At 47.9% G+C, this 72,089-nt stretch overlaps 1 protein-coding gene across 1 annotated transcript; it reads right to left on the bottom strand.

Annotated features, from left to right (window-relative positions):
• Positions 1–5,029: 5,029 nt before the first annotated feature.
• On the bottom strand, positions 5,030–54,505 carry brinp2 (bone morphogenetic protein/retinoic acid inducible neural-specific 2). Its single transcript, XM_019869319.1, has 9 exons — positions 53,884–54,505; positions 29,819–30,241; positions 25,110–25,300; positions 24,132–24,313; positions 22,425–22,530; positions 16,872–17,108; positions 10,358–10,580; positions 8,070–8,367; positions 5,030–7,261 (listed from the first exon to the last, which is right to left on the bottom strand). The coding sequence occupies exons 2-9, from the start codon at positions 30,172–30,174 to the stop codon at positions 6,428–6,430; spliced, it is 2,427 nt and encodes an 808-aa protein (XP_019724878.1). The 5' UTR covers positions 30,175–30,241; positions 53,884–54,505; the 3' UTR covers positions 5,030–6,427.
• Positions 54,506–72,089: the final 17,584 nt, after the last annotated feature.

Here is a 72,089-nt window from a genome sequence, read left to right on the forward strand (position 1 = left end):
TGTTTCCGACAATCAGCAGCTATTTAACTCATAGTAGTTAATGATCATTGCTCTCGAAACGTATGTCGTTGGGATTGAACAGATTTGTTTCCAAAGCGGGCTTCTGAATTTTGTCCCTTTGATGCTTTTGTGACTTTTCCCTTTCAGTTTTGAAGAAATTCGATGGCACGCAAGAATGACACAATAACTTGCGTGCCGCCATCGTTTTCGTGTGCGCCTCGAGATGGATTAAAAGACTTTTGAACGATGACCTTTTGCCGTCGATTCGCTCACAAGTGGGTTGAACTGCCAATGAGATGGTGAGTCGTCGAGCTCAAATCGATCGAATCAGTGGCTCAACTCTTGCAGGTGCAAGACGAAGAAGTGTATGAGGATTGTAAACTGTCATCGCTTTGGAAAAACGAGCTCCAACTCCCTGACGTCAAAAGCAAATTCCAGATTATGAGCCACCTTTAATTTACTGATCAAATATTTGTCGTCACCCTTTCTCGATTCATTCCGCCCTCGATTTCTGCGTCCACGCAGATCGAAAATGTCGGGCGGAGTCAGCAGCTCGCTTCGACGGCAGCACACAATCAATCAATGCTTGGGGAGAAGATGATTACATTTGCAAAATGTAACAAGGAGCGAATTGATGATGAACTCATGACTGTCGGAAATCAGCCAAAAACTCCGGCTCCCCCCGCCTCAGTTTCTGCCCGAAACGGTTTCGCCGACGCGTACGCCTCAAGCCTTTTTTTTTCCTTGCGTTGACTTACCCTGTCCGGTGGCCGTCGGGAGTATTTGTGAACGCCGGCTTCGGAAGATGGATGGCCATCATCTGCCGCAAAGCCTCATGGGACAGATTACCTCAGACGGCCGATAACGACCTGAAAACGCAGGCGCGCAAAGACGCGAACGCAAAGAGTGAAGACGGTTTTCGCGTGGCCCGCCGAGAGCCGACCTTCTCGTTGGGGGCACGGATGGCATCCGGCGAGCTAACGCGTGCCTCATCCCCGCGCCGCCCTTGCCCGTTGGCAGGGCCTTATCTGCGCGTCCCGAGACCCGCGCGTGCGCTTGAGTGCATGTGTGGAGTTGGCAAGAAGAGCGACGCTGCGAGACGCCTGGGCGGGATCGGAGGGGCGAGTGTGCCCGCCAGAGGTTGACCATCTGCGCGTTATGGCTTGTCATTAAGCTTTCTAATTTGGAGCTGTCTTGGGGATTAGCCAAACCGGGGCAGAAAACGTCCTGATGCTCTTCCTCACGTTGAGCTGCCGTGACCATATTTACATATTTACGCACCTTAATTGTCTTTGCCGAGCTGGTCTGACATTGAGGTGCTTTATTGCACATGATGGGAAACCAAAAAGAGTGAAGAGGTCCTCGAATGGGACCAAAATTCCACCATTTAACATTGTTGTTGGGGGGGGGGGGTTGTTTTTTTTCAATCCTCTGACCAGGGGACCGCAGGCAGGAACATTTTCTGCCGAGGAGAAATATGACAATTATTTTAGTCAGGTCGGTTTTCAAGCTTGAATTGCATCTCGTAAAACCGGATCTGTTTTTCTGGTTCAAGTGAATAAAAGACTGAACGCGTGAGTTACGGGCAGCAGGGTGTTGGATGCAGGGACAGGTCGATATTTTTGTTTTGTCTACCATTTAACCGTTAGCATGGATACGTACATCAGTCAGAGGGCACACAACGGGAAAACCGTCCGAAGGAGGAACGAGTGCAGCGCCGTGTGGGGGGAAGGGGGGAAACGATGCCCGAGGTGGAGCTTCCCCACCGCTGATGCGTTCCACATGGAAGTCAACAGGGAGAGTTATCTGCAAAATTGCACTTTCAAGCGGGTCCATTTCCAGAAGTGCGAGTGTGTACTTGAAGCCCCGGTGTTGCGCGCTGATGATGGAGATTGAGCATCCCCGGGCACGGAAGGCCAGGCGTGTCCACAATGTCCATATCTAACCCGCGCGGGCTGTGATTGCACTCTCGCCGACTCCTCACATGACTACCACTTAACTCCGCGCCCGCAGTGTTTGCATTTTGATCGAGATGTGGGAAAGGCTTCTCTGTCAAGTCCATTTGTTTTCCTCATCCGAAAATGGCAAAATGCCCTCTTGTAAACAAGCGCAAGACAACATTTCTTTGTGTCTTTGAAGAACTGTGCGGTCAAAATAGAAAACGTTTCGGCCAAGCGCAAAATAACTGGTCACAGAGTATGTTTGAAGGCCCCGCACTTGGAGAGACGATCATGCAGACTTGGGTTTGACAAATACGTCAGCCTCATCTCATTTCGAGATCGATCTCTTTCTCCCAAGATGTCTTTTCGCTAGCATCAACTATTTGCTGAGAATGCAGAATCTCAAGTCCAGACGTGGGTCTAAAACTGCTCGCCCTTTGCAATAATCAGTACCCAAGAAGTAGTTCCCACTTTCCAAAAGGTTGGTGACCTCGGTTGTATATGAATGAGTCATCACCTCCGACGCACGGGCACATCCTATCAATGCAGAAAAACCTCGGTGGAGGATACAGGATGGAAATGAACCATTCAAAGTAAGATTTTTGCTCATCTTGTCTGTTTGTGGTTCAATTAGGTTTAAGGCTTCTTTTTTTTCCCCTGACGATGGTCTTTCTTTTTTGGGGGGGGGGGCGGAAGAGGAAAAACTCCTTTCTGGCTGTCGCTTCAGCCTTCATCAGAGCTGTCACTTCTTCCAGGTGACGTGTTTTAAAAACAGCTGAGCGGGTCGGGAAACCTTCCAAATAAGACTCCCCGAAACGGCCAAGGTCAAGGCTGCGCGATTCTTCTTGTTATCTATCATTTCCCAACATTGGAATCATTCATTCAAAAAGAAAAAAAACAACACAAGTGCAAGTAAGAACATTTATTGTAATCATATAACAAGAGGATTTTGGGGGGGGGGGCCTTCCAAATAAGACTCCCCGAAACGGCCAAGGTCAAGGCTGCGCGATTCTTCTTGTTATCTATCATTTCCCAACATTGGAATCATTCATTCAAAAAGAAAAAAAACAACACAAGTGCAAGTAAGAACATTTATTGTAATCATATAACAAGAGGATTTTGGGGGGGGGGGGCAATAAGACATCAATGCCATGTTGTACCATTAGGAAAAAAAAAAATCCCCCCCGCGCCACCCCAGTGTGGGCTGTGGGTGATGGAGCAGGGCCAACAGATGGGGCCGCAACATTCAAGATTGTTCCGTGTGGGGGGAAGGGGGGAAACGATGCCCGAGGTGGAGCTTCCCCACCGCTGATGCGTTCCACATGGAAGTCAACAGGGAGAGTTATCTGCAAAATTGCACTTTCAAGCGGGTCCATTTCCAGAAGTGCGAGTGTGTACTTGAAGCCCCGGTGTTGCGCGCTGATGATGGAGATTGAGCATCCCCGGGCACGGAAGGCCAGGCGTGTCCACAATGTCCATATCTAACCCGCGCGGGCTGTGATTGCACTCTCGCCGACTCCTCACATGACTACCACTTAACTCCGCGCCCGCAGTGTTTGCATTTTGATCGAGATGTGGGAAAGGCTTCTCTGTCAAGTCCATTTGTTTTCCTCATCCGAAAATGGCAAAATGCCCTCTTGTAAACAAGCGCAAGACAACATTTCTTTGTGTCTTTGAAGAACTGTGCGGTCAAAATAGAAAACGTTTCGGCCAAGCGCAAAATAACTGGTCACAGAGTATGTTTGAAGGCCCCGCACTTGGAGAGACGATCATGCAGACTTGGGTTTGACAAATACGTCAGCCTCATCTCATTTCGAGATCGATCTCTTTCTCCCAAGATGTCTTTTCGCTAGCATCAACTATTTGCTGAGAATGCAGAATCTCAAGTCCAGACGTGGGTCTAAAACTGCTCGCCCTTTGCAATAATCAGTACCCAAGAAGTAGTTCCCACTTTCCAAAAGGTTGGTGACCTCGGTTGTATATGAATGAGTCATCACCTCCGACGCACGGGCACATCCTATCAATGCAGAAAAACCTCGGTGGAGGATACAGGATGGAAATGAACCATTCAAAGTAAGATTTTTGCTCATCTTGTCTGTTTGTGGTTCAATTAGGTTTAAGGCTTCTTTTTTTTCCCCTGACGATGGTCTTTCTTTTTTGGGGGGGGGGGGGGGGAAGGGAAAAACTCCTTTCTGGCTGTCGCTTCAGCCTTCATCAGAGCTGTCACTTCTTCCAGGTGACGTGTTTTAAAAACAGCTGAGCGGGTCGGGAAACCTTCCAAATAAGACTCCCCGAAACGGCCAAGGTCAAGGCTGCGCGATTCTTCTTGTTATCTATCATTTCCCAACATTGGAATCATTCATTCAAAAAGAAAAAAAACAACACAAGTGCAAGTAAGAACATTTATTGTAATCATATAACAAGAGGATTTGGGGGGGGGCAATAAGACATCAATGCCATGTTGTACCATTATGAAAAAAAAAAATCCCCCCCGCGCCACCCCAGTGTGGGCTGTGGGTGATGGAGCAGGGCCAACAGATGGGGCCGCAACATTCCAGATGGTTCGCCAAGGACCAATGAGATCAGCGACTGGTAGGGGGTGGATAACATGGAGCAATAGAAATGAAAAGCGCCGAGATTTAAGGAAGTGAACGCTGCGAGTGGGGTTGGCTCACAGGAACCCGGCGGACGGACGACTCAACAGAGAAAAGCTTTTGGGATAACGTGCGCAAACGCCAGGGAGGCGATGAGAGGCAACTTTTCCCAGCTGGCCATATTCGAGGCCAGGTGGTGCGGCCCCATCTTAAATCGAGCGCACTTGACTTGGGCCTGCCGCTCCAGCTTTCGTTTAGGCGACGCTTTGTCGTTAACAACCAATTCAGTTCATGGCGCTGGTTACTAAATACAGCTCGCTGGTAATGGTGTCAAATAATTAGCTTCAAATCAATTACCAACAGATTTTTGGGGGGGGGGCAGAGAAGCAAATTTATCACGGGGCTGATGCATGACACTCTTGAGTTGAGGTGTCTGTTACCTTTACAGTGGTGAATGCACTTCAGAATTAGAACCCCCCACCCCCCCAAAAAAAATTCACAGGAATGAATTCCAAAGAAACATGCCACTTGATTTTAAAATCGAGCAAGCTGATTGGCAGCTGGAAAGGACAACAAACCCAAATACACTGATGACAGATGTTTTCTGGATTTTTTTAAAAATACACAATGGAATAATCATCCTAAATAATTAATACCTGTTCGAAGGTGTCGTGTTGTTTCTCCGAATGACCATCGGCGCCCTTCAGAAACCTTGAAAAACGGCAACATTTGCAGGTCACGCTGACCACGTTGGACTTGTCATTTTGGGCTGGTGCAATAAAAACATCCGAAACATTTTTAGTCATAGCGAATGCTTGAGGTTTCCGAGAGCATCTCGAATTGAACCCGGAGGACCTTTGGGTGAGCGATTAACGTGACGTGAAGTACTGGCGTGCACCGGCAACAGCTGAACGTTGAGCAAACGGAAGCCGAGAGTGCCGGCGGGACCAGCGAGGACGTGGGAACGCCGGTTAGCGGGATGGACGTCTTTTTTTTGCCGTTGATTGGAAAATGAAATGGAATACGTCACCTGCCAGGAAATCAAACACCAAAACTAAATGTGCTTCTCACGACACTTACTCCATATAAGGCATGAGTTGTTATCAACATTTCTGTTTTTTTTTTTTTGGTCTTTGCACTTGGTTATCTAAAAAGCAGTGTGCACATGTTCAAGTTCGATGGCGCAATATTTACAGGACTGTACTCGCAAACGTATAGATATTTTTAGAACCACATCACCTTCGGTTTTCATCTCAAAAAAAAAGGAGAAAAAGAAAAGAAGCAACATCGAAGCCATGTCGCTATTTGCGTTGCCAACGTGTTGAGCTTTTTTTTTTTTTTCTGGTCAACACACATCACCAAGTACAGAGCGAACACTAACAAGCCTCTCGGTTGCTCAGCGGGAATACGCGTTTTGAAATGTCCATTTAAAAAAAAAAAAAAATGCAAGGTAGGGATTGAAAACAAATATCGGTTGATAGCAACGCGGTCGGAGTTATCAAAATGTAAGCGTAAACGTCGTTTCGAAGCGCATTTCGTTTGTATTCCTCTCTCGGTTGTTCGGTCACCAAAGAAAATACAAAAGGACGATCTTGCTCTTGTTGACCCCTGAAGAGTTCCTCGATACCTATCGAATGACACGAGTCTCGCAGCTGTCAGGTAGTTTGCCGAAAGAAAGGCAGTGGCGGCGAAAGGAAGCGAGTTCGGCCAAGCTTCCCGTCCCCCGGCAGGTCTCCGACGCGCCCCCGTCGTCGGCCTCTGACAGTCACGACACGGCGAAAGCAGCCGGGAGACGTCGTCCCTTCCGCCTGTCAATCTCGCCAAGGACGGATCCCGACCGGGCCCGAGGTTCAGCGGGAGAATATCCCAGAGTATGGCCGTCCGGCGCTCGGCTTAGCTGCAGAGCTGAGCCAGCTCGGGTTCGGGAGCGGCGTCGGGCAGCTTGGAGTTGAAGATCCGAAGAGCTTCCTTGATGCGCGCCGCCTCGCCGGCGGACAACTTCAGTCGGTGACGCAGCAGACAAGAGAAGAGGTCGAGCGGCTGCGGCGCCGGCGGGGCCAACCTGTTGACGCGATCCCTCATCTCCAGCAGCATGAAAAAGGCGGCGTCCTGCGTTCCCTGCGTGTACGGGTAGTCCAGCTGCAGGATCAAGTCCTTCATTCCCTCGGGGTCAAAGTGCATGCTGTATCCAAAAACCTTCAGGGTGTTGATCTTCATGTAACCCAGGTTCGACGTCTGGTCGTCCATGTCCAAAGGTTCGTAGAAGAGCGTTTCGTTGGCCGTCGGGTCGTCGGTGACGATGCGGCTTCGCAGGTAGATGTGGACGGTTTCGAAGAAGGACTTCCACTGGGTGCCCAAGGACAAGGTCCAGTTGTAGCATTGCGCAACGGAGGCGGCGGCGGCGGAGGAGTCCAGTCGAGTTCTCTCCCAGTTGGGGAAGTCAGGCCGGTTGACGGGCATGAACCAACTCTCCGAGTGGCTGCCCCCGAAAGGGTTGACGTAAATGGCCGGCACGGGCTCCAGTGTCGAGTTCTCGGTTAAGCAGATCTGGAAAGTCATGCCCATCAACATGTGGATGAGATTGGACTTATTTTTGTTACTCTTGAGAGTCAGCAGCATCCTCTTTCTCCAAGCCGGATTGAACCAACTTCCCAGACGGACGTCGTTGCTGATGTAAATGGCGTGGACCTCCATTCTGCTGTCCAGTTGCTCAAGGAGGTACTTGGCCTGCAAAAACAACAGACGTTCACTTTCACGTCCCCGGGGTGGGTTGGGGACAACAAACAAAAGACAGACAACGGCTTCACGCCGACAGTGGTTCTCAGACTTGCCGGATCCCGCTTAGCGACGGGGAAAAGTCGCGGCCGGCCCACTCCCCGTCCCGAGGGTTCAAACTCCCCCTTATCGCTCGCCCGCGCTCGAATTTTCCTAAGCCGACTCGTCTGAAGTTCTCGCAGCCTCGGCCCGACCTCTGCTCGTCAATGACTGAGCGGTTGGGCGACTCCTTTCAAAGGCCACGCGGGTGTTCCCGGTGAGCATCCCTTTACTTTTTCCAGTCTGTGCCAGCTTTAAAAAAAATTTTTTTTTGGGGGGGGGGGGTACATTGTTCAGTTGATGATTATTTGCGAAAAAAAACAATGCTCATGGAAAAAAATGAATTGGACATTTTTAATCCCATGAGGAGAATTATTATTATTTTTTTTTTTTTGATAGATAGATGGAAAACTGTTTCCACACAAACTTTTTTTTGGGGGGTGAACTGACCATATATCGATAACGTAAGCTCCTGGATGTTTAACAGCTTCTATTTGATTATTTATTGTAACAGTGTAATTGCGGCATTGTCATCATTGGCGAGATACTGTATTGGGCATGAGGAAAGCATCGAGCGGATTGACTTTTGAGAAAGCCATCCAAGTCAAAGGCTGCAGACACGCGCTCGAGCAGCCAATAGTCACAGAGCGGAAGTAAAGCAACATTTTTGATGAGCGCCCAAGTTTGAGAACCACCGGAAGGTACGAGACGTTTCGGAAACCTCGGCATCCGGCACGTCGAGGTCAAAGTTCAGATAGTGGTCCAGGGACGCGGCGATGCTCGGTCGACAGGAACCGAGGTGGAGCAGGTTGCCGTGGCGGCAGGAGCCGCAGCGGGTCACGTTGTCCGCGGCGCACGCGGAGCACGAGGCGCCGACGACACAGGGAATGGCGCCCTGACAAGTCGGGTGTTCCGCAGGGCAGCGGCAACTCTTGACCTCCTCGGAGAACGATCCCAGCACGCCGCGGTCGTTGCAGTAGAGCAGCGACTGGGCCGTGCTCAGCCAAAAGGCAATCGACCTGCGAAAAAATCAACAAAAAAAACCCCTCACAAATGTTTCTCAGAAAAGCTGGGTGGAGGACCTTGACTCAAAAGCGGCACCTGGAAAATCTCTCCGCCACTATTGTGTGGTGGTTAACGTTGATGGTTCTGATTGTTGAAAATGTCCAATCTTGGATTCATTTTACGTTTCTGTTAGCGCTTTCCAGACTGAAGAACAGCTTCAGTCTAAGTGGATGAGAAATTGTTTCCGAGGCATCCGCCGTCGGGCAGGCGTGAACAACTCGTTTTTGTCGCGGGCCACTTTGAAGTGTGAGGACTTCCCGGTGCGAGCGTGAAACCTCCAAAACGATTGATCGTCACATCGCGCTCTTACTCGTAGACGGCACACCAACCCGTTTTGAAAACAGTCCACTGGAATCGTTTCTTCCCTTTTTGTTCAAGTGAGCGGTAAGCCAATGATTGCCGAGTCTCAACGCTATTTGTTGGTGCGCATGACCTATTGACATTTCGGTCCGGATTTTAGCAAGGATGGAGCAAGTTGACATGCGTGATTTGGGATCTGTCACCCGTGCGGTCGGGGGTCGAAGGTAACGAAAGAAATGACATTTGGATGAAGAAGGCAGCTTTTTTTTTTTTTTTTAAAGCCATTTTCCCTTTGGAACGCAAACGATGGAAGCCGTCACGCTTTGCGATGAACCAACTCTCATTCACGTGAGCCCCCCCCCCCCCCCCCCCCTTGGCTCCTTTTTTCATTTCCTACTCTCTAAATTTTTTTTCTGGACCCGCCGAGAGCCGCTTGCCGTGTTTGACTGCAGATGAGACGAAAATGGGCTCGATCCCTCCAAATCGCCCGGGCTGAGTTCAGCAAATTGCACACAGCATTGCCCAAAAGCGACGCCGATCCCGTGCACCCCGAGGCTCGTGCAAATTGACAGAAAGAAGTGATGAAGAAACAAATGGATCTGTGCGGGGAAGAATATGGATCTTTTGCTGGCACTGATGGCTCGCTGTTGCTGTGAGCGGCCCGAAGACCGAATGATGCTCTGAGACAGAGAAGTGCGTGTGCGTGCGTGTGTGTGTGCGCGTGTGAAGTGGAAACGAAATTGAGAGTGGAGGAAAAAATAAAGAGAGAAAGCGACAAGGGAGGGGGGGGGGCTTAAGCGAGGGGAGATGGAGTGATTGGTCGTGGCCAAGAACTGGCAGGCAAATGAAGGTTCTCTGTAAACACGCGCCAGGCTGTCAGCGCACAAAAAGACTTGATTAGAGCTTGCCAAGGGGAGAGAGCGGCTCGCTCCGCAAGCCTGCAACTCGACCCTTCGTCCGTCCGACACCTTGGTGAAAGTTTCGGTCTTTGTTCATTCCTTCTTAGTGTGTCTACTTTCACCCCCGTTCCTCCCTTCCCTTTTGCCTTCCTTTCGCATGCACGACCGTTCCCTCGCGTCAGTCCGCGCTTCTCTTTCTCGTCGCGGGCCTTGGTGTTTTGCCCGCAGCACAGCAGTGGGGCTGAAGGAAGCTCACCCAAGCGACTTTGTGCCGAAATCAATCACGCGTACAAACAATGTCGGTCAATCAGCGTTTCGAGCGATCGGGACCGTACGGCATCGGCGTGAAAGGCCGGTCCAGGGTGGGGGTCGCCGTCCCGCATGTTTCGCCCGTCTCCCTGTTGCAACACAGGTGATTCAAGAGAACAGGCTCGATGTCGGGCTTCCGAAGAGCTCGCTGATGAGCTGATGATTTCAATCAAGTGTGTTGCAACAGAGAGCGATGGAGAACATGGAGGACGCCCATCCATCCAGGGTAAAGAGAGAAAAAACAAGCATCGGCGTGATGGATGGATCCAATTCTAAATTGATCCAAGTCTGCTGCTTCGATACAAAAAAAAAAAAAAAAAAGCTCCGGTTTTGTTTTTTCAAACTGGCGAGTCACCGGAAGACCTGAAGCAATGCCAAAACAGCGTCCCGTTGAGTTCAATGCTCAAATGGCAATCGAAAAGGTCAATGGGCGTACCTTTCTCGGGGGAGACTTATTCGAGGTTGTTTCGGACATCGTTTGCTGAGGGTGAACAATTTTCTGACGATCTTCTGAGCCTTGCCCAGGACCAAAGCCGTGCCGGACTCCAGATGTGCGTAGCGCCGCTGCAGCGGGAAGTCCGCCGACCAGTACTTGGCAATGGTGGACACGTTCAAGAATTGGTCAGTGGGCAAGCCTTTCAGGAAGCCTTTGAATTCATCTGCAACAGAGACAAGGGGAAAGACAAAGGAGAAAGGGTTGCCCGTCAGGCGCACGTCCAGATGATTCGGGATTTCACTTCGTGAAGACCCCTCGTGGACCGTTTCAGCGTTTTGGCCGAAGGAGAAGAATCTGTGCTTGATGGTTGCGCCTTCTCGGCGCCACGTGCGTACCGGCGCCGATTTGGATGGGGAGGAATGTCGGCGCTATTCCAGTTTGGCATCCGCGCCGGCTTTCTTCTGTGATACCACAAATGCAAATCGAGTGTCAAAGTGTCATTCGGCTCACCGCCGCAATGACAAAACGATCCCACGTGGCTGCCGTACGTCGCGACCGACGTTCCTGTCAGAAAGCGAGCACCTTTCGTATTTGCTTGTTTTCTGTGTAGCGCCTGCGACGACAACTTTGGCAATCTTTTTGTTGTTGTTGTTTTCTCCTTCTGGGAGCACAATTCAGCTGCAAACGCGACAGACAATAAGATTGGATTTGGGCTGTCTTCCGGCAAGCGTGGCGGCACGTGCGCCCCCCCCTTTTACGGCGCACGCAATGATGGCGGCCGGGAGAGACGGCGCGGAAAACCGGGGGGGGGGGGGCCGCAGCTGTCGAGGTAGCTGCCATCTCCGTCACTTCAGAGTGTTCGCAACGCATCCGCTGTGCCATCGTTCACGCCGTTCAGGTCAGAGTGATTGCTCGGCCGGCTCCATAAATTCTCAAACGCTCCGATGAAATAGTGCCCGTCTGCGATTGGTCCAGGTACGGAGAAGACGTTGCGGTTAAGCATCTGTAAATTCAGTCGGACTTTCATAACTGAGACGGATGACAGCAAATATTTTTGCGACGGTCGTATGCGATTCTTTTGAACTCAAGTGTCCTCTGGGTTGACACTTTCCCCCCAAATCTGTTGAGATATTTAAGCCCACCCTCGATTTATCTGCTCGGTATGAATAACAAGCCGATCAAGTCTGCCACCGTTCCCCAAAGAAATCCTCTACGGACGATCACCCAGTTGCACAAACCTCAGCGGTCGGCAAGTATTCGGTGTCTCTTGTTCACCAACGCATCGAGTCCTGCCTTGCTGCATCCTTCCAACCCCTTCGAGCGCAAATAGATCGACAGCGGACGCATTTGACACCAAATCCCATTAAGCCAACTCAAACACCGGGAGAGCCACCATATTTCGGGCTGTCCATCAACTTCAGCTCAGCCTTCAACACACATTCTGTTCAGCGGGAATGCCTGACATGAACCGCACCCCCACCCCCTTAACACTCACCTACCAGTGGATTTCGGACTTTTATTTTTTTTTCCCCAACCAACCAAGCTCAGTCAGTCAAAGCGGGCCCCCGCCGCTCTTGTTCTTCTTCTTCTCTGCTCACCGCAAGGCTGGGTGATGGAGTCCGACGCTCCACACTAGGGGTGCCCACACTTTTGCAGCATGCAAGCTCCTGATAAAGTGACCACGTCCAAATGATCCACCTGAGCAAGCGCCAATTCTGGCGGTGGAAAAAGAAAGAAGTGGTGCTCACCTGAGCACTGGCCCGGAACGCGCTCCAGCGCAAGCGCGCTGGCAAAGGGGCCGTCGGTGGAAAGAATGAGAGCAGACCCAAACGGTCAAATGCCTGATTTTCTATATTTTTGCATTAGGCTTGTCACAGATTTAAAAAAAAAAAAAAAAAAACCTTTTCAGATTTGAAAAAAAAATCCTTTTGCGTGTATCGCGCCTATGATAAGGATTCCACTTTGGCCGCCACTTGGCAGAGGAACAGAGAGAAGGAAGCGCAAGAAATCCGTTGTGTGCTTTCCGGCAGCCCGAGTGAAACCGCTTTTGCTTCTCACCACTCAATGTTGAGCTTGACACTGAACGCGCTCGGGAGGTGCGCAGTCAAATCCCAGTTTTCACTTTTGGCTCGGTCGGCAGCCTGAGGTTGCGCAAGGACGCCGGCTCATATCGAAAATGAACGAGCCACGCAAAAGGCGAACTCTTTCCCATCAAAGAGAAATAGCAATCAAAATGCTAATTGTGCTGTAAAAACGTGGTTGATTGTACGCTCGATGGCCGATTGATAAAGCGAACGCTCCTCAGGAAACGCTTTGAAAAATGGCCACTTTACTCCAGGATGGTCTTTTTTTTTTTTTTTTTCGGTTCGGCATGCGGCGATTCGGCTGCTGGGAAGCTGTTAAACTGGATCGACGCTGTGAGATAGGTGCCCCCCTCCCCCGCCCCCACCCAAAAAATCCTCAACAATTTGCCTTTACACCTGGGACAGAAAGCTGATGAAATGAACGAGACAACGCAAACAATCTAAGATTGCTTGCTTGACTGACTTTAGCGCGTTTCAACGAATTTTAAAGTGGCCCTTCCGTCCTTCCGTTTTTTCCATATGCGGCCATCAAACAAAAAAGTTTGGACAGCCCTGATGCAGCTGAATAGAAGCTTGGGTTTTTCACATTGCCCGACTTTCAAACTCTTTGTTTAAAAAAAAAAAAAAAAAAAAAAAAAAAAAAAAGAAGGAGGGGGGGGGGGGGTTTCTGGAGAGGATAAAACCTCGATAGGGTGTGAAAATGATACAAAAATAAAAGACATCTCTGAGTGTCGCCTCATTAATGAGCACCTCATTAAGTGAGAGGCTTTCACCACTGCAGCTGTTCCCGCATACACACACACACACACACACACACACACACACACACACACACACACACACACACACACACACTCTGCGGTGACATTTGATAGGCTGTGTCTGTTCTAATTGATTCTCCAGAGGATCATGTTGACACTTTGCAATGAGGAGAGGCGCCGTCCAGCCAATCAGACTCACAAGCGGAAGCACACGGCTGAGCTGACTTGAGTGAGACTTTGCAGCAAAACACTCCATTGCCAATCCTGCCCCTCGCCCCCTCCCACTTATCTAAAGTAGCCAGAAAGTTCAACAACTCCTCTTATCGGCGCGCTTTACTTCCAGGTAAAAATGAAAGAGTAAAATCCTCACAAAGCTGGAAGAGAAATTCAGACATCAACAGAAATCTCTCTGCAGGGAAACAAAGCATCCGGAGATTTTGCAGTGACTCATTAAAGTCAACCACTGACAAGCAGATTTTTTTTTTTTTCCGGCAACATGTGCTGCGTTGGACATTAACGACCCACAAAGACAAGCAACGAGAGGCTCGAGATCCAAACAATACACCGGCTTGTCAGAGCACTGTCTGCATCGGTTGTTATGCCAACAACCCCCCCCCCCTCCCCGCCTCCCAAATAAACCGGTGGATAGTTCTGCGGGTTAGTGCATCCCACATCATGGCAAATTCCAATTGTCTCTGATTTGAGGGAGCTCCCCCCCGCCCGGCCCCTGCTTGATTTCAAACGATCGCGAAGCCACACGGTAGCGTCCGAGTCTGGATGAAACATCACATAAGGCAAAAAGGGAGATTCGTGCACACAGCATCAAACAGCGGCGTGGCCGTCTTATGTCCCGCGCAGCTCTTTGACGAGATCCGAGTGCGTTGCCATGTCAGCCGCCCAGAGAAAACCACAGCGCTCTCCCATTGGGTGTAATCCCGCAATCCGTCACCCTCGGTATTCTCAGCTGCCACCTCGGCTGACTGTTTGGGCAGACGCAGTATGATGTAGTTTCACGGACAGACTGACTGATGGCCTAGCGGACCGGTGAAATTTCTGATTGAAGCGAGATCAAAACAGTTCTGACGATTTGATTCGGCTTCAAAAAAAAAAAAAAAAAAAAGACGGAGTGATGATGACGGACCGGCAACATTTTTTGTCAAATGTCGGCCTTTGCTCATTGCTGAATTTACAATTTACACATTTCATAAAATTTGAATGCCGGAGTTAAAAAAAAAAAGAAATAAACAAAAAACAGGTTAGTCTGTTTTTTGGCTTACACTCAACAAATCGGCCGGCGTAAACATTTCTTGAAGGCTTACAGAAGAGTTAAAGACGTGATCGTGATAGCATGCCTACCCCAGCCACTAGCTTGCCTATCAAAATGTGTGTGGAGACGGGCACGCATGAATATTTCACAGCCTCAAGAGTAACGGTGCAACAGGGCGCCGAAGGAGCATCGGTGCATCTCGGCTGCATCCAGTGACGTCACCTTCCTTCCTGAAGCCTCCATTCAGGCAACGTGCTCAGAATCCACATGAGGGCATGTTAGTGATTTTTGCACATCCGGGTGAGCCGGCTCCGTTTCGACAAACGAGTTGGGCAATAAGATGACTCACGACAAACATGACAAGGCTTCGGCGGTGTTGTATGCTGCGACTGAACGAATCAAGAGAACATCCCCACTCACATCAACAACAACAACAACAACAACAACAACAACAACAACAACAACAACAACAACAACAACAACAACAACAACTGGAAACAAAATGGCTCTCGGCACAGAAGCGCTCCTGCGAGCACGAACCGGGGTGTGCTTTCTTCATCGCCGTGTAAAGTTGGTTTTCCAGCGGCAAAGAGCCAAGTCGGAGCAACGTCATCACGTCATCGTCAAGCCTCCAAAGATCACCGTTTACCCAAGAGCACCTGCGCTGTTCACAATAATAAGAATGTGCCGTTAGCATCTGCTAGGCAACTTCGCCTAGCATCCATTATACTTGTCTGTCGTATAGAACCGCCAGGGACATGCAAGCGGCATCGATGTGGAGGGATGACGAGTCATTCCTCGACATCTGTCGTCGTCATGATAACCCCGCCCCCCTTCTGGCCCGACAAATGATTGTGGGGGGGCCAGCTGAAGCACCCGTTTCAAGCACCGAGCTCGAGCCGAAGAAAGAAGTCTTCTTCCCTCGCATCCTTCGGCATTCCTCCTTCATCTCAATTCGTGTCTTCAATGCATATTTTCTCCAAACATAACAACACCCGCGCGCATGCCGGCGGGCGGACAGAATGCACCCCGTCTTTGAATGCGTGTGACAAACTGTGTTCCTCGCATGATACTTTTAGCCAAAGTACTCCAATCCTAAATTGTTCTGACAGACTACAAAGTTGATCTCCCGACGAAACCATCACGTCTTTTGAAAGATGGAACATGCAAAGGAAAACCGTTGGCAAAATTGTCCCAAAAGAGTCCACCGGTACCACAAAAGACTGCCATAATGTGAGGCGCAAAACAATTTCCAAAGACACGGCGCAACTGCATCCCACGAGTGCCACTGAGGAAGCGGAGCCTTCCCACAAACATCACATCAATCTGCCCAAAATCTGTGTCCAATTAAATCCCGTCTATATCTTCCAAGTTGTAAAGAAGTAACGCTGCGTGAAGCCAATGAAGAGAAAGAAAGGAAAAAAAACCCAAGCAGGTGATTTGGCTTCACTTTCCAATTTAGTGAGAGACGGCGGAATTGTTCAGCATCATTACCGCCATTATATCACACACCTGAGCCCCACTCGCCGTGTGATAAATAGTCCCAGCTTGGTGGAAATCCATTTTACAACAACAAGATGTTTGAACTCAAATGGCCTCAATCACTTGGGCTCGGCATACCACATGACGCCGTTTGCTCTCGGCGCGAGTTGTTGTGGCATTTCTGTGCGGCAACACGTTTCGCTGAATCTCCTGCAGAAAAACGGAAAAAAAAAATCCCATCCCGTACTAGTTGTTCCTTTTCTAGTTCGTTCTTTTCGATCTGTTAGTAAGCAAGTAAGTCAATTCATGAATGAACGGCGGTGGACTGGTTAGCACGTCTGGCACACAGCCCGAGGCTGCGGCACGCCAGCGACCCTCCGGAGGAGAAGCGCATCAGATCATGGATGGATCAATGAATGAATTGATTCATTCTGTGGCATCTCGTATCCATCAGTTTCCCCCTGCCCCCCCTACCGGATTATCCCGCCGCCGTCTGCTGATTTTTTTTCCCTATTCTATAGCATCCCAATTACGTGATTTTAGGGAAAGTGGAATCCCATGAATCAGTTTTGCGAAGTTGTTGATGCGCATTGTGAGCGTCTGCTCATGTGGGTTTTATTTCTGGTGTTGGATTACGTCGAAAGAAAGGGACACGGGATACACTGGGAGAGCCACAAAATGAGAATTGGGCATTTGCACGGTGACTCCAGCCTCCAGGTTTAAGAGGAAATGGAGGTTTTCGATCACCGTGCGTTGGAGTATCTGGCGCATGGCACGCTTGGAGCAAAGAAATGAGCGCCGCCTCCTGCGATGCTCAATACCCAAAACCTCCGCAAGTGTATATGTCTGGAAGTGAGCTAAAAGATGTCAACCGACCGGTGATCAGCAGCGATAGGACAGCAAACACCGTAGTCCCGTACCTGATTCCATAAAGTCTCGGTTGAAAGTGTTCCAGGCCTCTTTGCTTTTCTCCAGGTTCTCCTCCATAGCCTTGATGTCGGCCAAGGGACAATTGCACTCGGGGAAGCGAGGGCCGCATCGGCACCAGCAGTCATTGCCGCGGCAGAGCAACTCGCCCTCCGAGTTACACGCCACGTAGCTGAGCGCTGCCTCCACAAAACGCCCGCGCAGAAAATCAGGCAAGACGTCTTGCAGGCCTGAAGGGGTCAGAAAGAGAAAAAGGACAGACGGTCAAGCGTTTCCGCAGCCGCGGAACGTACGGCCACTGCGCAACCATCGACGACATCCATCCGCGCGGAGCACAATATGGGGAGCCGAGCTGCGGTGCAGTTGAACGAGTGGACTTTTCACCAAAACACGATGGCGCAAGGGTACGACGGCTGTCTGAAAATGCAATCTGTCATTGAACTGCCATTTCCTGTTTGGGATCGAAGTTGCTGTTCCAAGGCATCCCTTTCTCGGTGTGCAACGCAAAGTACAACTCATTCAACGCCGGCCGTTTTTCTCCAATCAAAGGCCGACAGAAAACCACACAAGCATGCAAACTACCAAAAGAAAGCTTTAACCCTCTTCATTCATCAGGAGGAAAAAAAATGTACACTTTTTACCATTCGCTGGTAAACAGCAGTTGAATACAGGGAGGTTTTTTTGAAAATACTTGTTTTTCAAAAAATCGGAGGAAAAGACCTTTTTGTGAAAGGATGCATTTCAAGCGCAACAATCACTCGGACGCCATTTTTTGTTTTCATCGGTGATGCCTCAAAGACAATGCTTTCCGACTAAATCATAACGAATAACACAAAAAAAGGCCACTTTAATTATTGCAAGATAACCGCTGCAGCGATGCGTCAACTATGCGTCAACTTTTCAAGAACGTTGAACTTTTACGTCAATATATTGATGAAGCTTGGGGGGGGGCGAAAAAAAAATTCAAGAGTCCGACCGAGTCCCATTCACGTGGATGAGAGCCACATCTGCATCCTCGGCGATGACCCGGCCCGAGGGGGGGTGGCCCCGTAGTACTGACATGTTTGGAGTATTGCATTGATTTGTGTGCGGTGCGTATTGTTGAATCACAGGGCAAAAAAAAAAAACCACCACCACCACATGGAATAAAGCAGCCGAGATGACTGCGAAATTGATTCCCCTGCAAAGAAAACAAGGGCAGAAGTGTGGGTGTGTTGCGATTTTCATAAGGCTGCAGCTGGAAAACATAAACAACATAGGGAGAGGAAAAAAAACAACCATGAGTCGAGGGTGGCAAGATGGTTCATTTTTTTTTTGATACCTTTCTGTGACCGGCACCCAAAATTGTACCGCGACACAAGGGAGATTTGCTGTTCAATAGATTGTGTCAATGCAGCAAAATGCCACCATCTTCGAGGTCGGCTTCTAAAGGCACTCAAATCCCCCACATCCACACCGTCATGTATTTTGAAAATTCCACGCGTATTTGCACTGCAATTGGAGCAAATGAGTCGAGTTTCCACGTGACCGCTGGCTCAGAGCCACTGGAACAGGCTCCAGCTTCCCCACGATGGCGCGACGGAACGGATGTTTGAGGAAGACTCAGTTAGGAGCGGCAGAGAAATATCGAAGCTGGCCGCAGTGTTCCGAATTGGCAGGAACCTCCTTCCCTGCTTGTTTTTTTTCTCACAAGCGTGGTCACGGCTTGATGCAAAATATGACTGCAAGCTGTCATACCTGCACGGTCCAATTAGACCAATCAAAAGCCACCGTGTGATGCAAAAAGTGTCTCATTGTCTTTTGGAAACCAAAGTGGAGCCTTTCAGATGTGATTCGCACGGTGTTCTTGTTGTTCTGCTCAATCTGTCTCCCTGCCTGGTACTACTCATCTATTTGTTTTGTCAACAGGCGATCCCGCAAGTGCCTACCAATGAATATGCATGCCTCTCCTTCTTTGGTACTTACTCGTTCGATGGCTTGGAAAAGAGATGTAATTAGTGACCCCCCACCCTCAACCGCCCCTATTCCGTTCCTTGGCAAGCGCACTGTAATGTGCGTTTGTGCATGTGTGGCGACTTAATTCAATGTGCTTGTGCGTTTGCAAATCTGCCACGGTTTCTTCAGTATCTTGCCGTGTGCTCTGTACGGTTGTTGCTTTGATTCTGGCTTCCCTCACCGCCGCGGCAGTAAGCAATTTCCTTCTCTGTTATGCTGACAGACATCAGATCAGTCTGCTTTTCAAAACACCTACGTATCGAGTGAAAAGTGATGTAAGAGGCTCGAAGTTGCCTGCATGACAAGTAAGACGCAGTATAAGGTCCAAATTGGTAAAAAACAAAAACTGCATCCCATTCCTCACATCTTGAAAATTTGCCGGATCTTCAAGTGCTTAAGTGGCACCGAGGGATGATAAATCAACAGTCGATGGCAGGAGTGGCTTTGATCAGATCTTGGTGCCCACATCGTGTGAGTATTGAGTCATGGTGTAGTAGTACTGCGATCCCACGTGGTGAGGTGGCGTGCCAAAGCAGTGCGGTGGCGAGAACGTGGATCAAGTTTGACGTTCATTGCAAAGTTCATGCAAAGTTCATGCATCAGTGCAGTGTTTTTCTTGCAATAAGCTGCTATGATGGAATCAGAGTGACCTCTTTTTTTGTTGTAATTTGTCGGAAAGGATTGTTTAGATGTTAGAGGTATGACTAATGCAAAAAAAAAAAAAAAAGTGGCAAAGTGAAAATGCATCCTTCCACAAAAGGCTCTTTTGCCTCAGAATTTTCTTGTAAGAGAGTACATTCAAGGAACTTAGCGATATTAAACTGCTCTTGACTGAAGAATGGTTGCTTTCCTGATGAAAGAAGAGGATAAAAGCTTTCACTTGGTAGGTTCCATGCTTATATCTGTAGGCCTTCAAGAATGAGACAAAAGGTGTCCCCGGCTCTCCCAGGTGGAGAAAAAAATGGCTGGCATTGAAGGAGTTAAAGGTCAAGCAAATGGAATTGCCATCCATCGATCGTCATCTGCAGCGTTATATCCTCACAAGGGTGGTGCAGCCTCTCCCAGCAGTCTTCGAGCAGTAGGTGGGGCACACCCCGAACCGGTTGTCGGCCAATCGCGGGATACATTTTACGGGTCGTTGAAAGATGGATGGCCATGCGCCATAATTTGACACCTTCAGCATCATCGAGGGTTTTTTGTTTTTCTGCTTTTCACATATATTCTGTGGGCAGGCGACATGATTGAAAAACACATTCCGTCAGTTTACCAGTTAAAGAGGAGCCCGGTTTTGTTTTTCAAGGCTTTTCTTATTGTCCAAAGCCACGCAAAGCCCTTCCAGATGCAATGAGGCCTCCGTAATTGAGGTGACCCAGCTGGCTTTAACATGACTACTCGCATTGCAAGACTCCACAAAAGCTCAGAGGCTTCGCTGAAAAGGAGCCATGTCCTTGAAAAATTGAATGGGAGGCGAAATTAGATTATTCGCCCGCCTAGAAATCAATTGAGCAAGTGAATATGAGTGGAGGAAACAAAATAAATAAATACATGCGGTGGTAGGTTGTTGAGTTACGTTCCTCGTCGGGACACTTCTGCTGCGCAACAACAGCTAAATATTCTTTGCGTGTAGATTTCAAAAAAGAATACCGGTGATAATAATCTATCGGTGCATCTCGAAAGTTGACACAATGTTTCAATTTTTCATGCGCTGTTATATTGTGACATGCAATAAACGAGCATTATTTGACATCCCATAAGAATAAAATCATGTTGACGAAAACATTTGCAAATTGAAAACTACACCAACAAGCTGTTAAAAAAAAAAAAAAATCACAACTAAGTGTCACACACGTCTGTAGTTTGTTCATTATTCAGAAAAAAAAAAAAAAAGAATAAAAAATGTTGCGATGATAATTTTAAGAAGTGAATGAGTCGTCAACCGCACGCTGCGCTGTGCTAAGCGCAGTGTGCAAAGGCCCGAAGTGCGTTTGGAAGCATTTCAGGGTGCAAGGCACTTCACGGAGCCCGGGCTTGGCTTTTTGTTTTGGTACCCGCGCACCGTGCCATTTGCCAGCCTCAACATAATGTTCATTCCATCCAGCTGGGCGACACGTAGCATAAACACAGGACAGGGCCTTGGTAAACCCCCCACCCCCCCAAAAATAAATAAATAATCAGAAGAAGACGAAGAAGCAGATGTCCATTGTTATGAGTTGTTTGAGCTTTTCTGTTTGCTCGTTTTGACGCTCGTAAAATGAGACTGCAAGGAAGAAACAGGCCGGCCCACCTCTTTATGTCTCTCTTTTGCATCAGCACCCGAGTACTTGGATGCTATAAGAGGCAGAGAGAGGAAATGGCCAATCTCTCGTCATGCCTTGTTGTTCCAAGAGCTCGATGGTGACAGGTAGCATGCAGAGGATTGGCTCAGGCTGAAGTCTGGCCAAGCATGAAAAAAAAAAACAAAAAAAAAAAAGAAAGAAAAAGAGGGCTCCACACACCTCTCACTTGTCATTCTCTATCCTTAGACCGAGCAGATTTCCAACAGAGATCTCAAACTGGGCGTGTCATAAGATTTTACATTTTAGATTTGTTCTAGCTGCTTGAACAAATATATGACCAGAAGGGGGGAAAAAAAAAGGTCATTTGTTCAGATCCTACCCTACAGTCAAGTCGTTTCATTAGTGATGAGAGAGCCACCGGTGGTACGCCAAAGCAGCGGCGCTTAAACGCTCGCACACGCGCATATCTCAAAAACCCTCAAGGCGTACAAGAAATATGCATACAATCAGAATCAAAGATCAGAGAAAAAAAAACCACAAAAAACCAAAGGGAGAACAATGATGCGGGAGCATACGGAGAATACAAAACACAAAGCCAATGTTCAGAAAAGAGATGGGCATCATTCCTCATCCCCCCCGCCGCCGCCCCTGCAGAGCGCGATGTCACGCTGGATAGTCTTGCTTTTACAGTGTATGTCTTTGAGGATTTGGCAGGACGGAGGTTGGGGCGTGTCATGTGGTCCGGCTTTGAGACTTGGAATCAAAAACCGACAGAGGTCAACAGTCAGTCCGCGCAAGGGTGACTTTCAGTCTTTCTCTCGTTGGTGTGCGCGTCGGACCGCAAGTACATTTTGTTCATTGGGAGATCGATGGGCGGGATTTCATTTTCAGCCGACTGTTTTCCCGCATTCACTCCTGATCATCGCAAATTTTCTGGGAAAATGGGAGGCGGTGTTTTGGACAGCCAGCTCGGAGGAGAATAAGGCACCGTCACGTACCGCGGATTTGAATTCTCTCTTGTTGCTGCTTTTTTTTTTTTTTGGGTCGTCGTTTCTTGCAATACGGTCGAAAAGGTTTCCAGCCACATGACAACAACAACAACAAAAAAAAAAACATGACAGCAAATGCCCAGCTGCATTCATCACTGTGTCGTGAGGATCCCGTTTGCTTCAGGTTTTTGGAGGAGGTTTTTGCCTGTGCTCATGAATTTTGAATGAATAGGGGTGAGGAGTTTGTTTGCTGGTGGGTGTGTGCTCGTGTGTTACGCCAGCATACCTTTGAGATGGATCTTATTTTCTGGACTGTGCACCAACACTGAGCTAACGGAATCCAAGCTGTCATAGTTACTGCAGCCGAGAGGACCCGTTCTTGTTTCCGTTACCTAGGAAACAGGAAGACAAGCTGTATTTACCGGAGAAACAGAAGCCCAGACGTGGACATGCAAATCACCGGCGCCTGCTCTCATTTCGACGGCAAACGACGACACGCCGCTACTTCGGTACTGAAAACTCTTGTGAGCTGAATTAGCGCGTCAGCGTTTCCACATCGATAACTGCCAGCCGGCCATGATTACGCATGTGCTTCCCCTTGCAATCATAACGCACCATGATGTTGACATGGAAGTGTTTTGTGTAAAAATAAAAAAGAAAACACATTTATTCAAGAAAAAAAAAAAAAACAAGAAATCACTTGTATATGTATGTACAAGTGGTTTTATAACACACAAGCGTGTGGTCTCAGCTGAGTCCCGAAGAGCGCTTCCTCCATTTCACCGTGGTTTAGGTGAACGTTTCGCTCTCAGTCGATGCTTGCGCTGCAGCCACTCGGTGCCCACAGGCATACGTGGACACAGGTCAAGTACATCCCACTCGGCGTTGCTTTCTCTCGGGTGAGCAAAATTTGGCAGAGCAGAACCACGGCAGGTGGCTCGCAGAGCAGAGAGCGTTATTTGTTCGATATGTAAAGGATGCTGCGCCTCATTAACGCGTGAATTTGCGCCGGCGGGCGTGCAAATCTCTTGGCTGCAAAAGGACGTCGATGTATGCAATTGGAATTGGAATCATTTGTTGGATTCATTTCACTGCGGGCAGATTTGCCTATTTCCCGCAGAGAGGACATTTCCAGCAGGGTACCATTTAGCCTGAAGACATTTGACACCTTTGAGCTTTTTTTACTCACCGTTAGACTCGGCAGGCCTGCCGCAAACAAGGAAAAAAGGCACCTGGTGAATTGTACACGGATCTCAAATTCTGCCATGAGAAAGACGACGACGCTCATGAGCGACGTTACAGTCGGCTAGTTTGATCGGCAACGTCGTTGGGGTGGGGTGGGCTGCGGTACGGCGATCCTACGGCTAAGATCCGTTGGTGAGATTTGATGTCGCGGGGTGATGTGCGGAAGCAGTGTGGTGTTGAAAACCGGCAGCTAACACTACAAGAGAGATTTTTCAAAAAAAAAATAAATAAATAAAAAAAAGTCCCATCATCATCCTTGACCAACACGCGCACGCAGGCATACAAACACACACAAAGTTCAACGTTTGTTAAAAGTTCATGCATCAATGCAGTGTTTATCCTGCGATAAACTGTCACTTGGCAATCAAAGTGGCCTTTTTTGTGTTGTTTATGTTGTTGTTTCGGAGGAAAGCACCGTTGAGACATTGGAGGTTAAATGCTACAGACCAGCTCATGAAAACTAGCATTCATGCCGAAGTACTTATGAAACCATGGAAGGTTTGAACACAAATAGTGCAGCAGCACATGTAGACAGAACATATAACTATCATCACAGGCAACCCACCCCCCCCCGAATATTACTTAAGTATAATATCTACGTATTTATTGTACGTGCGGTACTAAATACATTTTATCCCCGGTAACGAGTAACCGTATGGAAAAACATGTTTTAAAGCAACCCCAATTGTGACGCAAACATCCTGGATTGTAAATAACTGCGCAAGTGAGCGAGCGTGAAACGGACTACCTTAATTGCCGAAGTGGCGATCTGCAGGTGGTGCAGTCTCCTCAGGGTGCTCTCTCGATCAGTGAAGTAGGAAGCGGCGAGCTGATGGAGCAGTTCCAGAGACACCGCGGTGCTGTTGCTGTTGCCTTCCGACTTCTTAGTCAGTCTTTGCTTGTCCAGGAAAATGGTCAACGACTCCTCCCCTGAGAATCAAAACAATCAGTCCGACTCTCAGAAAGGAAGGAAGAAAACAACGCTCATGACGCAGTGGCCTTTTTTTTTTTTCCCTGCGCCTTCTGGTGGCGTGGTTTGGCAAAAAAAGAGGCAAAGCCTTCGTGCTGAGTCTCAAGTTCGCGTCCTTGACAAATCCAAGGTCAACGTATATGATCATCGTCATATTGTGTGGATGTTTCGCGACTTAAACAGAAGCTACAGCTACAATAAAACACAGCGTGAGTCCCGTGGTAAATGCAACATGGCCATTGCGGCATTGTCTTGAAGGAAAAAAAAACAAAACAACAAAAAAAGCCAAATCTGGAATCAATTTTCCACAGGCCCGTATTTCCCAAGCATCGAAGTCACGTTCTACTAAGCGACGAGCATGCTCTGCGGCGTGTCACTGCGCACCTAGAAAGCGGGCCTCCGTCTTTGATTTGTGAGGTGTCTGAAATCAATACCGCAGGCCATTCTGTTTTGTGAGTTACTTCAATCCTCTCCGAGGGGCGAAGAAGGTAAAAAGAAATCCAATAACGCGAGACATATGGTTAGAAACGGGGTCCGTTTTATCTCGCGTTCACTCGGCCCACCTCTCGCAGGAGGGAGGAGAGTCATGCGGTTGAAGCGCTCTGGCCAGATGCCGCAGGTGGCGCGGGAGTCCCCGGTTCCGACTTGGCCGGTGCCGCAATTGATCCTTTCCGGACTCGATGTTCATTTGAAAGTCAAGCAGGAATTTGCCGGGAGAAATGAATGTGGAGCGCGTGTCAAAAAGTCTTTCCTTACCTCCGAGGGTAGCAGACACCAGGAAGTGGGTCCCATACTTCTTGATGAGGTTTTCGTTGATTTGCTGCAAGGTCGGCCGTCGCCCCAGTAATCGCAGGTTACGTCGGAACTCCGGGGCTAAGGGCAACGCCGCTTTCGGGAAGTCTCTCTTCTCTGTCGCCAGGCCGCTTACCTTCCAGTGGCTGAATTCCCTAACGAGAGAAATGCGCCGAAAGGTAAGGCCAAAGTCAAGTCGACTCCCCTCCCCTCGTGATTCAGGACATCGAAGGCCAAAGAGGCTGAAGTTTTTGTTTGAGAGCAGCAAGAATCCACTCACATTGTCCTAATATGGCACCATCCATTTCGCCGAGCAAAAGTTTGGAACGTGGGATAAAGCGAGACAGTCGGCCGTGGGGAATTAGAGAGCACCCTCGTTTTTCGCCGTGAATGGGGACCAGAACCTCCCCCCGTAGCTCTCTTTTGCAATGCGAAAGACAAAAAGCCGATTCGTGCTTTTCATCTGCCGAGCATCGGTTTCGGATTCATGCTTCATCCGGGGAGAAGGGCAGCCAGCCGGCGGTTGTGCACGGATCCGCCGGGGTTGATTTTTAGCGGGTGGGCTTTTCCACAGCGACGGCACTGGGATCCAAAGATGAGCCGTGCGTCATTTTCTTCTCCCCTCGCTTTGCTTTGCGAGACCACCGTGCGACCGTTGGCTGGCTGACTGGCTGATGATGATGATGGATGAGGTTCACGAAACGGTTTTAGCGCGGCCGCGATTGCACCTGCACCCCCGGCATTTCGATGAACGGAAACCCTGGAAATGGCGTTGCCCGTAACTGTTGACGATGCAGAGGAGTTCCTCGGAGCTTTCCGCTGGCGACGTGTTTGGAAAATAACACCTGGACATTATTCGCTGTCGAGAGACAGCGCCCATCGGATGCCTCCTTTGAACATTCGCTTGCGTCATAGCAGTGCAGCTGCTTGGAATGGCAGGTTTGTTTTTTTGTGGGGTTTTTTTTTTTTGTTTTAATCCGGTCAAGACGTTTGGCGCGTCTTGGCAGCAGAACTGTTCAAGGCGTTCCTTTCATCTTGCAATGCCTGCTCTTATACAAGTGCTGCTCTTACACCGATATGGTTGAGGCCAATACAATTTCACCGGCAAATCAAGCAGCAGCTTCCAGTCCACCGAGCTCAATGCATTCAAGCGTAATATTCAAATGGAAACGGGCGCGTCGAGTACTGATTTGAAATGTATGATTAGCTTCAAATGAGACGATTTAATTGCTTCCCTTAACCCATTCATCCAACCAGCCAGCCATCTATCCTTCCTTTTCCTTCTTTTCTTCCTTCCTTGGCATTTTTCCTTTTCTTTCTCCCTTCCTTCCTTCCTTCCTTCCTGCCTTTTCTTCCTCCCTTGGCCAATACCACTCCAGATAAAAGTGCTTCATATTGTTGTGCGATGTTATTACAATAAAAGCGTGTCAGCTGTCGAATAATCTGCAACTGTACCAATCCTTTCTCTAATTTCTATTCAAACATCGAGTTGTTAACTGCTTAAAAGATGGAGAGAGAATACCTCTCGGTGAAGCATGGTTGGGCAATGCAAATCTGGCTGTATCGAACTTCAGAACCGTATGACGGGTGTGGGGAATTGGTTCCTTTGCCTTTTTTTTTTTTTTTGTGATGCAAAATAGAAAGACGTCGTTTTCCATTCGGGCTTCGGCAACCTGTTATGGGAAGAATTCAATGTGAAAATGCAAAGGCATACAAATCAAATCAAACATAAAAGAAATCCATTCGCATGAAGTACCACTCGCACGGCGACGTGTGAAAGTCGGCTGCAAGGGAAAAAAAAAAGTTTGGTTGAGAGTTTGCACTTCTTTTGAGCACCGGCCTATTTGTTCCAAGCTGGCAGTTGTTATGGGAGCCTTTGCGAGTTGAAAGTGAACAGACCAGAAACTTTATAATGAGCGGTTGCACCTGACCTGAAACTTTCCCATCTTCATAAACATTGACCCAAATACTCCCGCTGTCCATTTCGGGAGTTGAGGTTGGCCGAGCGCGTGCCCTGCAAGTGGCAGCAGCTTCACTGCTCGCCATCAATCCTCCGTGGTCATGAGCCTTGATACGCAAGGACTAAGATTGTCTGAAAGTTTTTACGTTCAAAGGAAACGGGAGACACCAAAAACAAAACGAAAAGTCAAGGATGCCCCGCTCGTGCTACTCGTTGACTGGGGGCGGCAGGGCAACAATATCGTTAAGTTGGCTGAAAGCGAGCTGTTGCTCTTGCTCGCCAGCGCTGCTGCACACGCATGCGCCTCAAAACAAAAGCAGCAAATATACTCGACTTGACGTTTGACTTCCTAAAGGCTGCGGAGTCTGCGGACAGGACGGATGTGGCCCGCGGACCCGACGTCGCCCCGATGCGCTGTCAATCTGAGGTCGATGGGTCGGGGAAAAACATGAGCGCCAAACAACAACCTCTGGTGCTCATCTGAGAGCCGCAACAAACGTTTTGTTTGATTATTGCAGATGGTCTTAATGACATATTTAGTAAATATTTGCCGCAGGCAATTTTATTACGTTGCATCGAATAATAATGACGCGACTGCATTCTGCCCCACGACTACGACAATGTGCATGCTAGAAATGTGTCAGGACGGCACATGCAAAGAAAGACTGCGGTCCTCAGAACTCCGCGACCCCGGCCGACTTCCCTCCCACAAGAGTGTTTGATTCGCTTTTTTTTTTTTTTCAGACTTACCGTATTGGCCCGAATATAAGACGGCCCTGATTATAAGACGACCCCTCTTTTTCAAGACTCAAGTTTGAATAAAGACTTTTTGAACACCAAATAAATTTTTATACAGAAAATAATTACAGTACATCTGAAACAAATGATTATAACAATATATTTGAGAGAAAAAGCATGTTATTTTTCCCCAATCAAATCTTAAAATCTGAACATTTAAATATGTTAACTAAAGTGCAATCACATTCGTAAACGAATGGCTTCTGATTTTTGAAATTTTGTAAATCACATCATAACTTCTCCTCAGCTGCCAGTTAACCTGGCCGATCTTCGACCCACTTTTCTCCAGATTGTCGCTACGTTTCTCCATTTTCTGTTCTCTTCTATTATTTTCTTCTTTTCCTTCTTACCGCTATTTTTTTATTTTTCTTCTTCGTGCTACCGCTATTTTTATTTTTATTCTTCGTGGCAGGGGTTCACTTTGGCCTGGGGAGTCAAGTTCAGCATTCGGTTCAATGATATCTGGCGCCATCTAGCGTCATGAATGGGTATAATGTCTAGACCCCGAATATAAGACGACCCCCACTTTTTCAGTCTTATTTCAATGCAAAAAACACTGTCTTATATTCGGGCCAATACGGTACTTGGGGGGCGAGGGGGGGAAGGTCTGGCGGCCCGCCGGGCCTGTGACGCACCGGGGGAAACCTGGTCCCTCACCGTGGCCCCATTTTGTGTCGCTAATTTGATTTTTAAGAAACCACTGCGCCTGAGGAAAAGCAATCAATCAGAGAGAGAGGGCACGACTTACAAAGTTGTTCGCTGTTTGTCAAGCGGTCACGCTAACCCGTTACCTTGGGCTGCCAGAGTTTTGTTGAAACTACTGTACGGCGGGATATCCGCCTGGGGGAAAAATGAACAAATGCCAAGCCTTCATTCGTCAACAACTGGGCATACGACGGGCAAACAGAAGAAGTGCGAAGGCACCGGAGGCGGCTGAGGGGAGAAAAAAAATCCTTCCCCCTGCACCAGTATTCTTTTTGAGCCACACAAAAGGCATGAATAAAACTGTCTCAGTTCTGCTTTGATGCTGCACTCCAACCCCTTGCCGCCGCCTAAGCAAGACGCTCGCCCAGCCACGGAGACGCCACCATCGACAGGAGCACATTGCCTCGACGGCAGCGGCCTGGGGACGGTTCGCAGCCTCGACCTTGGTCGGGGGAAGCCTCCACCCGCTCAGCTGGTTTTTCAGGCACGTCACAAGGAAGCGGTGACGGCGGCCGTAGTGACAGCCGAAAAACCGTCAGCTTGGTCAGAGGTTTTTTTTTTTCTTCACGAACAAAAGACCATTGTCTGATTCAAAAAGAAACCTCATTAAATCTGTTTCAACGGAGAAGAAGACAAGATGAAGGTCACAGTGCTTTTTTTTTTTCCTCCAATTTCAAAACCTCAGCACAACACAAGCCTCTTCTCCCGCCTCAGAAGGCAATGTTGAGGAATGCGCATTTCTGTCCGAGGTTTTGTCATGGAAGTTCGAAGTCAGTACGTTTACTGTTGTCATCTTTGTCTCAAATACGTCAAGTCTGAATACCGTTTCCGGATTTTAATCATGCCGGTAGCCACATACACATGCCCGCAAAATTCATCGTGGGGGGCGGGCAAATCCTACCTTGCGGTTTTCACTTTTCGCGCGGGGGTTTCTGTCCCTATTGGCCGCAAACAACGAGGGATAACTGTAGCATCTTTCATATCAGGTACCATGAACACTTGAGTGGCCCCCGTAGAGCGTATGAGAGGAGAGGAGCAGACTGAATAATTTGCCGATCTTAAACCCGTGGGAAGCAATACGTGAGGCAGCTTACTGGTAAAAATGGAAAACAGAGATTTGATTTGATTTCCGGCTTGACCTGTTGCTGACATCGATCTTGTGGACACACAATCCGAGCAACGTCGACGCAGCCCCAGACAGGCATCTCACCTGTAAATCTTGTATCTGGTGGAAAATCCCTGATGGAACCTCTCTCTGAACTCGGTGTACTCAGGGCAACGGTGGAAAGGTCCCTTTTCTGACAGCAGCCAGTCCAGCTGCCCTCCGCTCTGCCTTGTGCTGAAGCCCCACGCCGAGGAGCCGGAGGGAGAGGAGGAAGATGACGCGGCGGACCCGCGGAGCCCTTTGCCCACGTGTTGCGCCACTTGTTCGGCTCGGATGGGCCACAGCAGCCAGAAGACCACCCACGGCAGCCATAGAAGCATCAAGGAGGGCGCCGACCATCTAGCAGGAGAGGCGGACCCGTGCGAGCACTCCTCTTTTCTCACAGGCCAATGATTTGCCATGGTGCCGCTGGTGATGTTCTAGGGCACCGCGGACCGGCATTTCTTCGGACACTCGCCTCCCGCTGGCCTGAAACAAGAAAACAAAGAAACACCGGGACACCGGAGTGATAAGATAAGATGAGAAAACCTTTATTTGTCTCACAATGGAGACATTTGCAAGTTACACGTTACAATTGACTTCAGTTTATCTTGAAGATACTAAATTGAAAACAAAAAACTAACGCTGCCATCAAGACAAATTAGCGACACGCAGCATTTGAGTCAACAAGATAGCATTTGGCGACGACTGGAGATATGCAGTCCGACCTCTTTTTTTTCGACGTGCCCTGTTGACTACTTTTCCACCATCGCGATAACGTTCACGTTTCAAAATCCCGATTTCACCGGGTTCATTTGCCGATTTCGCTTCCAACGAACACCGTTATGATGCCAACTTCATGACAACAACCAGATTTTCCCCGCAAAATAATGCAAAGGCCTTTGTTACAACGAACCGCGGGAAGCTAACTGCTGCCGCCACCTTGCTCATGAACAAAATGGACAGTTGCTTAGCCACGCTACCGATCGACTCGGTACATTGTTGCACTTCTGGGGGGGCGCAGCGTGGTCTGAAAACACGTCTGGTCAACAGAAGCGAAACTCGCTGTTCGTGAAGGCTGAAATGGACTCTCCCTTTGGAAAGGGCGTCTCCCAGAAGAAGCTCGGCCGAGTTGACCAACCCGACGATTTCGTGCGTCATGGCCACAAAAGCACGCCAGAGTTGGAGGCCAACAGATTGCAAGAGGAACGTTGACGGCTTCGGCTTTGCGACAAATCCCGAACTGGAGGAGAGGCACTTTTCATGTGCTGACCGAAAGTTTTCAGAGAGGAAGTAGGAACGCTGCTTTTGTTGGTTTCACGTCTTATGAAATCGTGTTGTTTTCCTTCATATACACGCATTTGTAATGGACACGTTTTTACACCTAAACACGTTCATACGGTATTATACATCATCGTTGGCGGCCATCCGATTGGAAATGTTTACAGCGAACTACCGTTAGATTCGCTCTGTCCCTCGAGGTGCATCGTAATCAGGTTCGACTGCACTCTAGCAAACAATTGGAGGCCAATTGGGATACGGTGGGGCTGTTTGTGACCATTCGTCCCTCGTAAATGCAAGCTCTGGGAGCTGGTTGACAAGTCCAACTCCAATGATTGGTACGAGCAATTTAGCAAATGACTGCTATAATGCATCTTCTTACACAAGATGAAATATAAACCACCACGCGCGCACACACACACACAAACACACACATTTTATATATATATATATATAAATAAACCAGAGTGGGACTTTTGTGTTGTTCAACATTAATTCCAGTAGAGACTCCAAAAAGGAGCAGGGGTTCGAGTACATAAATAGAGCAGAGAAGGAGGAACTCGAGAGTGTGTACTGTATATCGGGATCACATAGAAAACTGGTCTTCACGTACTTATTTTGTTAATACACACCCACATACAATTCCGTTCTAATTGGAGACTGTTGGCCTTCAGAGAGTGGAGGTTTGCCGTTAAGCTCACCGTTAATGACTAAAAAGTATCGTTGACTGGGAGAAAGTCCGTGGGGAGAAATGAGCGTATCAGACAGGATATGCAAAGCAGGCGGAGAGGATGCTTCAAATGAAATGGGATTTTAAGTATTCCCTGTTTAGCTCGCAAACAAATTAGTGAATTAATTTCTGTGGATACTTGCATACATAGACATGAAAAATAAAATGCTCAAGGTGTTTCGGTCCAATTTTTGCCTGCTGTCAAGCAATATGTCAACTGAAGGCACCGATTGAACTTGGAGGCTTTACGTTCAAACGGGATATTGCTGATGTTGTGTGCACAGCCCACGAGTCAAAACGTTGCCAGAGCGCTTATATTTACGGAGGCCGACGCACGACGCGGGCTTGGGTCCACTCACATTGTTGCGATAATCGAAGTCCAACGGGCCCATCACACACTCATTTGTGGCCAGGAATTATGTACAACATGAGCCATAAAACACTCAGAAGTGGCCACAAAGTCGTTTTAACGTGCACACAATACAAATCAGATGAAAATGAGTTCTAGGCTATTCATAAAATTCTTGCAGAGTGGCAGCGTAACTGAGTGCACCTACTCTACGACCGATAAGGTGTACATTTTGTGGTTTCTGGCATTGTGTGTGTGTATGTGTGTGTGTGTGTGAGGGGGTGAATGGCAGGTCATGGCCCACTGAGAAATGATGTGGCTTCATGGTGTGGTCAAAGTGAATATGATTTTAAAATAAAATGTATTCACTGTGCTGCACAGGGCAGCATGGTGGTGGACTGGTGAGCACATCAGCCTCACAGTGCAGAGGTCGAGAGTTCAATTCCAGGCACCGGGCATGCCTTCCCTGTGCCTAAGTGGCTTTTCTGCGGGTATTCCGGTTTCCTCCCACATTCCAAAAACATGCAGGGCAGGTTAATGGAACACTCGAAATTGTCCCTGAGTGTGCAAGGGTTGTTCATCTACGTGTGCTCTGCGATGGGATGGCGACCACTTCAGGGTGCCCCCCCCCGCCTACTGCCTCCGAAGACAGCTGGGATAGGCTCCCGCACACCCCCCGCGACCCTTGTGAGGATAAGCGGGTCGGAAATAGGACGGAGGGATTAGTCTATAGTGTGCCTTTTCAACAAAAAAAGTTCACCAATCCATACTCAGAAAAATGCAAGAGAATTTTATCATGTGTATACACACACACACACACACACACACACACACACACACACACACACACACACACACACAAACAAATGCAAACAATCCCATAGATGAGAGTCAAGCAGAGAAAACAAAGCGTAAATGGAATCTTAAAGTATCAGGTAAAGCAGAAAGATTTCGAGAGACACGAGAAACTGGGCGGGGAGAAAACCATTCAAAGTCATGTCAAGACAAATGAGATTTTCGGTCCGGCTTAAAGTGTGGGACTTTGGTCATAGATTGTGAAAGAAGATTTCACAGAGTTGAGGCTTTGACTGCAAATTCCCGCTCACCTTTTGTTCCGTGCCCAGGAAGGAGAACCGATGACCGGGCCAGATTTGAGCCGTGCATCAGGCTCGCAAAGGGCGAAGGCACAGGATGTTCAGACAGATCGGCGGCAAGGTTACACAGTGTCGGTGGCCAAATTTGGCAATATTGTGAGTGGAAAAAGAACGCGGCGGATGAAGCCAAAGACATTGGGCTCCATTTTAAATGGATTCGAAGTGCAAGTGTTTTTTTTTTTTTTTTAAATAGAACTCATTCGACATTCACATCACTCTCCTCCTCGTTGTCTCTTATTGTTGCTCACTTTCCCTGCTTTGTTTAATGTTTTTCTCTTTTTTCTGAAGCGCGGACCCTCACTTCGATTTTCCACTTATTGGCTCCTTGCTTTAAACGTTTGCGATTTACAATTAAAACGTTAAAACATTTTGGTTATTGCGGTCCTTGGCGACTTTTGTCCTTTTATGATGACCGGTACATGCTGAGCTCTTCGCACTTGGTGAGAATTGCCATGTTCAACTCTGCAGAGGAGCAAGATTTGCCTTTCAAATGAAGGTCATTAAATTGTTGTAGGAATAAGTGAAAGCCGTAACTGCCAGGCCTAATTCTCCTCTTCTCCTCTCCTGAGACTTTGCCGCTAATTATAAAATACATAAAATATGCAGTGAATCCCAGCAAGACAATGGCAGGAATTTTTAGCTCTGACATTTAGTGTTCGCTCCTGCATTATTTACACACCCGCGCACACGCACACACACTTGACGTATTTACCTTTCTTTCCTGCAAGGATCTAAACTGTAAAAGGTAAGAGTGTCTCAAATTCGCATGATTGAGAACATCTGTTGCAACAGAACATCAAAATTAACCACAACCGTCTAAGAGATGACGGCGGAGTCAATCAATGCAATTAAATGCAATTAATCGGAACGGTGCTTGTCCAATCAGAGGGATGAAATGGAATGAGATGAGATGTCCCAACATCATTTTCCACCAACGTCCCATCCGGTTACCGATGTGAACGCCGTTTCACCTGCTGACTCGTTTCAGTCGTTCCTTCTGCAGCCCAGGAGAGCCAACATCAAGTCTGACAAAGATACAAACTTCATTTGTCGTGCAATTGGAAGCACCGACTTCAGGAAGGCTGAAGACTGCGCGCTGAGATTTACACAACCAATACTCACGATGACACAACTTGGTGTTCTCAACTGAACAATATACACACGCTCAACAGAAACAGGAAGAGATCGACCAAAAAATATAAAAAATGCTCAACTGGCCGGAAGGAATGAGCAAGCCTGCGCTTCCAAAGTGCAGCCTAATGACGACCAAGTCGGGGGGGCGGGTGTGCATCGCACAGATGGGCTGTAGCTGGAAATTGCTGTCTCCGTGCACGTGAGTACATATCGAACGCACGTGCGCTGCCGCGGCCTTATTGGCGCCGTCTTTGGCCGCTCTCCAGTTGGACAAACAAACAGCCATATGGTCAATTAACGCCCATCAATACACTACCTCTGTAAACATCTTTACCGCTGATCATAAACCACAACCTGTCAGCAGCGTCGGTGCAGATAACTTGCGATGGACCGAATTTATTTTGGACTTGCTACGTGCCATTGACTAAATATATCGAGCAATGGTTCTTAACGTGGGTTCGATCTTTTCTCTTTTTAATAAATGCATTTTGTTTTTATGTCTTGAATTTGTAAAAAAAAAAATCTTTTTTTTTTTCACTAATGAAGGCTTCAGTGAATGTGCATAAGAACCACTGATATAGACCGATTCAAGGGCGTTCTGTTTCTCTTCGTTTCATTGGTCAATATCAAAACTCAAGGCAAACAACCTGCAGTAAACAGCCTACATCTTGTTCGACTGCTGTCGGGAGCCAAACAAACAAAATGATATGGGTATAATTCTCATTCCTCATCATCATCATCATCATCATAAAAATGAGTCGCTTGAATCAAATGTCGTCGTCGTCCTATTCTTTGGCGTGCATTGAGTGTCATAATAAGCAGAGTCATTCCATCCGTCTTTAACAAGAAGACACGGGGAACAAAACAGACCGACAGCTCTTGAGACAAATGAGTTTCGTTCAAACGCGGCTCAGTTCATGTTCACTCAGCGCTCGCCCACACCGCGGCTCGGCAATGGTTATTTTTTTACAAAACGTATCAACTGACATGCTAATGGGGGGGCTTGGCGGAGTCTTTTTCGTGGCCCCTCCCGCTCTTTGGAATCAACGCCGCTCTTTCAAACTCGTCATTTTTAGTGTTTGGCTTTGACTCAGCACGAGACTTGATTTGTAGTTTGACGGTTTTTGTGCATTCTCCATTATGAATGTATTGTTATTATTGTTGGTTGTTGTCCGACTTATTTTTGCTCCATGTACAGCACTTTGTATACAGCGCCGGTTTTGTTTTGAAGCGCTCGAGAAATACACTCGAGTTGAGTTGAGGCGAGAGTCCTCTCAAATTCCCTCAACACCTACGGCGTACGCATCTGACTGTTTTATTAAACAGAGTAACGTTTACAGCATATCATGCCGACAAAACCTAAAACGCAATCTTGAAGCTTTTTTTTTTTCAGCCTTGAGCCGAAATGAAAAATGTAATGCTATCCCTTCGGTCTCATCTGTGTTCCGATTTTATTGCCGCTGATAACGTGCACAAAGATCCGAAGAAGCAAGGCTGCCATATATTGCCGGTCCTGATACAAAGAGAAAAATAAACCAGACAAAGCTCATCATAATGGAGAATATATGTGGGTGGCCGTGTGGGTGCTCGCGCCAGTCAGTTACCAGGGGCAAGAGTCTTTCTATTTCAACATTGCAAAAGCAAACGCGCTCAGGGAGGCCGTGAACCCGTCAAGCCCAGAAATATGCTCCCTTCTTGGAACCGGGTTGCCCGGGGTGGGGCCGCTTCGTCGGGGCCAATTGCAAGCGCGCCGACTCATCACCCTCGCACGCAGCACGTGTTGACATGTGTCACTCTTGCGTCGGCGCAAGCCTCCCAGCGCTTCGACAACCCAACGGTGTTTCCGAAACGGTCATAACAAGAGAAAGAAAAGGCGCGGGAAGTTTCTGAGAGGCAAGCAAATTGGTCATGTTCGTTCGGGTTGTCGAAGAAGCTGAAGGTGGGCAGAGTGAGAACGTAGAACTTTTCTCTCGATTCCAAGATGGTTCTGAGTGCCGGGATTTGGGATTCAACTGCTGTTAAGTGCGGAGCGGGAGCTCGTCCGTGAAATGGAGGCCGGTTGACCACCCCCTGAAAAATCCTCAGCTATTTGCCTCAACACCTTCAATAGAAAGCTGATGAAACCAACGAGAGCAGAAAAAAAACCCATCCAGGATCACTTTCTTGACTGACTTTAGCGTGTTTTAAAACATTGCAGAGTGGCCCTTTCATCCTTCCATTTTTCTGTAGGCGGCCCTCCAATGAAAAAGTTTGGACACCTGCAGAAGTGTGCAGATTTTCATCGGTGTCATTCAGGGAACTTGCCTGGATGCTCAGAAAACGGAGGTCTTTTGGGGTTCAGGGGTCACTCCTTAAGACCTCCCATGACTCTGTGGTGGCTTCGTGTGCCGTCTGCTAAAGCGAGATTTTAAATGACGACCCAAAAACTCCTCAAGCAGCCAAACAGGACGGCCAATGACTATTATGGAAGCTTCTTCGAATGACATGAACTATAAATTCCCCCTTTGCGGTCTGGAGTCACAGCTGCAGCACTAAATGCGATTGGGGAGCATACGTTGCGATGGCTTGTGATGACAAGAGCTCGTCGTCATCGATCGGGGGTGCCCATCAAACTTTGAGCGTGACGCATGTTAAGTAGCCAGACCGTTTGGATGGGCTAAGGCGCACGCTCGTCTCTCATGACAACTTCCACCTACTGCTTTGGTCTTGTCTGATATTGTTTCAGACAATTAAAGTTCCCCAAAAAAAGCGAACGCTAATATCGTTCCTTCAGCATCCTCAAGGGTATAAAGACATTAATAAATGAGCGGCAGTGCACAGGCAGACTGATGAATGAAATGTCTGCCGGTGATTCATAAACATTGTGCGGCCCATTGTAGTCCCCCCCCCCCCCCCCCCCCCCCCCCCCCGCCGCTCTCTAAAATTGATGAGGGAAAACAAATATAGCAAAGTCGCTGTCATCGTGAGACAGCAGACTCGACTCGACTCGACATTATTTCTCGAGCGCTTGAAAAGAACCAACAGTGTATACAAAGTGCTGTACACGGAGCAAAAAGAAGCCATGCAACAACAAACAGCAAAACACTAAATGAATATCGAAGACAGTAGAAAGCACAAAAACAGTCTGACTAAAAAAAAAAAAATCAAGTCTCATGCTGAGTCAGGTGTCAGGTCGGCAGACCCGAGGCACCGGGCAGAGGGGGCGGAGGGGCAGAGGATGTGGCGAGGCCATTTCAAGATTTGAAAAAAAAAATCTAATGGGATCTCCAAAAGAACTTGAAAATGAGCCAGTGAAGGGATGCCAGCGTAGGAGTTCTGTGCTCCTTCTTACGAGTGCCGGTCAAGAGGCGAGCAGCAGCATTCTGGGCCAACTGGAGACGTTTGATGGAGGATTGGCTAACTCCAAAGTCAAGTGCATGACAGACATCCAGATGGCGAGATGTGACCAAGCCACGAAGGACCGTTTCAACGTCACCGATTTGCCGCTCCAATTCAAAATCACTGTCCAGTTAAAGAGCCGGCCGGCTTCGACAAGGAGCCAGGGGGCCCCAAGTCCGCAGGATGGGATGGACGAGGGCCATCGCTTCCGTCTTCTTGTCAATGTCCTGGAAAGTATATTCCTACTTATCACCTCACGGGTGAATTGAATGATTGTATACCCGCCATGACGCCGTTTTTACATGTGATCGATTAGTTTGTCTACCAGAAAGCTTTTTACTGTCTGCTGAGCTGAATCACAGAGTGACAGCAAATGATATCCGCGCCGTCCCAAAGACAATCTGGCGATAGCTCCTCATTGAGTTTACGTCGTAATGACACGGCATTCTTTCTTTGGAAAAGCTTGTGCAGTTTGGTGACTTTCTAAAACACAGAACTACAAAATTAAACGGAATCACAGTGTCCTTTATGTTGCATTACATTCAATCCAAGCGCCGCAGGTGTGTCACCAAGGCAACCATAAACCCTCAACATTCTTTGAAGGTGAAACAGCTCCTTCTGAATCACCGGCCCGTTGACTAGGAGCTCTATTTCCCAACCGCCGTGGCTCGTCGGTGTGATTCCTCCCCTATATTTTCCACATACGTGTGCATCAGACTGCCATTTCATCTCAAAACTTTGAACGTCATGGCATCAAAGAGAAATGATGCTTCGCGCTAGAGACTTTGACGGTGATTCCGGCACTGCTTGGGGTCGATGGCGCAAACTTGCCTCGAATAGTGGCACTGAACAATCTAACAGCACAAATCCTATTGAAGAGTAGAAAATCAAAGAGTCAAGACAAGATCTATGAACTATTTATGATTTATGACTCTCCTGTACAAAGCAGGACGATGGATGATGAGAAAGAAAGTCAAATGGATCAATCGAGCTGCATCAGACAATAAATCCCCAACAACTGCAGCCACTATTTTCAAATGCATTTAAACGCCATCGTTATTGATGTCTTCCTTTCACTCTGTGTGTGTGTTTGTTTTAAATGGGTGAGGCCTGATCTTTTCGAGCCCAACACTTGTCATACAGTTAGTTTAATGGAGCATGACTTCAGAATGGAGGTCACTCGAGTCAATATATTGGCATGTAAACACATTAACCTGGAGTTTAGATCGGATGTACCCAACCGCCGGTCCGCGGTCGATTTGGTACAGGGCCGCACAGAGACCGACCGGGTTCTGTTTTTGTTTGTTCGTTTTGGTTTTCTCTGGGCCAGTCAAACACAGCACTCCCCTCCAACACCACCCAGCCCGTCGAGGATTTTTTCCAAAGGGCAATACAAACCTTGCTGGGTGATCATACGATCGAGATTCATGATACAACGTGATCGGCGGTGAACCCTGAGCATATTTACGTGGTGGAAATGTGCGCGACTCTAGCTAATAGGAGTCCCTCTTCTCGCATTGGTTTGCAAGTTGAAATCAACAGAATGCGCCAATAAATGAAAGAAAAAGCGGTACACAGAAAGTACGAGTCACACAAATTGACCGAAGGTACAGCGAAACGGCCAGCTGACGGGCAACCGTGACTTCTCAAGATGAAGCTTTTTTGACAAGAAATGGACAGAGTGATGTGCAATCATGGCCCAAAAATGTCCCCCCCCCCCCAAAAAAAAGATGGAGGAGATCTGCGCCACGCATCCAGTTGACTGACGTTGGGCACTCATTAGCCAGGCTTCACTTCCCCGAGGCTACAGTGTGATGCAAGTAACACAATGAATCGCCTTGATCCACATGTATCCACAACTAAAGAAAGGTAAGCGTTGCCTAAAAGCCTTCCTGCGGCGATGCCTAATTTTTATGCAGGAGATAAAGTCAATTTGGAACATCACTAGCACGCCGCGAGTAAATGCGCATCTGATCCGCCTCGATTCCATCTTTCCTCTTGACACTCGCTCGGCAGACAAGAGGGAGAATCCTTGGCTTTCAAAGACGACGCTTCCATTTGAAAATGAAACCAAAACGCAACATTCCACTGCCAGACTATAAACCGTATCCGGCTGACACGAGGGCTCGCGGTTGTGTTTGATGTCGCGGACGAAATGCGATCGGATCCGGTTTTCCTTCTGTCACTCTTTGGCCGCGGCAGCCTCTGTAAAACAGGCGCAGGTCGATTCAAGACCCCGGAGACGGCTGCAAATAGCAAACATGTCGAATCGTGAATTTCTTGCTGTGGTCTCGATTGAATCTGAACCGCAAATGTCTCCCAAGTGCGAGTACGGCGTTGATCACACGCTTGGTGACCGACCGTTCTTTGTCTTTGTGCCACTTGAACTACGACCAAGCCATGACCACCCACTGCAACCCACCAATCCTTCTGAAGTCGACATATTTTATTTTATTTTTTTGTGTGGGAAGCCCGCTCGTGGGCGATGGCACCATCGACAGGGACACATTGCTTCAACGCCACCGCCAGCGGCGGGTTGGTTCGCAGCGATTCAGCGGGTTCAAGAGAGCCTTATCTGGAAGGTTCCCCCACCCGGTCGGCTGTTTCTTTAGACACGTCACGACGAAGCGGCGACAGCTCAGACCGAGGCTGAAGTGACAGCGGAAACTGTCAGCTCATAAGATTTTTTTTTTTCTTCACTGAAAAAACGCCACGGCCTGATGAACATCATCGCGCTACCCATCACCGTGTTTTTCTCCAATTTTTTCGCCAATCCAGCTAAACCGTCAGCGCCTTCAACAGAAGAGTCTCCATCCATTTTCCGAGTTTACAGGTTCAACTGTAGCAGCTTGCCCAATTGTATACTTGGACCCCTTTTGCCTTATCTCCTTCTCTTTTTCGAACAAATGTCTGAAAAAGAACACAGAACGCAGGCATTACTGCCGGTCTCAGTGCCGGAAATGATGTTTGTAAGGCACCTCGTTTCCTGCAAACACCAGGAAGAAAAACGCTGAGAGGCTGTTCAGGCAACAAAAAAAAAACCTTCGATCCCCCCCCCCCTCCCCACCCCACCCCGCTCCGGCGCGACACGCACACACCAGGGCACTTCAGACATCTTCTGAAGTTGTTTTTCTGTCTTTGCAAATATGAGCGGAAGGAATAAAATCATCACCTTCACGATGCCCCGTTCTCTCATTTGGGGAGCTTCAAGCGCCAGGGTTTTTCGTCACTCTCATCTAATCCAAACATTGGAAATTCTCTCCGGCTGTTTAGAATTGCTAAAGCCATTTTATGAATCGTTTTCCCAGAGTGGTATGACTGTGAAGTGGCTGCGCGTACATGTGATTCCATTCCACCGTAATGGCGCTGAGATAGGGATAAAGCGAGCGGCGATGAGATCAGAAAATAGATTGGGACGAGGTATGTGATGGCCTTCAAGATTCACATGGATGATGTTGAAGAAGGAAAAAAATAAAACCCCAAACAAAACAAAAGGTCAGACATTGTTTTCTCAACAAAGCAAAACCTTACGGTTTATTGCTCCGCGGTCACAAAATGGATATTCAGCTGCCTTTGTGTTTTGGAAAGTGGGAGGGGGGTAGGGGGTGCCATTTGTGTCATTTGGCCACCTTGTTTCAAGCGTCACGAAAGATTGAAAAAGATATTTGCGTTTTTATCCTTGCGGCGAATCGTCACACAAACCGCCAAGAGTCCGGCATTGCGGACGGACCTTTCGGTGCTCGCCAAAGCCCGTGAAGACCTCAAGAAAGGCAGATTGATTCTCAGGCACCAGCAAACAGTTATTGATTGCGTCAAACATCAGAAGAGGTGCTCGAAAAGGAAGCACGGGGAGACTGCAAAATGGATTTCGACGGCAGGTGATGGAGGCTCAGCGCCCGTTCGCTTCAAACTGGAGACGCTCAGTCAGCCACAAGATGGCCATTTCATTTGTTGGAAAAACAATCACGTCTCATCTACATCTATTATTCGTCTCGTAACATTGCAATTTTTTTTTTAAAACGCATTTCAGAGAACCGCATGAAGGTTCATGCAAAGGAGAATACAAAGTTGGCGCCGATTGAAAATGGAATTGAGCTGCCTCATCTTTCGTCAGCACGTCGACCCTTCTCTCTTTTGATTCACATTTTGGTCAAGTTTCGACTAAGACGTCGTATCACGTTCACGTTTAATAGTAGACTGTTTCAGATGGGCTCAAGCGGGGGTGCCCACACTTTTTCAGTATGCGAGCTGCTTCTAACATGACCAATAGAGAAACAACCATTCGCGCTCACAATCACACCCAGGGACAATTTGGAGTGTTCCGTTAACCTGCCACGCAGTTTTTTTTGGAACGTGGGAGGAAACCAGAGCACCGGAGAAAAGCCACGCAGGCACGGCGAGAACATGCAAACTCCACACGGGAAGGTCGGTGCACCGTGAGGCCGACGCGCTAACCAGTCGCCCACCGTGCCGCCAAAACGGTTTACCACCGTTTCCCTTATTTAATTCCTGATGACGCAGCATCAGGAGCAACTGTCTGGGGCTCCGGACCAGCAGGCCCGCAACTCTCGTGAGGAGAAGCGGAAGGATGGATGGATGGGTGGGTGGATGGACTTCCGCTGAATGGAATCGGCCAGGGATGGCGTCAGCACAGGAGCTGCTGATAGCGAGCCGTGCACACACTTCCCGATGAACATCAGTCATGTTGCAACGATACTCGGCCTTTGTGTGTTGATCAATGGCCCAAAAATGCCGCTCCGCATTTCCCTCCATCGGATGGCCGGCAAGGGCCCGGATGTCCCAGTACAGAATAGGAGCAGGCAAACATGAGATGTTGACACATGACTGATTTGTTTTTGGTTTTTTTTGTTTTTTAACTACGTCATTGCAATATGTCGTAAGCCAAATGTTGACTTGGACGTGATATTTCTTCAAAGATTGAAAAACTCAAATCTCTAAAGTGGATTGGAATTGTGTCGGTTCATCCATTTCGTTTCATCCTCTTATCAAAGTGAGTCCAAAGGCAGATACGGCAACCGCGTCGCCGCAAATGTCCTTCACCACTCCCGAACAAAACTTGGAGCTATTCAAACTCTTCCTCCAGAGGGGAGAGCCCGATGCCCGACCCCTTCCTGACTGCCACAGATTTAGAGCTGCTGACTCTCACCTATGCAGCTTGGCTCTCAGCTTTCAACCAAGACTGCAGATCCAAAAGGTGCTACATGCCTAAAAAAAGTCATGGGGACCAGAACCTGAGCAAACTTATCCAACTGTGCTCCTGGCGAAGACCCCAAAAAAAAAAAGTATAATAAACTAATGGGATGAACAGTATGCTCATTTCTTGGACCGTTGAGAGAATTCTTTTAAATTTGTGGAAGCGGAAATGCACATTTAGCTGTTAATTAAAAAAAAAGATTTGAAGCACACCTAGGTTGTATCACTCTTCCGCCAAAGTAAGTGGCCCTAAACGCACTTGAGCTGTTTCAAAGGCCTCGGTTTTGCTCTATTTGCAGCTCTGACGACCTGTGGTGTTTGTGAATCGCGAGCAGCCGGGTTGGCTGCCAACGCTTCAAATGCAGCTCCTAAACTGGCGGGCCATCTCTTGGACCACAAGGTAAGCGTGCCAAGAAAGATGATCAGCAAAAGACACTCACCTTTCTGAAGACACACAGACAATATAAAAATGCTAAGGAGCTCGGCAACGGATCTGAAGACGTCATTTTTCAAACGGCAGCCTCTCTGAGTTGAGGCTGTGAGGTGCCAGCACCCGTGGCAGCGCTCCCATGCCAACTCGTATTACACATCCTGCAATCCTACAAAAGTGCAGACTCCCGGAGGAGGACGGAGCCAGCAGCTAACGAGAAACAAACACTTTCCTGTTCGACGGGCGCAGAGTGTCTCCGTTGGAAAAGGCCAAACGGTAACCCCGATAAAAGGTGTGTCTGTTGGGGGGGGGGTGCCAAGCAACAGAAACTTCTGAAAAGCAAACAATCCAATGAAGAGGTTCATTGCAACGGACGGGGAAATGACGGAGATCAAAATCGAATCCAAGAGAAACAACAGACGGGCATACGCTCACAGAGTGGCGATTGCTGAGGCCAAAACAAGACGGGACACATCTTTGCGGTCGCTGGGACCGAATACGACAGACTTTGGTTTGATTTCTGTATTTGGCTGCGTGTCAGCTGCGCGGCACCCGCGCGTGACGTCGTCCCGGGAGGGGCTGAAAGAGTGACGAAAGCTCACTGACGGACCGACGCGTTGACAAATGCCCACCTGTAAATTCCGGAAGCCTGAACGGAAAAGCAAAACTTCGCCCATTAAAAGTTGTATCCTGAGCTATTCCGGCTTCACAGTACAGAGGCTGTAATTGCTTTCCGCAGTTAGATAGGAACGCTTGGCAAGATGAATCCCTACTCCTCGTACACGGCTAAATCACAATTTAGTGCAGCCGCACTGGGTGGATCTCTTTTTTTTAATTAATTTCTTAAATCAACCCCGCCCAAAAAAATATATATATTATATATATATAAACTTATGTATCAGTGGGTAATGAAGAGAGCTTCAAATCATTGCTGTATCTGCCAGTTAGCTTGCAGTCAGTCACACTCTTTGTATTCCCTTTCATCCCATGCTTTCGGCTCATCTTTTTCGCATAACTCACTTCCCTCTTTCTCTCTCTCTCTCGCATTTTTGCTCTCCCTCTAAATTTGTATCCGAGGGCTATTTCTCAATCTTTCAGCATCCCAGTAAGGACGGAACATCATTTTGTGTGAATCCTATTCATCGTCTTTCTTGGCTTCATCTTTCTATTTTGCTCTTGCTGTGAGAAGTAACATTAAGGAAAAAGAAGAGGCTGTTATGAGTACAGTTAGTATCATACTTACATTCAGGCCCAGCTAAATTCCAAATATTATAACTATCTATCTATCGATCTATATATTTTTTTTAATCTATAGATAGATAAATTAGACATGAAGAGGGCACATCGATTTTGAAGACTTATTGTGTCAACTGTTGCAACCTGGTCATCCTGGAAGGGGGGAGTCCCCATCTGCGGCCCCTTCTCAAGGTTTCTCTGCCCCCACCCCGGATGTGTTTTTGGGAGTTTTTCCACTGCCCTCCCGGTGGTTAAGGTCAGGGGATGTCGTTAATATGTGCAGCCCTTTCAGACTGTTTGGGACTATATCAATAAACGTGACGTGACTTGACGTGAAGACGTTGAATTCTATCATCGTCGGCGGTGCAGCTGCGCTTGAGCGTGAAAAAGGGCAAATCTTGATTTGCGTGCCAGTGTCAGCCTCCTTTAGCGTGTTAGGGGATTTGGGCCAGTCCTCTGAGTCTGCACCAAGGTGGGCGTTCTGGCATACAAAGGGCCTTTGCTATGACGTGTGCGCGGCGCATCTGACATATCGTATCAAGTCAGCTGTGTTCACACCCATAACGGCGCAAAGCACCCTTTTCTCTTCAACGCGCGGGTATGCGAAAATCCTCAAGTTTGGCCGGGCGGACCTCCACGCAAAGTTAGACCGCACTTTGCCCGAGACGTGCTCTCAGCAAGAAAAGAGCACAAGAGATCTCATCGTGTTAAGCGATATGAAAAATCCAAAATAGCGGTCTTCGCGACCAATAAACATTTGCGCTGCAATGAAAGGCTGAAAATGAAAATTGTGAAGTGAAGACAAATTGCTGCGAGGTGACACACCGTGCATTCCATGTTCAAGTGAGTTCTGTGCACCGAGGGCAAAAAGCGAATCTGTGAGGAGTTGAAAGGGTCATTCATTTTAGTATGGCTAAAAGGCAGACTGTCTCTTCTATCTCGGCCTTCAGAAGCACACGATAATGCTTTTTGACAGATGAGATGAGCAAACCAAGCATGAAACACTCAGACAGTCTTGCAGTGGCAGCTCTTCACATTTATGAAGCTTTGGTCAAATTAAAACCAACTATATTTAGTCTGTCCTCGCGAGTGCTTGCTTTTGCCATCTGGGGGATGGAAGAACTCGGCATTGAACAATCCATTTTGGTTGCTTCTGTCCTACATGAACCTGTTGATCCTATTTCCACTGTCAAAGCACAGGGTCACCGACAAATACAAAATTAAAATGCTCATCTTAAAATTTTTTTTTCATTTTCCATTTTAAAAACCATCGATAATTGCCAGTTAGTGTGCCGTAACCTCAATGAAATGAAAAGGTTAAGATGGTTCATCTTCATTAAGGTGCATGTTATGACAGCATAAAATTAACAACAATGAAAACATTGCACAGGGTTCAACATAAACCGTGGCCCGATGCCACCACGTGAATGTGTCCAGCCACTCCAGGTTTACTCACCCATCCCCGATTAGGCGAAACACTTGAAAAGATTTCATCGACAGACACATTTTTTATATATATCGCTAATTGCCGCTTGCTGTGATGTGAGCGCCAATGGTTTTCCATCCAAGCGTGCCCCCTGCAATTGACTGCCAACAAGTCCAGCGTGTGCGTCGTCTCTCACGCAAAGTCCGCCGGGCGAGGCGGCAACTTATCCATAATCTTAACAGGGACAAGCACGATATCGAATGGACGGATCAATAACTTTTAACGAAACCAACGTGTTATACGCAACTGTATTTACAGTACACGCACATAGTGTTAGTTTCTATTTCAATGCTACTACTAATAAGGAAAGTCTAGGAAGGATGTTGAATATGGAAGGTAGCCCTTAGCCAAGCAGGAGAAGAATTCATTTGGAGAGTCACTTCCAGGGGAGACGGGCATCAGCAATATAAGCCGGCACATCAGGGAGCATTTCCAGCACAACACTGCTGACAAAGCTTCCGCCAGAAATAGAGCAAGACTTGCAATTTAGCCCCGGTTCAGACTAAAGATTGCTTTAGCACCAACAAACTGATGTTTTGGAAGTAGCTGGCCTTTGACAGTATAAAAACAGCCTTTCTGTGTGTGTGCGTGTGCATGTGTGTGTGTATAAAATGTGATTCCTGGCATTCTAAATAGTTTGTCGCAGCATGTAATATCCTGGAGTTTCATGGGAGCATGTACGTTGACTGGTCCTCTCCGAACTTTCCTGCAGCACAAGTGCCATTGATTGATTGATCGGGACCAGCATTTGCTGTCAAAGCCTTTGCGGGAGCGCTTCCTACGAAGGACCATCATGTGCCATGTATGAGAAGGGTTGACTCGCCGTTGCTCCCGTCTGTGTCGTGCGATGAACCCGTTGCCTCGTTGCACATGAACAGCAGAGGAAGTCTCGATTTTCAGTGGATTTCTGTCCAGAGCTTTTGGAAATTCTGCCCGCACCAAAGCAGGCATTCGGCAGCGATCTGCGTCTCCGAGTGAAAGCAAACAAATCACCGAGAGCGGTGGGATTTGGCCTTCTTTGTAAAACGGCACAGTAGGAAGCCCCGAAGGCCTCGAGGCTGATCCGCGCGCTGAAAACAATCTCCGTGACCTTTCCGTCTTAGCTAATTTCACATAAATGCCCAACCTTTAAGCAAGTCTTTGACACGCATGTGGCGAATTAGGAATCTTTTTTGCATCACTTCATCCTGATCTCTGAGGACAACAAAAAAAAAAACATCCTAATAATTCCAAAATAAAATGATATCCTGTGTAATAACAGAGACTGCTCCTGTCATTCAATTCCATCAATGTTAGGATTAAAAGGAGAACTTTTCCATCCATTTGTTGGAACGGCTTCTGCTCGGGAGAGGCTCCGGCTGCGCTGTGCTCACGAATGGCACCAGATTCGGCAAACATCGGAAAAGAGTTGCCCTCTTCCCAAAAACAAAATATTTTTGTGAACAGTTTTCCACTGATGAGTTCTTTGCTTTGAATTTGTGGCATTAGGGAGACTTTGCCCGGGCCTGTTTATGAACTACGTTTGTCCTTTTCGCTTTTTCCCAACAAGCTCGTCATTTGAGTTCCCCCCCCCCAACACCCCCCGGCAGATTCTTTAGAGCAACAGAATGGAGGCTTAAGGATGAGTCTAAACTGAGCCCTTTTTCCTCCACAGCTTCATTTAATTGGACTAATCTGCTCTGTCCTGCCCGTGAGCGCAATAAGCCAGTTGTCGACTCAAAGAGGGCCCTCGCTTCAGATAAGTGAAAGGGGGGAGAGAGGGAAAAAAAAAAAAAAACATCCAACACCAGAGTCGGATTTAGCCCCAAACAAGGAGGGAAAGGACTTGTGAATTCTATTAAGATGCTCAAGAAGACAGTTGCCAAAGTTGTTTAATCACATTTCTGCTGGCCTAATCTTGGCCTGGCAGATGTGCGCCCATAGCTCGCAAAGGAGGGCGGCGGCAAATCAACCTCATAGCGCATCGACCCGGGAAAAGAGGAAACAAAATACTGGCTCGCTCCTCGTCATTTTCCCCAAGAGAAGAGACGTTGACATTCAGGTGACGAAGGGGTGAGGCAAAACGAGGTGTGTGGATCACGCGGCAGACTTTGAAGAGCACCCGCACGGATGTCGACTGCTCGTGAGCAGTTTTTAACGGCCAGGGGAAGAAAATGCAAGGCCGCCTGGTCCCGGTTGGGGTTGGGGCACCAAGGGACTCATTGACAAAAGATTCGACCGTGACGGCCCCCGGTTGCAAAAGGTGCCATGATCTGTTGCCGCGACACCTCTGGGCCGTCCATCGCACACCGACAACCCCCTGCGCAGCAATCAAGAAAATTCCGAGACGACCGATTCTCCACAGCCAACCGTGTTATTGCGTCGTCTCCCAAAGCCGGCCGCAGGTTTCCCATGTTTGCCTCCGGTCATCTGTACGACATCACGCGATTGACGAAGCATGACTTTCAAGGGTCTACAAAATAGATAAGCAAGTGACGGAGCGGGAAATGTCGCGAATCCCAAGGTGGCGCCGGGTGGAAAGAAGTGTCGCGGTAAAGTCACTGAAGGGCCCGAGGGCAGCGCAAACACGGCGAAACAGAGGCAAGTCGCTAGAGGGACGGCGGCGTCAAAGAGGCAACGGATAGAGGTGGAGGCTGCCATATCCAAATCTCTCTCATCTCTCAAACACAAAGCCAAGCAAATCAATAACAATCCACCGAGGAAACTTGTACATTGGGTCCACTCGGAAGTCGAGGTCCCGCTCGCAGCGAGTGTCGTGCCAATCAACGCCAAACGGAAACGTCCGCGCGGCCTCTACCAGCTATGGCGGCCTTGCCGGCTCGTGGAGACTGAAAAGGGGGCAGAAAGACTTCCTTCACAGCTGCCAAGTGAAGTCAGCCCCAGCATCCTGCGGGGGGGGGGGGGGGGGGGGGATTTGGGGCAAATTGGCGAGGGGGCTGTCAGAGAACGGTGAGAAATGTGAGAGTGACTGGAAGACACAAGGAAGGGCCTGGTGGGAGGGGGCGTGCGGCATTCCCAATGATAATGGCTACTTAAATGTTGAATTCGGAACCCCCCCCCCCGCCCCTCATTATTTGCAGTGCCACAGATTAACCTAATGTGGGAATTAGGCTGACCACCGTTTCCGTTGCTTCGTCCTGGAGATATTCTCAATATCCAAATGTTCAAAAAATGAAAGTCGCTCTTCTCATCTGCGGCTTCTTCTCAAGGTTTCTCATTTTTTTCCCCAGATGGGGTTTTGGGAGTTTTTCCACAGCACCGCTGCGGGTTAAGGTCAGGGGATGTCGTTAATATGTGAAGCCCTTTCAGACTGTTTGGGACTATATCAATAAATGTGATATGACCTGACGTGAATTCTATATACATCGACGGTGCAGCTTTTGGGGTTTTTTTCTGGGGTGGTGGGTGTTTTTTGTTGTTTTTTTCTGACATCATATTTACACGCAGGCCTATTGCCAATTTTCAGGCCAATCAAGGGTGCCTTTCACAGACATAATTGACCACATTGAGCACCCGGAAGGCTACGGCACAACCTGAAACTGACCCTGAAAAGAAGAAAACGCAGCTAAATAGAAAGAAAAGTGTCAAAGTCGCACATGATGAATCAGGCGGGATACGCCATCAATCCGTCCTCATTCTATTTGACATGCGAGGGTTGGCACGGCATGTGCCTTCAAAGGTCGAATGATCGGTCCGTTGCTCACATCGGTCCTGAAACGCCCTCGTGAACGTACGACCGACTGCGAGTTGACGTCGCCATCTCCCCAGTCAAGGAGACGCACCAAAACCCACGTCTGGTACGCTCATTACTTCTGTCGAGGGCCGACGCCTTCACTGCGGCAATGCGCCGCCTCGTTTGCTCTCTTAAACAGTCTCTTTTTTTTCCCCCCTGGTCATCCTCTTCAGACACGTTTCTCATCACATCTACACATGTTCTCTCACGACGCTGCACAATGTGATCGATATCCCTGACGCCGATTGCGCAAGAGAGGTCATCGCTGGGCACCGGGCCGACACGAAAAGCAGCTAGATAACGGCAAGCATCCATCTTGAAGCGCGGCGGGCCAGCAAAGGGACGCAAAACCTTGGTTGAGAACGCGAAGGCGCGCGGCCAAACGGCTCACCAGATAGACCCCATCCTGAGTCTGGCCAGCTATTTGTTCGGCATGAGGGGAAACCTTCTCTCTCACGCATCAACATGAAACAACGGGTCTTTCCACAAGAGGGCTGCCAATATGGCCCAATTTTTTTTCGATTAAATTTTGGGAGGAAAAAAAAATACGCGAAACACTGAGGCCGCAAAATTTGAAACGCAAACTGGCGAGGGATCACCGTATATTGTTTATGTTTCAGTCGAACTTGAGCATTCAGAGAAGTGTTTTCTGCCGTGAAGCATTAAACGCCCACCCCCTGCCCACCCCCACCAAAAAAAAAACAAGATTGCTGTGTCTGACATCTCCGGGAATGATGTGCAAATTGTTCCATGTCCCTGCACTGAAGCAAAGGTGAACGTTATCCAGCAGAGTCAGCCCAAAGCTTAATACAAAGCTTGTTAGCAGCTTAAAGCCGCACAAAGCTAAGCGGGCTCGAACACCACCAGAGGCTTTCCCGCTCTGCTAATGAGCCCCAAAACCTTGGAAAACGACACACGGCGGAATCGTCGGCTTTCTCGACAACGCAGCGCATCAAAGCGTACGTGGCGAACTCTCAGCCGTGCAGGCAAAGTGCGGAAGCGGCTGCCAACTTTCGGATGGCTTCGACTTTCCCATGACATGCAGGAGAGCCCGTTGGACGCAGAGCAGAGCGCCGCACGCTCACACGCGGCTTCCCCGTACGATGAAACCCAAGCGCTTCCGAGGGGGCGGATTCAATCAACTGACAACATTTCAATTTCCCCCCCATTAGTTTCTGGAGATTTTAATTAAGCGTCAGCCATAAATCTCCATTTGCCCAGAATTCCTGTTGCCGTCTTTCCCGAACGTCCTCTGCCCTCAAGCCCGCGCGCTGTAATAACAACTCCCAATCGCGGGACACGCAAAGGCAATCCCGTAGTACATTATTGTCATGGGATGTGGTGACAAAAGATGGGCGGGGCTGGCGGGTCCCCACGGGTCCGCGCCTCTTGGATGTTGGATGTGAGAGAAAAAAAATATAGATCACGGTAAGGATGAACCGCTCTCCAAGTAGGAAACGGCGGCCTTGTGGATCACGTGACCGTAAATATTTCCAGGAAATGGAATCGCTCACGTTTTCTCGAAAACAAACCTTCCAGACGTGTATTTTTTTTTCGTTTGTTTGATCATATTCATTTAAAATTGCATAATTGTTGATTGAATAGTGGAAAATCCAGCATAAAATGAATCCCGGTACCTCATTCGGCGAGATTGAAACCGGATGTTTGTTTTCTTTTTTTTTTGTTTTTTTTAATGATCATAACTGCAAATCCGAACAACCCTTGATGAGCTGCTTTGTGTTTACACTCCACATCAGGTCATGTTATTTTTCAAATCCCGAACAGAGACAAAGAGTGATCGTGTGTGTGGAAAGTTCTTCGCTTGCAGGGGCGTCCAAACTTTTTCGTTTGAGGACCGCCTAGAGAAACATGGAAGGATGAAAGGGTCACTTTGAAATTCCTCAACTTTTTGAAACATGCTAAAGCTAGTCCAGAGGGCAATTCTGTGTTCTTTGTTCATTTTCTCTGCTTTCTTTTAACCGGTCGCCCAGCGCACTGCCCTTTTGCACCGTCAATGTGGCCTTTACAACTCAACTGGGAAAATCATGACATCTTTTCTCGTGGGGGAAGTCGAAATCAACAACCGAGATCGTGTGGTTGCACAAGCGTGCATCTCCTCCTTCGAACTGGGGACGAGCCTGCGCTCGGAATTCACCAATCCCATTCAAACTGCGGAGACCACCATACCGACGGTGACGCATCCTGCCGAGTTTTTTGCTTCCCCCCAACACCCCACCCCCACCACCTACATGACCAGAGGCTCAACGTCCCTCCCTCAAATGCTCGGATCGCACCTTGTCAAGAGACAAGTCCCCTGGGAGCTTTTTAATCAAACGGGTGACTATTAGAGCTTATCGAATGAATGCTCTGGGAGAATATCATCTCGATGAAGCCTCTAATTGAGCCAGATGTTCAATGTTTACATATGACTTCATTAGGAAGGGCTCAAATTCTTTGATGCGATGCCGTTTGTGACCTTCGGAATCATGGCGAAGGAAAAGGTTTCACCCTGGTCCAGGTTGTCAATGTCTCCTTATTTTGTGGACAGAAGCAACAGAGAAATCAACTCTTGAGTAATGACCGATATCAATAACAAGCAACCTTTTTTGTTGATTTTACATTTTTAGCAGCGAATTATGACCCCAAATAACTTCCAGTAACATAAAAAACAGAGACATGGTAACACCGTGAAGTAAGCAAGGCCATCAATTCAGTGATGAGATCAACTGGATTCACGCAGCTCGGGTCAAGTGACAAAGCCGTTTTGGGTTTGGGTTTTTTTGCACTCGAGTGGTACGATTCACATATGCATCATGGCAGTACAAAGACAAAATATGATAATCGGGCCTCTTCTAACTCTGCATCGGATACAGTGTGTGAAGAAACACTCCAATCGCCATCTATGACAGTTTGACAACTTTGAAATATACCGATTGCAGAAAAATGATCATAAAGAAAGAGATTGAGAACTACCCAGGGTGTTTCCTACGTTCAAAATTGCGTGGCGGCCGCCTCCAGCTAATTTTGTGCCGCCGCCGGCCAGACCGATTGATATCGCTCACCACAGCTTAAAGCTGCAGCTGTGCCAATGGAGGGATTGATGTCCCTCTGCGGTAGCTTGCTATTTTAACTGCAGTTGCAGTGTGTGTGCATATACACACACACACACACACACACACACACACACACACACGACCTATTCATGTTGTAATATCGGACAGTATAAGACCTCGGGTAAACACAACTCAAGGCATGTCTACCATCTAGTGGTGATTGGAGATCTTACAACTTAAAACTACAGTGGACCCCTGGATATTCATAGTTGGGCAGCCGATGATTCATATACTCGTGGAATTTTTTTCCTACGCCCCCTCAATATTTTGTCTTTTTGATTTTGCCCCATCTTTTGTGAAAAACGTAATGTTTCAGGTTTTGTCAAATATTGACAAAAAAATAACAATAATTATTGCAAGAAATCGAGAGGGAACTGAGTGCAGCCTGTGGGCCGCTAGTTGCACTGACAGGGTTAAGTGGTTCACAGTCTCACACTTAAAAAATTGAGATCGCTATATTTTTTATAAAGTTATCGCACAGTTGAGTGGACATAGCTAGAATGACTTGAGAGAAGCAAAATTGAAAACAAGTGAGTCAATACGACGCCCAGTACGTCTTGAGGGTCTGTTCCAAAACACATGTGGGTGCGTTTGGCCAACTGCGATCAGATCAAAACCTTCAACCGAATCGCTGCAAAGAGAAACTGCGAATGAGGAAAAACCGACCGAAAAACGGGGACTTCGGAGCTACATTGAGGGAGGCATCCATCCGTCAGCTCGTATCGGCGCGATCGCGGGCAAAGGATACCGCCAACCACAGCGACATCCGACACACCCTTCGCAAATGGACAGGTGCCGGATGGCTCGTGATGGGAGGCACGAAGCGTCGATGGGCAGTGCGGAAAAATGCGCACCGTTCCCGAACCGTAGTCATGAAAAAGCTGAAAACTCACCGAGGTCGTGAACGCAGGTCCTCCCGGTGCGCGTCCCGATGTGTGTCCTGCTTGGGTCGGGTGGGGAAAAAAGAGCTCGGAGACGGCAGCCGAACGCCACCGGTGGACTCGGCTTCGCCGTTTTCCTCCGATGTCCTCCTCCTTTCTCTGCCCCGCACTCACTCGCCTCGTCTCCCCCGGGACGAATGAAACGGCAGCCGTACATATCCAGTCATTGTCGTCAACGCGTGCAAAGCGCACGTTTCAGAGAGAACCAAAAAAAAAAAAAAACGCCAACAACCACAACACGTGGAGTTCGCGTAAATTCTCACAATCCAGCGATTTTTTCTTTCGCTTGTATAATCCACGATCAAGCAACCACAAATTGGCGTGCTGCTAAAGTTCGCTTCGGTGGAGCAGTGGCGAAATAATCCAGAAAAGTCAACGTCGTTTCACTTTGCTCTTCGGACCCATTCGGCTCCTCGCCGAGGCATCGCGGCGGCGCCGCTGCTCGTAAGGCGGAGCGCTTCGTCACTAGCCCCCCGCTCTCGCCCTTTTGCTTCCTTTTCCCCTTTCACGCCGCTGTCTACTCGGGGGCTATTCGTCCCGGAGCCGTCGTCGCGAAACGTCGATTCGTGTGCCGCAGCTCTTCTGCCCCGCGTCTCTCTATTTTGTCAAATCGTCCATCCTGCTGGTGTGAAGCCACACCCACCGCGACCGGCGATTGGTTAAAAATTGCCGACGCGGGACGAGAGGGAAGGCCGCGGCAAAGGAGCCCAGAGCGGCCGTCAAGAAAGGACAGGAGACGGCGAGGGGGGATGGAGAACGCCGAGTGAAAGCGGAAGGCCAGTGTGCCAGCGAAACAAGGAGAAAGCAGCCGAAGACTCCGAGTCGGGGGTGGTGTGCGTGTGTGGGGCGAGGGCAGGCGGTGGACCGAGCTCGATGTGTTGGAGCCCCGCGGGACGGAGGCTGGCTATTGACAGGGAAAACACTTTGCCTCCGCTTATTTTTCGAGGCTCTCCTGGCGATTCGGCCAAATGTGTGCAATGCAGCCATAGTTGGACTCGAGGCAAAAGTGAATTCTTGCTGACCATGTCCTCTATGATTGAGCAGAGGCTTCGCTTCTGTCCGCCCGGTCTCTTCTCTTGATCAAATCTGATTTCTGTCGGCGAAGCGGCCTCCTCTGCGAGGAGCCTGTGATGAATAAGTAAGTAGCTGCAGAGAGGCTGGAGATTGGAGCGTGTGTAGAATATGCCGTTCCCTCCGGGCCGTCGGGAGGGAAATAAGTAACGGCCCGAGTAAGAGAGCAAATGAGTTGTGGGGATATTGCCGAATATCTTTGTGCGGTAGCGGGAGGAGGCGGACCAAAATCCCCGGGAGAGTCTCTGATCGATGGCCGCGCTTCGGGGAGTATTTCAAGATGAACTTGGTTAAGTCTGAGCCGCACGAGGCGTTCATCAAACGCTGACGTGCGGGGGGGCGAGATGCTCGCCGGCAGCTAAATAGCTTTTGATTTCAAAAGGACACCGGGGGGGAAGCCCTTCACGGGCACACGGGCTGACCGACCGACTTGTCGCTCATTTTCGATCACGTTCCCGCACGTCAGCGACTTAGCGCTTGCGTCGAGGCTCTCGCGGGGTCTCGAGCGTGAACGGCCATGATGTTTCGAAAGTGAAATTCATTCATTGAAGTGCGAAGCGCCGAAGAATGCCAAGCCAAGGCCTCCTCGATTCATGTGGTGGCTTTCAGGGGTAACCTTCCCTCCTTTCATTCCTTCCCCGAGCGAGATCTTGTGCTTCCCTTTTCCCCCTTAAGACAAAAAGCAAAGAATGAATCTCGCCCCGCAAATACAGCTGCTTTGGAAGAATACAAGCAGGTCGTGTGTACTCCAGCAATCCCTCGTTTTTCGCGGGCACCAGTGTTTGTTTTATTTGGGCACTTGTTTTATTTGTATCTTCGGATATAGACAAAAGTTCGACAGCATGTCAAGAAATCTCGGAGTGGTCATGGCCCCTCTTTTTCTGCCAGCCTCCCTTCTCACTCTGCCCGCCTTCACCTTTTTTTTTTAACTAGCTCTGCGGTCCACATCAAATGTCGTTTTAAAATTATTTTTTCTTTGTCCTGTCGCGGGCTGCCGTCCACAAAAGACGAAGGGGTCCGGGTCAGGGTGACCATATTCAGACTCTTCATAAAACGCTCGGCAGCCTCCGCTTTCACGGAGGCTGATTATTTCTGGACGATGAAAGTTCCAATTTACACTCTGCATGAAGCCGCAAAGAACCAAACGCAGGAGGAGGTGTGAGGAAAAAAACAAACAAACAAAAACACAATATCCGTGACCGCTTCGAGGAAGGCCCGTTACAGAGAACATTAGGCATGAAGCTCAAAACCAGAGCAGGGTGAAAAATCAATGATTCTGTCACAGAGACGAAAAGGAAGGCTAGGCAAATCATTGAATTTTGACTTTGAATTCGAAGACGCGGCACTGCGGTCGATTGATGAGCCCGTCCGCCTGACAGCGCCGAGGCGCGGGGTTCGATGGCGGCTCCGGCTTTTCAGGCACGTTGGGAGAGGAAGCGCCATTTCACCTCTCCTGGACCCGATGACAGCATCCGACAAAGGTCAAGGAAAGGCGGCGGAAAGGATTGCTGCACGTTCCGACAAGTGTCACAATTGAAGCCCTACCCATGGCGGCTGTATGCCCCGCCCACTCCGAGTACAGCGAGATCATTGAGATGGGTGAACAGATAGCAGAGATACAAATACAGATAGTGGTGTACTCACACATCCCCAGTAGATATGAAGGAGGTGGGGGGGGGTGATTTTTTTTTATTTTTTATTTTTTTACTCCAGTCGACAATGAGTCAGCGCCTCCCCTTTTTCATGATCATCATCCGCCGAACTCAATTCGAAACAAGGTAAAGAGAATTTACGGCAGCTGTCTGGCAATGAGAAAAAAAGCCAAACCAATCCAATTAAATTCATGTGAGTCATCAACACAAAATGTTCCGCTAATCTCATCCAGCTGCTTCGAGCATTCTGCATATAACGGGCAACTTGTCGTGAGGAGGACAGTTTTCGCCCGTGTAGATGGGGCATATGATGAGAGCAGTGCGTCGCCCCCCCCACCCCCCCCAAAAAAATTGTACAATGCGGGATTATCTCAGTTGTGCACGCAAATCCCATTTATCGTCAAGTTTCTTGATAACGAGCAGCCGTTGAAGACAACGAAAGGGATTTTTTTTTTTCAGGGCATTACATTGCCCTTCTGCTGAACGACCCGCTGTTTATCACCAGTAAAATCCAATAACCGTAAATTAGAATGTGGAATGGATCCTGTAATGCAGGAGCGTCCACACTACGGCCCGGGGGCCATTTGCGACCCCATCATCCATTTTACTTGCGGCCCGCGACATGATCCAAAACAAAACTATAAAATGACATTTGACATGGGCCGCACGGTGATTTAAAAAAGGTGGCGGTGGGCAGAGCGACAAGGGAGGCTGGCAGAAAAAGAAATCGATTTCGTGACATACTGTCAAACTTTTGTCTATATTTGAAGATACAAATGTATACGGTTGTTTTCATGAAAGCATAAAGCCCAAGATGGGCCAAGGTTGGGAAGAAATATTCGCACATTAGATGTCAAATCCCGATTTGATGTGTTTTGTCTTGTTTTTTTTTTTTTTTTTTCATTTTCACACTCCTGCCTTGACGAAAACATTTCGAACAGTTTCTTTACAGCAGCCGACTTGATTCTTCTGTGTGGGACCATAAAAGATGTCCTTTATTTATCTATTTCTTTAGCACCATGACATTACTCTTCCGGTTTATTTAGGCCCGATTGATTTTGTGATGTCAAAGAGGATATAACGGATAAGCGGCCATTATACACCCAATGCACTAATGTACAGTAATTCATCACCAAAAGGCCTTCAAGTGTCCAAATCTGGCGCTAGTGGGGTTGCAACATGACTTGTTGAATCTGTTTACAGAGATTGCAAGGTCAGTAAAACATATGAGCTTTAAGAAGATTGTTTGTTTTTTGTGCTCGGAAGGGCACAAAATGAGCCATTTGGAGAGCGGCTAGGTTATCATAAATAAATGAATACATTGTTAGCGCGTTGTGCTTCGCAGCAGCGGGTTCGCCGGCAGAAGGAGCGATGACTGATGCCGACTGATGATGAAAGCTGCTTGCAATGCTGACTTTTCAACATTTGAAATATCCTCCCCCTGACACGCTTGGTGATTTGGCACAAGTTAGCGCTTCTTGTATGCTACGCTGTTACAACAGCTTTCCATCACGTCGCTATTTCAGTACATCGTTAGCAAATGACAATGAAGCGCAATTCCCAAACTGTAATTATTCACCAAAGTGGCCAAATATGCAGCCGTCGTGCAAATTGCACATGATACAGGGGAGCAAAAATGAAAACGCTGCGTTTCTATGTCACGCTCCAACGTGAAGAAGAAGTCAAGAAATGTCCCGTCTGGTTTTTTTCAGTGTCTGGTGGGAGAGGAGGGCGTTCCCTCCAGAGCCGCACCTGTCGCCAACCAGTGACCCAACCGCCTTCATAAGCCCCGCCCGTCACGTCAACACATGGCTGTCGGATGATTCGCCTTGCTCACGCCTCTCGTCACAAGTGCCAACTCTCTCGCCGCTCATACCTTGTTCATGCCGCTCCAGTTCTTGCCATTGGTAGGCTCATTGACTAAGTCGTGCTCGTTTGTGTCGTTCTCAATAGTGGATTTCCTTGTCTTTTTATGACAAGCGATTTACGTTATTTTGTCCCCGCCTTTTTGCAAGCGTTTTGTGTTTTTATCGCCTGATGTCCTGCTTCTCTGTCGCCAAAGTCATTTGTTATGCCTTGTCAGTCTTGCGGGTGTTTTTTGTTGTTTTGTTTTTTTTGGTAAATACACCTCTTTGTGCAAAGACGTCATCCTAGTCGACATTGTGGGATCCTCTCCTATCCGGATTATTCGGCCGTCATTTGTTATACTTTGTCAGTCTTGCGGGGGTTTTTTTGTTGTTGTTTGTTTTTTTGGTAAATACACCACTTTGTGAAAAGACGTCATCCTAGTCTACATTGTGGGATCCTCTCCTATCCGGATTATTCGGCTGCCTGTCTTTGTTTGGCATTTAACATCACATATCTGCACAGCGACCAAAGTTAAATGAAAGCCAAAACATCAAGTTGTACACGTGTGTTGGTTTAAACGATGGACAACCAAGATGAAGAATAAAATCAGCTGGGAAGTCAAGAACGCAAGCGTATCCATCACAAATCTCGTGATGACAACACGGCTCGCGGTTTTTCCATGGCAGCAAGTCATCGGGTGTGCAAAGGTGAATCGCCGACTGGAATTTGTTTGCAATGGTCCAGTTCAGACGCATTCCGTCCGGTTGCTAACTTGAGTGTTTTTTTTTTTTTTAATCAAAGCCCATAATTCCAAGTTGAAAGGGCAATTTGGGATGATGAAAGAAAGCACATTCATACACACACGGAGGGAAAAAGTTGCAAACGGAATCATGTTAACTCAACTGAGAGATCTGTAACTTCACACGTCCGCGTGCATCCAAGATGAACGATTGCTTCATCAGACGATCATGCAACAGGAGCGCAACTTCAAGCAAAACGGCCTGAAATTTGAAGCCGGTAAGAGGAAGCTGACCGGAACATCTCGAAATGAGGCGATGAATGATTCAAAACGGCACTCCTGATGAGTTTGCCGACGGCTTCGATGGATGAAAATACACAACCCCGTCCGTGCGTGGTCTTCTTTGTCTATTTTTTTTTTTTTTTTTTGCCGTTGTCATCATCGTTGATCAACACCAAAACACAAAGTGCCATGGACGATAAAGCGCTTTGGTTTTTAATTGGGAGGCTGTGATGTTCCTGGTTGTTAAGTGGAGCGGCGCCCGCAGAGGTGGCATCGCCGAATGTGCCGCACACCTCAGCGGGGAGCTCACAAGACGCCATTCTTCTTTTGGCCCCTCAGTGCGCATGAACTCAAATAGAAAAGGCAAATGAAGCACTCTTTTCTGGTAATTGCTTCTTCAACCAGCTTCCCTCTGCGCTTATGGACACAAAATGCTTTCATTCACTTCTCCCAAGTATCACTTGTAATATTGCTCACTAAAATCACCCCGACAGGGTGCAGACACATACACATACAAATCTATATTTCTTTTTTCTCCCGTCGCGTCACATAACAGAGCTGAGTTCCTATAAATTGCAGTCAAATTGACACGTGTACTACTGTTGGCTTAAGATAAAGAGCCAGGGGGCCCAAGACACATATCGATATTCAAAATAAATAAATAAAGTGCATTTTCGATCAGATCACTGCAGAAAGTACACAAACTTGCTCATTCAAAAGGCAGACACGGTTTCCAAATTGGTTTCAAGGCACTGAATTCTATTTGAGTCACTCCAATGGAAGATACTCGTTCCCTTGCCTGACTTCCTTCCTGTGTGTTAAGTTTCCACTCAAAAACAGTGTGAGTCTGTGTGTGTGTGTGTGTGTGTGTGTGTGTGTGTGTGTGTGTGTGTGTGTGCCCTCGATTGACCGGTGACCAGTCCGGGGCGTGGTCTGTGGTGGTTATCGAAACAAAATCCATGGACTTTTGCATTGACTCTGGTACCCCAAAAGTCGGCGTGTTCCATGACGGACATTTCTTTTCTGCACAAAAAGGGCGAAAGCGCTGATATGGCGAGTTTGTTTCCCTTGTGCCGGTTTGCAGTGCAAGTCTCCGCCCACTGACCTGATTCTGACAACAAGCATGCGCAAACAACATCATAGTTCAGGCGCCCTCAGCGGAACGGAAAAGGGGGGTGGGGGGGTTGCGATGTGGAAGCGGGAGGACAACCATCGGAGAATTGAATTGTGTGCCAATGGTGTTCTCCAACAACTCATTTGAGGAGAATCGATTTCCTCTCTGCTCATTGCTAAGCAGGTGCAGCACTCTTAATGACAATGAGCGCTCCTGCAAAAGGAACACAGTCGCTTTGCCAGAGGCCTCAGTGGAGCCTCAAACTTGCTTTTCCTCCCTGAAAACTTCAGCCGCTCTTCCGTGACGCGGCCTGACGCTGCACCGCCCCGACGTGGCGTCTCTTGCTTTGCCATCACAACAGGCACCAATAAATTGGAGTGGGATCAATCTCACACACACACACACACACACACACACACACACACACACACACACACACACACACACACGATTATTTGGTTGTTTGCTTCCAACCCTTTCTTGTTGAATAGTCCATCTTTCATACGTGCATTGAAATACGGATGATCAAAAACGTGAAGAGCATGCATTTGACTTGTATGCACCGTTGTCTTCACATTTATGATCAGCTGAGATAATACCTAATGCAGTCCATGTATTCACTTTTTCGAGCGAATTCCTTTCAGTTTCCCAAAAAGCACCACTTCCAAGTGGATCACTCCAGAGACGTCCGAGCTTTTGAAAGTGTTACGCTCAGGTAGAAAATTAGACTGAAAAATCAATGGGCGAGCATAGTGAGTTGCAATAAGAGTGTGTGTGTGCGTGTGTGTGCGTGAGCGCACTCAATAAAAACAAAGACTAAAAAAGTTGACAAAGCATCGTGCCATCCCTGCTCATAAAAAAAAGGAAGACTGCCATGCTGACGGAGCAAAGAGTGAAATGACATTGTTCATTAAGCATTCACTAAATCCCCACTCAGCTGGGAGCAACATCTGCCTTGCCGGTTCAATTCCACACTGTACATCACACACACACACACACACACACACACACACACACACACACACACACAGACGCATAAACGCATGAGGTGAGGCAAGGCAAGACACACATACAAAGCTGAGATCTAGAGAAGAGGAGACGAGTCCAAAAGACATAGGAAGCATAAACCTTCTGACAAACTAGACCCAAAATATGCCGAGTGAGATCGAAACAAACTGTTCAGTGTTATTCACGCGAAACCATGTTGATTTGACAGAAAGCAGAGGTGGGCATTCCCAGCTGCCCCTCGGTGCCAACCGAGGTTGGTCAGCACATTGAAACGATGACTGAAGATGCGCCAACCCCCCCAAAAAGACGAGGGCCCGTTTTGGGGACCGGAAGCAGCGGGAGGAGTAACAGTATAAGAATTTCGAATGATTTGTGAAAAGTGGTCCAGACTGTTTGGAAATGATTACAAATGTTATGCTCAAACTGTTTTGTTTTGTTTGTTTTTTTTAAACCAACGACCCTCGAATAGCAGTGAGAAAATACCCGTGACGGAGTGGCCTGAAATGATGATGACCGACCATGCCAGACTTACAGGTCCGGCGCCGGCGATGTTCTGTTAGGCGCCGAAACAAACAGGAGGCGTCGGCGGGGGCGAATGGCCCCGCGCCGCAATGCTGTCGCCACATCCTACTTTTCTGTTTCACCCTAAGACATTCCAAGGTACAGGCGGAAGCCTCCGAGCTCGACGGAGAGGACAGGATTTATTGTCGTGGCTCTTTTTTTTTTTTTTGTCGTGGCTGATGTGACTCAACGCGGACGCGAGACAAAACACAAGTTCCCATGGTTACATCGATGATGAAGTGAAGAACAAGAAGCGGCGAGATTGCGGAGGGAATCAAATCTCAAATGTCATTATTGGGCGCTTGAGAAAGAAAGCTCCGCCTAGTCTGCGGTCCGAAGATGGTGGACCCGAGTCGCCAAGGTGGACACGGCATTGCCTCCATTGATCCACACGGCGAGAGAAGGGTGTGTTCTCGTGAGAATCGAAGCGGATTTAGCGGCAAAGGCGATGTCGTGCGCAGTCGTTACGAGTTCCAATATGGAGCCATCATTGTCGGCCGCTTGCAAAGCGTCCATGTTTCATTGTGATCATGACAAAGACCTCGTCCGGCAGTTTTCAAAGCGCCTCCCTTGTGGGTGCGTATGCGGCAGCTTTTTGGGCCCAACGGCGGGGTGCGCCCGGGACGGGTCGCCAATCATTCAATCACAACGCACACGTCGACAAAGAAGGATTCGCATTTTCATCCCCTCAATTCACGTCAATGTGACTTTCGTTCTTTGGACCGTGCACGTCACAATAAATGGGCTGACTGACCAGCCGGTAAGTAATGAGGTACCACGCTGCAAAAAAAAAAAAAAAAAAAAGCCTCCTTAAAAGCCCGCCTTTATCAGCCCGGCTCAGAAGTGTTGAGGTGAACAACCGAGGCGCAAGACAAGGAAGGTGCGCGTCTTATCTTTGGCAGAGGTCAGCTAGAGCGAGGAAAAATTCAGCGGGGACGCGACGGCGGAGGGTGGGGGGGATTAACTGCAATCCTAATTACGGGCTGCCTGCAAATGACGTTCCAGCCAATCCATGAGAGAGGTCATCGTAATTCCCGTCGGGGGCAAAGCTGGACATCAAATGTAAATTGGTCACAAAGATACTTGCCAACCTCACACATGCAGACGGCGGACATTTTTTCATCATCTTCTTCGGTGCGTAATCAGATCACAGACGACAGTCGCGGCACTTCCTCAATTTACTGTGAATATTCGCATTGAGCAAAGGGAGTCGATTTGGCAAAGAGAACGACAACCACAAGATTCAAGCAACTCGAAACGAAAAGATAACCCGGAACAAAAACATACTCTTCCCGCTGCTAAATATTTGATCACCTACCCGATACGTATATATGAGATCCTTCGAGAACTGTCGTTTATTGCAAACTCGTCCACGGCGGATGGTATGCACGCGATACACGCAGCAAAACGAACTGCAGCCTTCATCGCGCAGGACACTCGGCCTACAACGCAGGTGAAACTTAGAGGGAAATCATACACGAGAGAGTTTTCGGTGGGGGCAGCGAATGTGATCATAGATTGTCCTTGTCACGCTTCACGAAACATGTTTCAACACATCAGACATGATTGGACTCAGCATTAGGGTCAATTACTCGCTCAAAGCATTTGCTTTAAATACCAACTAGAAATTCAATCAGTCTTTGGATTCGAGCAGTCATGCCATCGGGGGGCCATTTGGAGGCTTGCTTTGCAGCGAAGATTGACTCGCGAGTGGATCGCGATCGACCGGTATCCCACGGACTGGTCACAAGTCAATCGCGAGGGGTGTCGCGGGAAATGAAGGGGGGATTTGTACATCTGTGTGCGTGTTATTGATATGATCTCTTTTTGTTTTAGTGCACAAGCTATTAGTTTGACTTTCACCCCAAAAGTATTGGACAAAATCAAACTCTCAAGACGGCCGTGAGGTGCGCCCGTGTTTATCTGCCACGCAATAGCGAAAAGGAGCTCAGAACTGCTCGGAGTGAAAGTCAAACGTCAACGTCTCGACGCAGTCTCTCGATAAAGAGTGACAGATGTGGCGGTGTCCTGTTTGTGCTTCGAAGGCGGGGTTTTGACGAGCGCAGTTTTTCCACGGTTTGCAGACTGTTTTTTGGAGTCTTGATTTTGAGGCTAAAAGTACGGGGCTGCGCTCAGAAGAGATTTTAAAAGGCGCACGCCAAGGTACGTCGGCAGGCTTTTTTTTTTCCCATCGGCTGACTGGCGCAAGAGCCTGTGATTCCGTAATTATTTTGTAAAACGTGTCATTGTTCACCTGTCAGGTACGAGACCGAGGCCTTTGGAGAGAGACCACTTCAGTCTCTTGACGGGTTCGGATGATGGCTTTGACTTTGAATAGCCTGGTAATGGTTATAATTTTCTGTGAGGCGCCCTTGGGCCTTTTGGCCTATTTCCACCTCATCTGTCGCTCTCGTGCCCGTCCGTCTACTTGTCACCTCCTGTGCCTGTGCTGTGAGTTGCTTTCCTCCGTTATAGTTTGTTGTTGTTATTTTCATCCTCCTGTCCTGAACCTTTATTCTGCCTTTTTTTTTTTTTTTGTTCACATTATCATTGCCCTCCCTCCCTCCTGCTTTCCCTTGCCTGCATTTGGGTCCACTCCACTTTTTTGTAATGGCCTCCCCTCCATCACGGCGCGACGTAATGTACCGAACAGTCAGGGAAGGCAAGAGCAGCAGACACCGGAAACAAACCAAAACTATATCACAGCAGAGGAAACAGAAACAACGTGGATCAAACTAAAAACCCATACAGAAACAAAGCCCACACCATGACATTTGCTGTAAAAATAACATCCTATTACAGTCAAACCTCGTTTTCGACGGACTCCCTTTACAACGTTACCACCGCCGCTAAAACGTTCACAGCAAGTGCGGCGATGGCTTTCACATGACGCGAGCTTCTGCAAAGGCCGGCGCGCGAATTGCCCGAGATAAGCGAGCGCGTGGACGGGACTGCTTAAATGGGCAAACTAAAGAAAGAACGAAGGTAAACCAAATGAAAAAGAAAGTAAACGAAATAGTGCAAGTGACTTGGCTGAGTAATGGTCAGACCAAGGAGAGATAAGAGGACCCACCAAAACAACGTTGACGATTCACGGTAGATGCCGAGGGGAGAACGCAAGCGCAGACAGAGAGTTGGTCGGCCTAAGATCCAAACATAGCAACTCATCAACAGACAAGAGCGGGTACATGGGATCATTACCAAAAAAAAAAACAAACGTAAGTCCTCTCATCGCTAGGCAACCGCAGTCTTCAACAAAATCATAACTCGGATGACCTTCGGTTTTCACCGAACTGAGGTCAAACATTTTGCTTTCGTTGTCATTGGCTCAAAGCAGAACTAACTGACTGAGATTTGGCTTTGAACGCAAAGAAAGCTTTCATGAGAACAGTATTTTCCTTTCTGCCCACATGGCAACAAATATCATTGTCAGATTGTCAGTCTTCTTCGGGCCCCCGTAAGCCACTAAAAAGAGAAAAACGGAGACAGCCGACGCAAAGCCATGGAGCTAAGGAGCCATTTTATTTGACAGTGCGGCCATCTTGTTTATGGGTCACAACGACAAGACTGACGATTGAGAATGAGCACACCGATTTGAAATTCGGCCTGGAAACAAATCAAATTGGCGCAGAAATGACAGACACCCCGCTGCTCGTGCAGGAATGACTCTTGAAAATATAAACATGTCTTGCTTGGTAATGGATGACGTCCTCCACAAACACCTTTTCTCTTTTTCTCTTGCCACTGCTTTTTTTTTTTTTTTTTATGCTTGCGAAAAGAGGCGGGTGGTCGTCACGTCAGTTATTTTCAGTATTTGGTGCCAATTCACAAGTGATCTCAAAGCACTTTCCATATGGAGCAGCTCTGAGACTTGGCTCCTCTCGTACATTCAAGAAAAACAACATATCAAACCCCACCTGAGGTAGTACTTAATAGTGCTCAAGATACAATGTTAGTGTATTGATTATTTCCTGCACTCACTGCAGAATGTGGACGTTCATAACATTTTATATATATATATATATATATATATATACACACACACACACACACACACACACACACACACATACATACATACATACATATGTGTGTACACACACACACACACACACACACACACACACACACACACACACACATACATACATACATATGTGTGTACACACACACACACACACACACACACACACACACACACACACACACATTTATATATCCCCAGTCACAATAAACAATGGAGCACCCAAAATAATCTTCTATGACCCTACGATATGCTTCTTGTCCTTTCTTCCTCCCACGAAATTCTCCAGAGGCCACGCACGTGTCTTACATGAGAATGCATAACAAAATGGGAAAAAGAAAAGCTTTCTTCAAGCCGTGGTCTTGGTCCTGTCTCCCACTTCTCCTTAGTGAGGACGGGACCTTGCAGTCGTTGAATCTACAGGCGACAGAAAACATTTTGTTTCCAAATATTATGCCCGTTCCCAAACTCAAGCAAGGTACATTTCAACAAAAGTTTTTTGGGGAACAATCAAAGAAATGTTCTTTTTTTTCTTTTTTACACGACAGTACAACGTGTACTCTGTGTCATGCTTCATCACCCATATGTGGATGTCTTTTTCACCTAACAGCAATATCACCATTAAACGAGGGAGTTTTAGAAAAATATCCAAGACTAAACAACATATCCAAATGATACTTTGAGGCAATGCCACGTACAATGAGAGTGTTTAACGATTGAAAGGACCTGTGAAAAGAACGATCTCGGCAGGCAAACTGACTTTGGGTTTTTTTTTCGAGTCTGCAAGTATTGAAAGTACCGCAAGATATGCTCTCCAGAAAAATGTTCTTTGGTCTGACGAGTCCACGTTTCTCACAGTTTTGGGGAAATTGTGGACATTGTGTCCTCCGGGCCAAAGAGGAAATGAAGCATCTTAACTGTTCCGGACGCAAAGTTCAAAAGCTGGCATCTGCGGCGCTACGGGGTTGTGTTGGAGGCAAACGTGCACGTCTGTGACGCCACGGTGAATGCTCCAAGGTACATCCGGGTTTTGGAGAAACATTTGCTGCCATCCAAGCAACGTCTTTTTCATGGACGCCGCAGCTTAGTTCAACAAGACGACGCCAAACTAGGTACGAGACTGGCCTGCCTGCAGTCCAGACCTGTCTTCCATTGAAAAATGTCAACGTTGATGTTTATTTGCTCAAAACAGGAAAGTTGATCAGTTTGAACAAGAAATATCTTGTTTTGCAGACTATTCAATTGGATGTGGGTCGTAAATGATTGTGTTCGGTTTTGGTCATGTTGAACACAACGTCCCAACTTGGCTGGAATGGGGTTTGTCGTTCAAGCATTTGTTTCGCAATCACTGCGACCTTGCAAGTTGAGGGACTCGCTGCAAATGGGTAGCCAGCCACACTCTCCTGTCTGAGACAGAGTGGGTGTATGCTTGCCTGTAGGTAGGTCGCCCGGAGGTCATGCATCCACTCGGTGGACCGCATACTGCATTTCTATAGGCACAAACAAACAAACAATGTTCCCAATGTTCTGCAGCCGTAGTTATCTTTGAAAAAAAAAAGGCACATGTCATGCTACACGTCTATACACACCCCATTCCTGTACGCGGGGTGTTTTTTATGTGTGTGTGTGTGTGTGTGTGTGTGTGTGGATGCATGCTCTTGAAAGTAATGAGCCAATTCATTCAGAAAAGAGTCAATTCTCTTGGTACATCTTCGAACATGAGACGATCCAAAAACACGCCATGAGTTCAACCTCGAAACGCTTGTAATCACAGCTTGCTGCGGGGTGGGGGGGGGGCGTGCGGTGGGGTTGAAAGGCTTTGATTGCACAGGTCAGGAGGAAATTGTGTCCACCTCCCATGATTGAACTTGCTTAGTGTCCGCTCTGGCTTCATGTGTCGTTGTCTTCTCCGTGAACTTTTGACCTTTGCCGCGTGATTTCATGTAGACAAATTCACACCCCCCACCCCCCTCACCGACCCTACCCGTCCTCCCGCGAGAAGGGCTCTGCATTCATATAATAACCAGTGACCTTGGGTCGCGCCGGCAGGGAGACGACGCTTGTCAAAATGTACAAATGAAGGGAAATGCGCCTGCAGCGAGGATAGGAAGATAGATTTGTGGACATCAGACTGCAGCATTCAATAAATGGAAGTAAAATGTTCTGCACACTGCCTCCCCCTCAGAGAAGGCAGAGAAAGATTCTCTCTGGCTCTTCCGCCACAACATCGTGTGGGTTGTCTCACAATTCCTTGTTTTCTGTTTCAACTTGAGCCGATGGCTTTCTCGATCTCGCTGGCGGGGATTGCAAGGTCCAGTGTTGGCCGCATTCGTTTTCCTCCAGAACTGGGACAAAGTTCTGCTCGCCGTTTTGAACAACAAGTTGAGTTTCGTTGTCCATAATTGGATTTTCTTTTTCATCGTTCATCGTTCCCAAAATGACCTGCTTTGGAGTTCCCGGTTCTTCCCTGGTTCAGGTTTGCCGTTGATCGAATTGAAGTCCGTATTTCCTTTTCGACACTGGGGGCAGGTAAAACTGACTTCAAAATGTCCAAATTTTTAACCCCCCCCCCCCCCTGGAATCCTCTCTGATGTTCGTACTTGACTAATTATTTTACATTTGGAATGATGACTGACACGATCGGACGTGAGGTCAGCATAATAAATGGTTGAACCCGGCTTCCATTTCTCAAATTCGTACAAATGGCCTCACAGAAGTTCTCTGTCACTTCAGCGCTTTGGGGCAAAGTTGTTGTAACTCCGTACAAACGCCTCATTGAATTGGCAGTGTGAGTTAAACCTGGAGAGAATTTGGGTGTGCTTGTCATCAGGATGTTTTTTTTTAAACATCAGAGAGAGAGAGAGAGAGCGAGAGAGAGAGAGTGATTTAAATTGCACAAAAGAGCGCATTTGTGCATGTTCGCAGGCTCAGCAGCTGCTACGGCTAAATACGACTGCTCGGTTAGCTTGGCACTCTTCATGCTGTCTCAGTAACAAGACCAGAATAACAAGCTCCCGCAACTTTGACGCCTACGGAGCGAGAACGCCAACACTTGTATAAGCCACCCTGATGCCGTCATCGCCTTGTGCTTTTCTTGTAAAGGTTAGACCATAGACGCAGTCTGTGGATCTCTATGATTGAATTCTAACGTGGGCTTTTTCCTCCATCGGATGGCTCAGCAATATCTTCGGTATTTCTTTTTGAAATATTGTCTGCTTTTGCGATTGGCCTTGAAATTGGATATATCCCGCTGATCGATACAATTCGGGGAAATGTTCACGTTTTTTATGATGATCGTCATGATTATTATTATTATATAAAAATAAGATGGCTCCATACCGTCGGAAATGTCCGGCCTTTGTGCTGATATTCCCCTTTGATGATCGTCATGATTATTATTATTGTATAAAAACAGATGGCTCCATACTGTCGGAAATGTCCGGCCTTTGTGCTGATATTCCCCTGCAGTCACCCATTTCGCCCGTGTCATGAGCCACAGTCAACTCAGAACATAACCTCCGATGTGTCTGGCGGAATTATTGATTTTTTTTTTTTCCCTCCCAAGGCTTCTTGATCCCCTGTGAATCGTTCCTGGTGCGGAAATAACCTAACAGCTGCTAACAACGCGGTTGGAAGGTGTCCGTTAAAAGGATCTGAGCGTTTGTTTTTTTTTTTTTACTCCAAAGGCATGTGCAGCGCAACATTTGGGTTGGAAGGCACTACTCTCGAAATATGAAGGCAAACGGCTGGCAGATTGTGGAACGCCTTCTTAGCAGCACGACGGCATCTTGAAATGACACAATAGGAGGGAGATTAAACACATGGGTGATATTTCCCGGCGGTTCATTCAGACCGACTATAGATCTGTCGACTGAGATCCAATTCGTGAATGCCTTCCTTTAATTAGCAGTGTTTTGACAGCTGCGGAGGATCTGTTCACCCTCCGCCGAGCGCGCCGTATTGTTACGGAGCAGCAGGACAACAGAACGTGTTCTCGGAAATAAACAGGCCAACCCACCAAGCGTGCCCCTCAAAATCTCTTTACGTTCACAATTGCTGGCTAAATGATCGGACTTGAATCGGAGCCGTGTGATTAGCATCCAGCCTCGAGCGGAATTGCAAGCGTTCCTCTGGTTCACTGCGCTGTAAAATGACGATGTGCGAGGCTTCCCGTATGCGGATTTTAGCATATGATGAGGGACTGTGCGGAGCACTCTGGAGAGAACTATTTAACCTTTAACCGCTTCCCTTCAAGTCACAATGTTCCACATAAGGGCGGGAGCAAAGCGAGAGACGGTGAACATTCGGAGAAGCAATGCTGCCCCCAGCAGGCATTATTGAGCACAACACCCCCAAACACCACCCAACAGTGTTGGTCCTTCCTCACAGTGTTGGTCCTTCCTTTCTTTCGCTTCCCTGGAATTAAATGTCGCCATTGCCATGTTTTGAACAGCCTCATGGTTTTTTTTTTCCTTTTACAAATATAGCCTACAATGTTTAAATCGTTTCTGACACAATCTGAAATCAAATATGTCATCAAAAATGACTTCGCCATATGGTTAGTTGGCGTGGGGGGAGCTACGGTTTCCATTAAGGGTACCGTGTGTTGAGTACTGGAACGTGGGTGTGTGCGTGTGTGTTGTCAAGATGTTCAAACCGGCACATACATGCCGGTTGGTAAAGTGGATGTTTAACTCAGGGACCTTTTGTACATGTAATTCATTTTTTTTTGTGATGACTGACTTGGTAGACACGTCATACAAACATAAAGCAAAAACAAGTTGCTTCTGTGTTTGCGACAGGCAACAGTGCGAGATTTCGGCCACTTCCTAATTGGCTGTCATTCTGTTTTGAGTCCCAATCACAGAGTTCGTCACATGAGACACCACGTTTGTCCACACACACGCACACGCACACGGATTTGTGATGATCACTGTTGATCAGGGCTTACCATTTTTTCCTCCGACCATTTTGCGAGGAGAATTGGGAATTTGGGACGGCATGTTTCTGTAGCAGCAACCCGGTGGTCGAGTGGTTAGCATGTCGACCTCACAGTTGAAGAGGTGCAGAGGTCGATTCAGGCTCCGGCCTCCCTGTGTGGAGTTTGCATGTTCTCCCCGTGCCTGCGTGGGTTCTCTCCGGGTACTCCGGTTACCTCCTACAATCCAAAAAACATGCATGGCAGGTTAATGGAAAACTCTAAATTGTCCCCGGGTGTGCGTGTGAGCACAAATGGTTGCTTGTCTCTGTGTGCCCTGCGATGGGTTGGCATCCGGTTCAGGGTGTCTACTGAAAACAGCCAGGATAGACTCCAGCCTCCCCTGCGACACTTGTGAGGATGAAGCGGATGGGAAAATGAATGAATGAATGTTTCTACAGCTTTATGTGCAATTTTCAGTTTTGATCTGTTTCTTACTGCCTAATATTTCTTTTTCAGGTGAAGCGTTCTGTCTTCGAATGCCCCCCCATTGTCTGCGGCCACACACGCGAAGACGCTGAAATCCCAGCTGAACGCTGCACTTGAACGGCGGGGTGGGACGAGACCCGCAGCCACGTTGGGGCCCCGCTATTTGCAGTTGCAAGACGCGATTCCAAGATGGCGACACAAGAGGCCGCGTACTGGCTGTCGCTCACAGATACTGGCCACGTTGATTTGATTGACAAACCGCCTCTGTTGTCTGTCATGAGCCAGTAGGACAGCGATGGATGTTCAGCTTGAGAGCGCAAAGCAGAACGAGAACTCGTCTGAGTGTTGTCGTCGTTATCAAGGTGCAACAAGTTCATTTAGATTGAAAGGAAACAACGCCAACCGCAATTTTTCCCACATGTCCCTCCCTAATCCAAACCTGAAATGAGAAA

The sequence above is a fragment of the Hippocampus comes genome, unplaced genomic scaffold, assembly GCF_001891065.2.
Source record: "Hippocampus comes isolate QL1 unplaced genomic scaffold, H_comes_QL1_v1.1 scaffold117, whole genome shotgun sequence".
In the NCBI taxonomy this organism is placed as follows: domain Eukaryota; kingdom Metazoa; phylum Chordata; class Actinopteri; order Syngnathiformes; family Syngnathidae; genus Hippocampus; species Hippocampus comes.

Coding starts and splice junctions, on each gene's coding strand:
- brinp2 (XM_019869319.1), bottom strand. CDS start 30,174: ATGGCAAATCATTGGCCTGTGAGAAAAGAGGAGTGCTCGCACGGGTCC. Junction 10,581..16,871: donor CCGAGACTTTATGGAATCAG/GTACGGGACTAC, acceptor TCTCTGTTGCAG/ATGAATTCAAAGGCTTCCTG. Junction 8,368..10,357: donor ATAAGTCTCCCCCGAGAAAG/GTACGCCCATTG, acceptor ATTTTTTCGCAG/GTCGATTGCCTTTTGGCTGA.